This window comes from Trichoplax adhaerens, genomic scaffold (assembly GCF_000150275.1).
Source record: "Trichoplax adhaerens TRIADscaffold_6 genomic scaffold, whole genome shotgun sequence".
NCBI lineage: Eukaryota > Metazoa > Placozoa > Uniplacotomia > Trichoplacea > Trichoplacidae > Trichoplax > Trichoplax adhaerens.
In genome coordinates, this window is record NW_002060948.1 from 2,827,609 (window position 1) to 2,898,404 (window position 70,796).

A 70,796-nucleotide genomic window follows, 5' to 3' on the forward strand; every position below is an offset into this window, starting at 1 on the left:
AGACGAGAAAGAAAATTTTCTCGTCTAATGGATTACAAAGTAAAATTTCTACCAAATAACCTAGATAGCATAACTGCTTTCGTCACCTATAAATTATAACTGCGATGGACTGTTTCAGTAATTTATGACAATTTATTTAACAAAATACTTCTGGCTGCGCCTTGTGCGTTACTTATTAGTTCTATAAAATTTAAAGATATTCGACAATTGGTTCACAATTAATATAAAATGTATACTATTTTCTATCATTTTGGTAAATTTCAATATCTATGCAAGATACTGTACTCTACCTGATGATAGAGTGACTATTAATGTTAATAGTACTTAGTTTATCTGTAATATGATAGTCATGAAAGCGATCGATATATAAATAGTGTTCTTGAAATATGTCAAATTAAACTATAATAGAAGGCAATGAATTACTTTGCTATCTATCTAGGATATCTGGCGATGAAATTTTAGAGAAGCAAAATTTGTAAAATAATGACGAAAAAGTAATGAATTTTTTAAAATATATCGCTGATAGTTCTCTTAAACACATTCGTATTCGTCGAGAATTATTTGAAATAGTATAAAATTAAATAAATATGAATTCGCAGTCGATGCGTTTCTCTGCTTGATTAGTTTGTCGCCCGATAAAAATAATCGACAAGGTAGATTTACTGTATATTTGTAATATACGGCAACTTCATATCAAATTTGCATTCTAGTGAAGATTCGTAATGAACTCGGGATAAACAACTTTTGATTCTGTAATGTTGTACTGTAATAGAATTTGATATTATCAGCAATTACCGTGGTTGTTGGTCCAGTTATATCCGTTCACCAATACTAAGTTGTAATTGCATTCCGGGACCTACAACTACATTGCATATCTCAATCGTTCTGATCAGGTGAAACTATTAAATAAAGTATGTTCACAAAAATTGATATTGAGGCCGTTAGTTTTATTGATGAAAAGAGTTCGTAAAGTGTAAGTGATAAATAAACGTGCACACTTCGCTCCTTGCTTGTTGTAGGCCTGTTCTTGCTCTCTCGTTTCAACGTCGGTTAGCAATTTTGAATGGTGGCAGCGCTCCTTTTGCAGATACTAATTTATTACTTGCACGTGTCAGGTAATAGGTTGAAATGTTTATAAGTAAAGTTGATAGCTTAGCAGGATAACCTTGTAATTTTCCGCTGCATTTCCATTCCTATCACGATTGTTTATTACTTAATGGGCAAGTGTCTACTATTCATTTGACGTCATAGAGAACCAATTTAAAAAATAAATTATGTACTATAAGGAAAATAGAAATTTAAGAAGTGATTAATATATTGAGTCGTAAATAAGTAAGTTTAGGGATTTTGATAAAATTGAATTTTATCAACTGTATAAAGTAACTGCTATTTAAATTAATACTGTAAACTTATCAGTTTACAGTTGATAATATACTGTATTTACTATTACATTTTAGAAAAATTAGTTCAGAATCTTACATTTCCCTGTATTTATTATTTTTACCGTAAATTTTTCCGATCAAAGATATCATTAAGATTATATCAATCAGCAGATTTTCTTGCCTATCACTGAATTGATTTACAATAAGCCAAAGTCAACATAATCATTAAGAAGCTATAGTGGACGTTATTTGAGTATAATAAGTGATTTTAATATTGAGCATTGACGTAGGAGTTGTAATTAATATTGACGTCAAATGATCGAGTCGCATTAATATCCGATAAAATAGATATGCGTCATATCTTTTTGCAGCAAAATCTATACAAGTTCTGAAAATATTGATGTGGAACTGTAACAGTGTTATATACTGTATTAGAGTAGAAATATCTATGTTAGGATAATTTTGTTAGCCTATCCTTATTTAGTTAACTTTTAATTTACTGAAATCAATAGTTATATTAGGGAATGCGAATTATCTACTTACGGTTCAAATCATTGTGATTGTCGTATGTATATATGTCACTGTTATAAAAAGCTAGTGCTATATTAAAACAACGTACATCCAAATGGAACCTGCTTTCTTCAACGAAAAGAAAAGAAAGGAAGTTTATCTTAGAAAGAAAGCTGAAAAATACCCTTTAGAATTAAAAAAGGTATCGCTATTCTACTGTTATCTAAAGCGAGAATAAAAATTAATAAAGGTTCAAAGTTAATTTGATATTGAACTTAATGATAAGAATAAAATATTTTGTTAAATCATACCAATGTCGATATTATCCATTGTAAAAGATTGAATTGCTTTTGTTGACACTGCTGTATAAAAGCAGATAACACATTTTATATTCAAAATATGATAATATTATCATTGCAATTATCTGTCGTGACTTTTATCGCTTCTGATGGTAATCAAGATTGAAAATCCTATTCGATACACACCTCTTTTATCTCAGAATGAACCAGAGAATTGGAAGAGGCATACGGAAGTCTGTATATTGGCATTAATAATGTAGAAAGAATTCTGTAAAGGTCTGGAAATAATTTACATATCTTAGCATTGATAAGATTTTTTATATTTCGTGATTAATATTGAAAGTAGGTACTAGTAGTATACTACTTTTATTGAATTGTGATCAAAATCTAAATATTTAGATAGGACTTGTATTGAAAAATTATTTGAGAACCAATATACAGCGAAAATTGAGATGAATAGTACAGGTTTTTAATTTTGTGTCTTGAAATGCTACTAATATGAAGTTATTATCATTTGATCACAGTTCAAATCAAATGTAAGTTTTTCTTTTAATAAAGATTTATCAAAATTTTGAAAGCACTTTAAAATTTAAATATTGATTGAGCATCATGCTTTAGAGCGCTGATAAAGGCTTTTTCCGAGGGTTTGAACTTGAGATTCAAAGAATCATTATTAATTTTATGTATAAGTAGGTACCAGTACTGGTAACGGTTGTATTGATGCCTAGGAAATCGTCCTAAAGGCATTACTCTAAAATTTTTAGATATTGCATGAGTAATGTCATAGAATAGGAAGTAATTTGGTAAAACTTTATAAAAATTTAGAATATACAAGAAAAATTTCGATAGGTTTTTTTAACAAGAGTTAATATCGAATTATGATGCCATCGAGAACGCGCAGATTTCAATTTTATGTTATAAAATTCTTGTATTGATTCCAAATACGACTTAACGATTGAGATTGAGTATTCAGTTTTAATAAAGACTTGTTAAAATATAAACAATGAATTAAAGAAGTAATAGGAAACTTGTGCATTTCGTATCTATGGAAAGTTGGAAGCAGAAAGTTTAAAAAAATAATCGCTAGTGTTGTAGAGTCTGTAAAATTTTTGAAAATTTCATTGCCGGTATCTTATTAGGATAGGTACCGTAATATTGGTATATCACATATATAGCTGTCGTGGTCAGCTCACGACAAGGAAACCTGGGTCTTTAAATCTGTATAAATACTAAGGCTACAACAGCCAAATGTGCCCCCAACGGGCTAAGAGTAGACTAGACTTAGGCTTTTATATTAGTTTATTAAACCAAGGTAGGCTTGACATCCAAGACTACTCTAACTATACGCGTACACTATACGGTCAATCGTCAACTAACTAGCTAATGAGAGCACCGGGCTTTATGTACCCTAGCTCGGCTGCACTCGGTGCACAGCTTAGGTAAATAACCCTAAAAATATATAGGTTTGTATAGCCGGCTGTCTATATGGTTCAGTATGGCAGAGGGCGTAAACAACACTAATGAGTTACCAACTAATTAAGAGCCAATTAATAATCAAAGGCTCGGTACAAAGTAACAGAAATTACTATGTGTGAATATTAGTTGTCACCTCTGTAAGTATACTATTCTGCACAGAGTCTACAACAAGTATGACTAGACTACTAATAAAATTACAATTAACAAGTACCTAATAAATAAAGGTTATATTTAACAACTAATAAAATCTTAATTACTGAAACTAACGCTACGATTAATTTACGGAGTCTGTACTCCGTCACAATAACTAAAGTTTAAACTTTAGGTGTTGATAACTTGACTAAAGTCAATGCAGAATCTTCCTTCCATCAAAAAGGATCTTATGAGATAAGCATTGTAGTCGATGTAATTTTTTTGGCTGAAATTGCATCACAATTTGAATAGAGAAGTGGAAAACCTGTTTATTTGAATCATTGAATAAGATAGATGCAGGTAAGTATCGTTAGATTATGAATGCTTTGATATTTATGTCATTTTTCAGTACTGCATGACCAATATCTTAGGATGGGCAGCGGTTCGATAAAGAAATAATTAATTATCTACGTGTATGTATTAAAAGGATCGGATAAGATGGTGTAGGCTTTTGTGCTATACTGCGAAAGAGTGATATTTTATTTCTTATGAATATTAATAAAACCGTATTTGAATATCTAATGCAAGTATTTATTCGAATTTCTTGTAAGCGGATTTCAATATCTATTTTGATTATAGAATACCCTTCAATTCTAACTTTGAGTCATATAATTAAATGGTATAGCTAATTTTAATATACGTAATAGCGAGAGAGTGATATTTAAATTTTTATTTTTCATGAATACTAATAAAATCATAATTGGATATCTAATGCAGGAGATCTACTTGGATTTCTTGTAAGTCGATTTTGATATCAATTCTGATTATAGCTTGCCCTTCAAGTCTAACTTTGAGTAATATATTTGAATGGTATAGTTGATTTTACCACAATTCTTAAGCTAGAAAAAATAGAATCGTTTTCATTTTGTATTCTTTATGTCCGATCAACGCTGATTGCAATTTTACGTTATTTACCAGGTTTCAGATCGCTAGAATGTCTTTATCGCTTTAATCAAAAGTTAAGATTTATATTTTCATACCGGATCAAACTCGATTTTAAGGTACTGCCATAGCTGAATTACTTTGGAAATGATAATACTTTTAAATCTCGAATATCCTCATTATCGAAGTTTATACCGGGTAAAATATTTAAGTATTTTAGATCATTCTAATGTAATCGTCACAGGTCCAGAACATCGGAGAAGTTAAAAGATGTACAGAATATGCTAATGTCTTAATTGTACTGATACTGTAGTAGCAAGTGTCGTTTAATTTTGCGATGTAAAAAGTAAAACAGAATGCTATGCAACAAATAACTAGATTTTCAAAAACGTTTAGATACGTATTTATAAGCTGTTTTGCCGGCTTTACACTCGCACTTGTATGTAGCTCAACAAAATATGTTGATACCTTAATGATATCGTCACAGTAGTAGTAAATCTAGGTTATTTTAAGGCTCTATAAAACAGGATTCTGTGCCACAAATAACTATATTTTTAGAAAATTCAAGATATATACGTTCAAACACACATTCGTTGGCTCTGTAACTGTAAAATTAATAACAGACACCGATATTATTTTCCAGTGTAAATTTATTATAGTTTTTGAATACGTATAGAATTTTTTGATATATTTCGTAACAATTGTCGCGACACTGAATAATGGCTATTATCTTGACTAAATAAAAATCAATCATTGTCATTAATTGAAAATGATACTCCATTTTAATTCTGTAGAATAGTTGTCTCTGTAATGCTGCCAGATTAAAATACTAAATTTCTTGAACAAGTGTAATCATGCCGTTATTTTTCTATTTATATTGTATTGAATACCAATTTTACTGATTTTATGTTTCGAAAATGGATTGATATTTGAGATAGACGGTATTGGCAGTTCATTTCGATGTGATGATTCAGTTTGTGAATGGTAAATTAAATATCATTTCAAATCCTTTATTTATTAAGCTCCAATTATCTTTAATTGTGCCTTAGTCTTATAAGAAAAGCAGGATGGTCATGATATATATAGAGCTTGCAAGGTACAAGGAAAGAACTGCAATATTTGTAATTAATATCCCTTTATGCTTTTACTTTCGTATGGTTTAAAACTATAAGTAATCAATCAAGAAGGTGTTTCAATAGTCAATAAAACAGCTTAGAATAAAATAAATATAATCCTTTAATACGTTTACTAGGCTTACAGGAAAAGCGATATCTATAGTATCTGAAATTAAAAATATCCTCAAAGTATTACAATAAATATCCTCTATGCATCCTATTTTACATCATAATTTAGTTGCAATATTTCAGGTATTCGTATACTGTTCTTAACAGTCAGTAACATTCTTTACTTTAAAATAGAAGTGTGTTGTGATTCAATAACTTATTCGACTTTTAATATTAATTTTATCAATTAACCGATGTCGGTTTAACGATATAGGAGAGGGAAAATTTTTTTAAAATGGACTAATATGGATGTATAGTCTTATTTTATTATACTATAATCTATGACCAATTAATTTTATAGGTTAATATTTCTGGATGTTTTTACATTGATTACGTGAACGTATAATTACTAGAAAGAAATGACATCAGGGTTATTAACACAAGGTAATTACTTCACCTAGACATTATTTTTCCTGTTAGGATGTTAGCACCAACAATTTTGATAGGCTTCAGTTTCAGCCTAATAACAACATCATTCTAAATTTGTCAATGAATACATGAAAAATAGCTTACTACTCATTGATATTGTAAAATGTATTGAAAATATAAATACATAAGCAGCTTTTACTGAGAAAGAACAATCAAAATATGAAATTCTATTAGTTTCTCTATTGTAATAGCTACAAAGATTTTATCTAGAAGTACATCAAATTTAAAAAAAATAAACAGTACCCACCTAAACAACCTATTTACATATTTTCACACATCACTCGCTATATCAATATCCTTGTATTCGTCCTGTTTATGGTTAAATGGGTTAGACATAACGATGAAGACAGATAAGCACAGAATAAATCAATTTTATATTTAAGGCAATATGATCATATAAAGCTTACTTCATCAAAAATTAGATGAAGTTAAATTTTCAATGATTCAGTTCGTCTTGATTAGCTATCATACGGTATCGTGTAAAATTTTAGTTCTGATCTTGTTTTTCTTCCGAATTAAGCTAATCGTAGCCAGTTTATAAAATAATCGATAGAATTCTTTCGTTTAATATTAGCTTAATTAATTTCTAGTAATACAAAACTTTGATATGATCTAATTTTTAAGACAAGCCGCCAACCTTAGTAATAAAAAATAGTAATATCGAAAAGGGTCCAAATTGAAATAGTGTTATGAAGAATTTATAACGGCTGCTACGTATTTCAGTAAATTTCCAAAATATTTGTATCTTGCCTATTTGTCGTATCTTGTTCCGAGCTAGAGAACGATTTTATGTTGTTTGATACTCTTAGCGATGCTCTAGTATTAGTTTATTATGTTAACAATGTGAAATACAATTGATTAATTTTAGTAAACAACTTCAAATTCTATTAAAGTATCTTTAGCTGATTGATAGGAATGATAAAGAAAATGTTATGATCATTTTCTAGTGATATACGAGACAGTCTAGTACAACTAATTTAATGTTTCTTAGACGTTGATGCTATAGGTAATTTGACTAATATTGGTAAGCAGTTTTCAACTCTGCCTGGCTTACATAAGTGATGAGATAATATAGGATAGATCTCCCTCCATTCACCGTGCAAGTAATTGTTGATCTGGTCCAATAAATTACCTAGGTGAATCATTTTTTTCCTATTTTGTAAATAGCAGCGGAGAATAATTTTCTTTTGACCACAAAAATTTTTTTAGCAATTTATTTTTTTTGCGTTGTTTCTATTTCATATAAATTCGAATTTCAAATAAGATTTGTTGATGATACAATTCATTTTAGATTATGCTGGTAAGTTATTTTTGACTTCCGATCATAGGTTAGCTTTATTGGTTGATGGAATGACTGATATCTTATTATTATTTAAACTTTAAAAGACTTCAACATAAATCAATTATATTCTTAATCTTTCATTAACGATAAGAAAAGAGATTTTACAATTAAATTGTGATGATCATAGAGAAATTTGAATCAAAGTTAAGAAAAGTCTAACCAGTCATTCTAAAGATGATTATCAATACATTTACAAATCAATAGAAATGGTATTATTTAAATAGGAGGTTAACCTATTATGATGCTAGTTTGTTTATCTCGGCTTGTTCTGTTTTAAGTTATAAATCCGGTGATGACTTATCTATTATAAATTATATGAATTACTAATAAAAAATTTATGTTCGCTTAAAATTTTAAAATATATCTAGTCCACTATGGAGTCAATTACGTAAAGTAGAATGATTTTTATTGATATTTTCAAGCATTCTCATCAGCTATATTTTAAATCATCTCTTTTATTTAGTAGCCTAGATTAAATGATGTTATCTACTATTTTATTTTTCAATGACGTCTACAATCGTTTCCGTTTAATTTCTTAAGATAAGGTGATGTATTTGGATTATAGATCACTCTTATTTATTGCTAATAGCTTGACCTTTACATTAGTGTATTGAATTAATTTTAATGAACAATTAGAATAATTGTTAACTTTTGAAAAAATAACAAACGAATCAATCGTGATTAGTGGATCAAATAAAAAAATTGATTATTATGATCCCTACCCATAGAATCAATAAGATCAATAATGGATGAGTTCAGACAAAAAAAGTTATAAATTTTATTTCAACTTTACGTTTTAACTAACGTAAATAAAGAAATCAACAAGATAATAAAATAGCATTAATCAATGACTTTCAAGATTGTGCCAAAAATATACGACGCCCCTACCTGTATTATTCATATTATGCAGTATTATGATTACGATCTCGCACAAATAACTAAAGGTATTGGTGATGACGTTATTAGCAGACTTTATTGCTTCATTACTAGCCAATATTACGTGATAAGAGGCCTTGCAAGCTATTGTTCTTGTCTCCATTTAATATATTACTCATTTGGATATTCGATCATTTCGACCTTAGCAACAATTTGAAAAAGCTTTAGCCCGCTCTATAAGGTAAGTTAAATCAACCATCCATTTTTGTGGTAATTGCTCGATTGTAATTATTTTTCCTATATATCCAAATTGAAATAGATGAGAGAATCATTTTAAATAAAAATTTTGGTGAAATTGTTTAATATCTAGCATGTTAAAGCTTTCAGTATTATCTAATAAATTACTTTAGCCATGCTATAAGTGTTCATTGACACAAAAATGGATCAATGCAATAACTTATGGCCTGAATTGAAGAGAATGTTCTACGGGTAACGATTTAGGAGTTTTTGCAGACATGCTAGATCATTATATATGTATTGAATTATTATATTATTTAGCGATATCTTTAAGTCATTCTTAAACACGTTACTAAAAATTTCGATAGTGTTATACAATTAATAACTGTAACTACTTATGGGAAATACATGAAATGAGTGGAGATATCTGTGTATACCTGCGACAGAGATAAACTAGAAGATTATAGTGTTGCAGAATTTAATAAAATAATTTAGGCTTAATTTTATGATTGGGTTGTTATTAGAATATGATAGATATTTCCATAATTGAAAGTTTGCTACTTTGTGTTCAAGCCGTAAAAGCAATACATGGCGAGTAGTGAGATAGATTACGATTTGATAAATCATTTCTTAGCTCATGAACTACGATGTGATTAGTCATCAAATCTCGGTAATGCGATCGCTATACGATCGCATAACCTACGTGTATATTTGCAGCTACACTGAATGAGAACTAGTAAGGAATCAAAATGGTATCAGTAATTTAGCAAAATTCTCTACAATCGCATTGGTTTTATTCATATCCTTGATCTCATTTGTGTCAGTCCCTCGAAGATTGTTAGGTTGGTATATTTACTAAAAGAAATACCGTCACGCTTGAAAGTTTAATAAAGATTTAGGCGATTATAACAGCTTGAATAATATTGGCAAAAGCTATTAAAATTGAGTTATTTAATCCTTTTTATTGCGATAGAATACTATAGTACCTGAGCTTCTAGGAGTCCTTATGGTTATACAGATATGAGGCTTTGGCATTCTATTATACCAGATTTCATTCCTACATTATGAGACCAACTAACATTTCATGTAGTATCTAAATAATTTGTAGTCAAATTTTGACTAAGTACTGGAGTTGTGTTTAACGAAATGATAACTGAGAATTTTTTATCGTAAAAATGAGTTTATTTTCATGGTCAGCATATTTATGCTAGTATTAAAATTAAACAATACGGCATAGTTTTACTAATGATTGATTGAAGTGAGTATCAGAACCGTTAATCGGCTATTTTTTTCTCTTCTTAAATACTTTAAATGTCTTTCATGAGATCCATATTGGCGGTACCGAAACATTATTTAAGGATTAAATAGTAGCATATGAAAGAATTTACTGAATCAGCTTAGAAATAATCAACTATGTAGGATTATAGTTAATGTAGATTTGGGGACTATTAACCACTATCTTTTGAACTATCAAAGGTACTCCTATGATTATGTTGACATCTTCTATTTAGTAGGGCCAATGTAATTCTAGCCATGACTTCATTATATTATATTTTAATTATATTATTAACATTCGATATATTGATGGCGATAAAAATACAAGTTAATCACAGTTTCATTAATATTGGACGATCTAATATGGATATGAAACATGATGCCATAGATATATATCAATATGTTACGGCCAACGTCGGTAATGATTTTATTACCGGTAATGGCTGGCAACCGCTAGCATCGATAGTGCAGTTCACGTCTTGCCAGATCTAATATTACGAACAGGTATTGCAATAACGTCTTGAAATAAAAGTCATGCTGTTATAATTTTTAATAGTTAATAATTTATGTTGCTGCTAACTTCAGAATTCCGAATTGAAGTTTTCTTAATTTATAACTGTTGGTAGTTTTTCATTGTTCCATTATAAAAATTTCATCCCCCAATTTTTTTGACTATAACAGATTGATATAATAATAGTAATCCATCGCCTTGACTAATAAACAAGTTTAATAATGAAGTAAATCAATGCTCTGAAACTGTGTCAACGGTCATAGAATGCTATTCTATCCTACTGTGGGAATTAAATATTAAAAAAATATATACCACAGACCCTTAACCCTATCGTCTTAAATGATAAATGATAAATTAAATTCGCTTTTTCGTATCTCTAACGTGCTGTGAAGAGATTTTTCACAAATAGTAAATATATAAGACCCTTACACTTGTCTTCATAGCCGATGTATCTTCAATTAAATTAGCTCTATCTTATCACTAACGAGTTGTAAGAATGTTTTTCGCAAATAACAAATATCTATGCGATAATACAATGCAGACTTAATATTTTTCAGATTATCTGCCTACAGTTTAGCCGTTCGTTCTCTTTTAAAACGCTAGTAAATGCAAAGTATACCTGATATTAGGTATGTATATGCAGTGTGCATCGTAATATGAAAATTCAGTAAAAAATGATGAACTTTAGCAGTCATTAATATTTCATATGGCATTTGAAAGAGCAGTGAAATCCTTTATTTAATTTACAGGAAAGCTATTGCATTATTTTAAATATGTAATAGGTTACGGCCAATGTCCGAAGTTGGCCAATACGTGTATTGCTCGGCGCCGTAACAAGTAGTATCTTTTAGTTTGCAACGAAGATGAAAATTAATGAATATTGATGTTCTAATAGTTTAAGGACTTTTACATTAGGTAAATGATTATAGCGCTTTAATAGGAAACTTGCTTAAATCGTGAAACTGAATTTGATGAATCACAGGCTCAATTATTAGCTTATAAATTAATTGTATGAGTACTGTATACGGTAGAATGATAGATTACTAAGAACGATACGATTAAATTCATTAAATTTTAATTTAAATGTAATCCACATTATAGAATAGCTACCACAATCTTATAGTATACATCATTGTCAAGCTCAATTGGTAGCCGTTAAACGTTAAATAGTGAACCTTAATTCTATTAGGTCACGAGACCATCTCTATACATTTTTACTTTTTCTATTAAAGTTTGTTTTACATGATTGACTATATTGGACTTTGAGACGAGTTGTATGATGAAGTAACTAGATATTATTTATTAACAACTTTGATGTTAAGAAGTGAATTTAAAATCACCTCTATTATGATTTAATCCGATATATTCGTAATTGTCCAAACTCGATCAATCGGTATAGCGGAAATATTTATGTCGATTTTGAAATCGAGCTATCGGTCCATAAAATTATTGAAATCCAGCTGTTTCCACTGATCATTGATAGCAAAGATCCTACAACTTTTAATTAACAGCCCAAGACTAAGATTATAATTATCCTTTAATAGATATAGTATCATTTTCAATCATTGCTTCACGATAGATCAATATTGATCAATAATGAAATGCTTTATCCCCCTACCCATCTATTAATGCCACTATCCACCTGCTAAAATTCATTCTATGCCTTTATAATTTATTAATTGAAAGCGATAAGATATCACAATCTTATTGATGGCATCCTTTAATCATTAAAATTATAAATAATTTATTTGAATAAAAACAGACAATAAGCTACTAATTATTTGTAATTCAAGCATGATACAGGCTAATTTATAATAAATACTTTATTAATTTTGATATTCTCTAGTTTTACGAATAATTCTGGAAGTCAATTTTAATCGGATTTATTTTGATTACTTTCACTCAAAGTTACAGTATATCATATATGTGTAAGAGAAATTGATCTTATTGGTGGTGGCACTTTCCAAGCATTATTTGTTACTTAGATATAACTATCATACAATTTTGCTTTTTTTCTCCTGTTTATTGGGATATTAAAAATATATAATGATATTATAAGCATGAAGACGTCATTATAGACTAGATATTTAATATACGGTAATTGAGTCGTTTGGACCTTATCTTACCTATCCATTACATACGAAGCTGAAAATAAAATTTCTAATCTATCAATAACTAATTAGTCATTGGAGCATATCGTAACTTGCAGCAACCTCTTGAGACAGTCAGATTATGATTATAATTGTCCATATAGCCTTCGTGAACACATAGCCGAGTACCTGGGCTAAGTTGTAGTAGGTCAAGGCCAGATCTATTAAAATACATATTTTCTAATGCTAATCGTGAGCGAAATATTACATCTATAATTTCTAATTCTTAATGAAATACTTAGCCTTAGTAGGTATTAAAATTTTCTTTCTTTCAGCATACACATTCAATCATAGCAATAAAATTGAAATACTATCAATTGAAAGCATCTATATTGTATTTACGCACAGTATCTGTCTACATCTCTATTAATCTCAGTATTTGAACTACAGTAGTTGATATTTCAGTGATAAATCGTTTTTACATCATTTAAGGTTACTTGAAAGATAATCTTTTATCCTGCTTCAATATAAATAATAAAATGATTAATTATTTCTATTGAATGATCTGATATATTGCTATTGTATTATGTAGGTTACATATTTTAATTATAGATAACGTTGATAGTTAATTACATTAAAATTTTAAAAATTCATTAAAATTAACAGGAGTAAGCTTTCAATTGCTAGCAGACTATGGAAGGTATTTGACAAATGATGTTATCGTAATTTTACGAAATAACAGCTAAAGTCCTAGTTTTCATTTTAGTATTATACTCTGTGATGATCTATGACCAAACTGAAAGTGGTTTATCCGTCTAGGCGATGCTGTAGGCTAAAACAAATGGATTTCCTTTTTCTCTGAAAAATTCCCTCTCAATGACCTATTCATTTTAATAGGCGAGTTAAAATCGGATTGGTTACCATAGCAACATCGGATAGATTTACTAAATAGCTAGACTGGAGGAAATGGATTTGTTCTGATAATAATATAGGATTGGTTAATAGTATAATGAGAATAGAATTCTTTCCGTAATGATTATTTCTTACATCCTTTCTTTGCGCTATACTGATAGTAGTTTCGATGCCCATCATGACCTTGTTTTACTTAATTATTAAAATATCATTACTTAAAAGATCTAATTCCATCAACCTAAGATTTTAAATCTAATGATTAATATGGTTCTCGAAATATATCTTTTATGGTAAAAATATAGCTAAGTCAGTAAGTGGCGTTCTCCGTAAGCATTGGCGTGTGTAGATCACTTTGTCACTAGTGGTGTGTGATGATCTTCTAGCCAGTATTGCATATCTAATGATGCTACCTTTATCAATATTTATGGCCGCATCGTTATTCAATACTTCTTCGGTTATTATAATAAAATCAAGAGTAACGCACGGCTGCTATTTCAATCCCATCTATCCTAGAGCATACTCAAATACTTAAAAATCTAATGAAACAGTTAGCATAAAATTATTTGATAAGATTTACATTAAGCTTCGACAGGAAGCTATCTTTATTTTTTTGAAGTTAAGATATCATCAATGCCATCACTCGAACTATTGAGCGCAGCATTGTAGAAACCTCTATTGAGAGAAATTAATACCGCTACTCAGTAATCATATAATATTTTTTTCAAATGCAGCCAAATTTGAAAATCTAAATATTTAAAGAGGCGAGATTAGCTATATCACTAAATAATTTAGTTCCAACGACCGAATACTATAGTATAATTATAGCGTCACTGATTGTGTAGACGAGGTAGCCAGAGATTTACTACTATTTATTACTGAAGAAATCTTGACACCCAAGATTATAGTCTTTACAATTCAATAGCAATTGATAAACTAGTTGACTATCTAACCGACTAACTAACTAAAACGGGGTCATAAAGTTTTATAAGTTGATGAGGTCGCTATTTCAGATAATTATTTTTTTTTCTCACCATTTCAGTGAACAAAAGTCAAAAATAAACGATTAACTAAGATAATGCATCTAAAGCTTCTATTTAAACTACTTCTATGACGGAATAGCACGCACAATACTACGTCCAACTTAAGCTAAAAGGATTAGACTTACAACAATCATAGGATTAATACTTATTTCAATACTGTCATTTCAATCATATTGCTTCAAATAGACACTATAGAAATTAATTTATATAGAACAAGCTGGGTAAGCATAAAATAAACTGTACGTAAAACATTTGAAAATGATTTCTTTTATTTAGTATTTATTTCCAAAATTGAAATAGAACCCAATTACAGTAATTGATGGTATACGAGTAATTTAACGTCATCCTCCCACATAAAATGTAATTTCCATTTTAAAGCAACATAATAGCCCATCAATCATCTTTACGTACATGTCTTTAATTGTTAACATTAACTTAGTCGACGCATTTAATCCTTGACAAAGTTCGATAAATGCTATGGTCTGAAAATCAACGATTGCAAATGGCTGAATAAAACAAAAATGAAGTTCGTCTATAAATATACTAATCGGCTTAGGAATTAATCCGTCCGAAACTACATATTCAATTCAAAACTGATTGGGAATGTTCTTAGAGGGTCATTATCATACAGTATTTCATCTTGACTAACTTATCTGTTGAATAGTTTTTCGAAGCATAGAGGAAAATTAAATTTAAATGGTATGCGATTGATTGAAATCTACTATCTTGTTGCAGAATACCCACAAAGTCCATTTATTTCTAGTCAAACGATATATTTCATTTGTAGATTCTCGGATAGGTTAATTAAAGTCTGTATTAACATTTTGATGCCTTGTTAATCAAAAGAGTCTACTTCTTGAAGCATTAAGGATGTTACGAAGACAGGACATAACTAAAAATATGATACATGAAATTAAAAGTAGGGATGCGAAAACGCGTGTATATTCTTGAAATATTATAGCGGATAGGCGCCGTGTATAACACAGGCTTATGATCAATAAGGTTCACTGAATTTAATTAAAATGATAACTCGGCTATTACTATCGATATTCTTTTCCATTAATTTATTCATTGATTACTAACTTGGCAAATACCCACAATTCAACACAAGTAAAGCTATTGTTCCCATTCTTCGTCCGGTTTTAAAAGTACAGCATAGTTATGATTAATATTTACATTCTTGACATTTATATATCACTTGGCACATGTATTATATTATATTTATATATTATATATTATAATTGTATTATTGAGAATTGTTGGATAGAATACATTACTTAATTGAAGGAAAAATATGATGCATGATGAAATGTGAACGTAAATATAGAAAATTTATACTCGCATAGGTGGTGGACTTTTTCATAAAATACACCTTTAGCCTTTGTGTCCTGACGCCTTCATTTTAGCTGAAAGTTGGTCTTGGCTATCTTGATGTTTATTAGTTAGCTTGCACAATTTGCTGTCCAACAATTAAAAATGATAAATTTCGCTAGTTCAAAATAAATAACTATCTTACAGGCCCTAAATTATGAAATTCTTTTATACTTGATGGTTTATCTCGTTCTTAAATTATTTCTTTATTCTCTTTCTTATAATTTTATTGCATCATAAATATTAAAATAAGATTTATTTCTAGGTAAAGTGATAGATGGATTATTTATTTCATGCTATAATGAATCATTATCTTCATAATAGTACATAAATTTCAGATTAAACTTATGCCGTGATTAAATGAGCAGTGATCTCACATTGAATATCGAGCTATTCGTAAATTATTCAGAATAATTTAGCATTTAATAGCACTAGACTTTTGTTGATGAAATCTGAATTTAGAATAAGAAGGGAAGAAGAAAAAATCTACCTTGTGATAAAATCTAGATTTGTACCTTGTTAATATGACAATAATGACTCTACTTTGATGCTGAGTAAATTAATTAATAAGAATATGAATGATAAAAAGTGGCGTTCTATGTCTCGTTCAAGAAATAATCTGGGTTTGGGTTATATAGGGAAGTATTCATTTTAAAAATAATTTTAATTATTAATATTGAATAAATGGGTGTTGGATATAATTTATGCGTATAATCAAGGTTAATGATTTTATTTTTCTCCGTAACAATAATAATACCCATGCGTATGATAAAATATTACGTGGAATAATTCGATCATCCATGTCGATATTGACACTAGCTTATAACTCGAGCTGGCGCATTAAAAATAATAAAAGGAAGAATATTTTTAGATGAAAATATGTATTTTATTTAAGTCTATTTGTACGATTTAAAATAATGAAAAGACGGGACTTAATATCAACTTTTTGCCCTAAAGGTAAAAAAATGGGATGGAAAAGCCTATTATGTTTTATGTTATCTTCTAAACATGAAGAAGTGTCTGATTATACTTCTATTTTATTTCCTTCCTCTACCGATTTATTCAATCATGCTTCCATATTTAATATCGCCTTTCATCTTATTTTTGAATGCTGTTCTTGGATTGTTTATATTATAATCAATCACTGCTTTATTATTTTAATTTTGGTCATATTTTTTATTGTTGTCGGATATTTTTTACCGTGTTGTTGATATTTATTTTTATAATCTTACTTTAGATTAATTTTCAATAGCAGTTTGATGATTTTAAAAATGAAACACTATTAGTCGTATTAAACTTTAAGAATAGGAATAGCTAAGCCAATCTTTTGTTTAATTATGATGGTTTGTTTTTTGATTACTTTATATTTAGACTACAGACAACCCCTTCCATTCATTTTGGATTTTTCTATGGTCGACGTATTGGTATTAAAGGATAAACTCGACCTCGTCCATTTATAACAGTATACAAGTACCTGTCGCTACTTACTGAAATAGTGGCCTTATTAGAGCTGTCCGATCTTACATAACATGGCTTCGATGAACATCAAGATTTCCTTCTTCATAGCGTTATTCTGCTTAGGTAACTAAATATTGCTGCCACTAATATTTTTATTCGTATGCCCGTAGAATTTTAATTGGAAATTTCGCCGATTTTAATGAAACCATATTCATATTATTGTGGCGATAACAACAAATACTTTTAACTATACGTACTGTCTTATCGAGAGAGAACGCCTATTATCAAATTAAAAGTATAATTTTCACTTTCTATAACTATACAAGTAAGATAAATGTTATTCCAGTGAGTAGATAAAGTATACTTTCGTTCATGATATTTATGATTAGAATTTGCTAACGACACCTGTGATTTATTTTACTGAAATAAATTAAGACGACTACTCCAATGTTGCGTAAATTCATTTGGAAGATATCTATAAAATTGACACTATTAACCATGCACTAAATAACAAGTTGCCCTAATATAATAAAATGACTTTCTGCTTGCAGCTTTCGAGAATTCCCATGGTGCTACACAGAATTCGATTATAGATAGTGGTAATTCGATTGTAACCTTAGTTATCAAGAATCGGCCGTATACATCACTATATAGATATAAAGACAAAGAGCCTTACTTAAGCTTAATCGCCGAATTCAAGTCAGGGGTAAGCCTACATTACGATAATGTCAAATATTGAATTTGCTTTGAAATTTGATCCATGTTTGCTTCTAGAATATAAATTTTTCAAAGACTACTTTTCTATTATCTTAAAATAGCTTATTTAAGTAAAGCGGGTACGCGTAGGCTATCGGAGAAAGAGTAAAAAAGAAGTTCCTTTCAAATATTTATACTCCGATCATTAGAAATAAAAACTGAAACCAATCTTATAAATATTTAGATGTGATTTATACTATTTAAAGTTTACTCTAAGCGAATTTCTAGAAGCATAAGTAAATTAATTGTTGATCTTAGATTATTTTTATACTTTAATACAATCCTACTTCAGAAAAACATACATGGAAGATGAACGGTTGAGGATATATTCATGAGTACAGCTTGTATATATATAGAGTATATTTATCGCATATACTTATAATGAGTTTGGGATATATATTTACGGCGATCAGGTATAACGCTAAACTGAATATTTACTCGAAATTTAGACCTGTTAAATGATAGGATAAAAAATATGGTCAAAGTCCATTCTGTAGTTCTACCCTCAATCTAATTTATTGTAGTTTCACATCAGTATGAACGTAGTATCTCCTCATCAGTTAAGTCTACCATTTTCACATATACGTATTGGAAATGTCATTAATAAACGTTTAAATTACAGTCCATTGAAAATTTGCGGTATCGCTTCGGTTCCTTATTCACATCCAATATGTTATGATTTTTACTAAGATAAAGTTTATTATCCAATCTGATTGGATAATTAAGTAGGTGATTTTATCCTAGTATTTTTAATGGATAAAATAATGTGATGAAAGTGACTTTATTAGTTAAGATTTTGATTATGGATTTGCTATTAAGCTGATATTCAATTTGCAATTTATCTTTTTTGATGGGTTATTATCCATCTCTCTTGCTAAAAATAACAACTTTAGATAATAACCATGATGCTTGGAGCTGTTGGAAACTATACTCTTCCGCGCATAGGATCCGCAAAGTATGTTGCTCTGGAGAATCACGTTATTATGTGACAAGTTAAATAGCCTTTATTTCTTTCAGTAGGATTTTATAATCACTAATATGCAATATAATTAATTTACTATTTATTATGAATAATTTATCATATTCTTATTAGCCTTAGTGTAATGTTGTATTTTCTATTTTGCATTCAGCCAAGTGTAACGTTGAAGTGATGGGATATCATCATGTATTAATTATGAGAAATTGATCATACCGGTACTTTATGCCATGATTTGGCTGTATAGACGCGTGATAACGGCATAAGAAATCTCAAAACGCTTTACACATAGTTTTTCACACCTGATCAATTTATTTCATGAGAATATTTAAAGAAAATGAAAAATATATTAATATTTAAAATTTTATCGAGGAAAATAGATAAATTATTTTTAATTCTTAATATTGATCATCGATTGAAAGGAGTTGATATGATTGTCATGAAACGCAATATCAGAATTTTTGTTCTCAAGTAGTTTACTTGTTCAGTTAATGCCGTCTATATTGTCATCTACATTAATTTTAAATTGATTAGTCGATAGAAAGAAAATTAACTATCATAGTTATGATGAGAAATCGTTTACCAATATTGTTCGAGGGTGAACTTAAATAAAAATAGTCAATCCGTCTAGGATTGTCTGATTTTTTAAATGTTAATTCAAATATTTTTGTTTGACGTCAATTGAATTAATTATTTAATCCTTTCAAATGATTTAACCTTATTGGTATTGTGTTTTTATATTTTCAAAATATCCGGTCATGCATTGATAAATGGTAATAGATCAGAATCTTATTGTCAGCTATCAACTCCTGTTCCTACCGCTGTCGGCAATACTGTACCGACTGCTTTGCCAACTGATTGCAGGTAATCTATGAAGAGATAATATTAGCTGTACATATTTATGTCGTAATCCTGGTGAAAATATTGACGTCAAGATGATAGAATGAGAAAATGGTTTAGTTTATTTTCAGCTGTTATTTCAGATTTTAATATTTTAATCTTTCAATCAATTAATCAATCAATCAATAGCTTCTTAATGATAAGCTCTAATTAAGTGCTCAATAAAAGAACGTATTTTAATGGAAAATGAGTATCAGTCAGGATTGGAGCATTATAACTTTATACAGATAGCTTAGATTAATTTGCAAATTACTTGAATTTGAATATAATGCCATTGTCATCGAGGATTGTATTCATCGTAGAGTCACTATTTCTTGCCATGATTGGAATTTGTATCTTGTTAGATAAGATTAAAAGTGCAGCTTGATTACGTAATTTGTCATTAGAAATTTGAAAGCATAATTCTAGTATACTATACGGTTATTTTCAACATATAATTTAGTTTAAATGAATAAGATAACTGGGAGCCTTGAAGTAGCTTGGGGTGGCGGAATCATTTGCTCGATCTTGATGACTACCTTAATGAGAAAAGCGGTATTCGAATTTAATACTATCAACAATTCAAATAGTGGTAATATAGCATTGTCACAAACCAACTTCGTGACAAAGATAATGTAAAACAAATCTCTAAATTACTATAGTCTCCGGGATTCAGTATCTCTTAACTACCTCACAAGAATTTAGACGCCTTTGCTTCTACGTTAAAACAACTATATAACTCTTTTATTCAACTATCTGCCGAGCTTAAATACCCTTCGGCAGCAGCTATCATGTATGAGCCATAACAGTTCACGAAATTTAGCTCATATTGGATGGCTAAATTAAAATAGACATCATTCATAATTTTGGACTTTTGCTGAACGATTCTAGATAATTAGACTACAGTATGCCTACACACAGAATTAATTATAGTATCATCTATAATTGAATATCTTTAGGATATTCATTACAAGCGTTACAAGACATAACGCTATCATTAATTAATGTTACTTACCTTATGAGAACTCTTACTGCAATACAGCATAATTTACTGTAACAAAATAATAACTACTGTAGTTCTTACTGTAAGTCATTATTAGTTATCTCCATATATAAATGTTAAACACTAAAATTAGTCATTTACTCTTCACGGTATTTTGTACCGTGACAAGTATTTAGAGCATATTTGATGAAACGGAATAAAATAGACAAGTAATTATAGCTAATGTAGACGCTCTGAATTTTGTTATGTGGCTAGAAGGCTAAACGAACACATAGTTTTGACAATAGCTTTAGATAATTGATAGTGTATAATCTAACGTTCGATTCTAACCTTCAATGTAGTCTACTATTACCAGATCAGAAAGCAATATTCTTTTATTATGATCATCACTAATCAATTTGCTAGCATCATTTCTGCCTAAAAGTAATATTGATTCTTGAATACTTAAGATTCGTAACTACTATTAATTATTGAATATGTATTGGCCAAGTTATTGCCATCTTATCCGATCACTAATAGCGCATTTTTTTAAACATTTTCATCCAAATTTTATTGGTACTGCATCTATCAACCGAGCAGCAGTAAATATGTCAAAATTTCGGGTATTTTACATTTTGAGTACTATATCAATACCGGCTTTCGGCGAAATGGAATTAAAGAAATTTGGGATAAGGCCATGGCCTTGGGCTTTATAGGCAATTTTGAATTAATTCCAGAAAAATGTGTATTGAAACTTGAATTGGTAAATTAGCAAATTTCCTTTCTAAATGCAACTTGATTTACTGCCGTATTAAACAAACTTATTATGTCTATTCGTATGCTATTGTCAAGCAAGATAACTTTAATTCTTTCTTACGGATCATTTTTTTGCCAATTATTTCTCTTAGTTTGTTAATTCAGAAAACTTAAATAGTAAAGTGCAATCAGACAATAAGAATGATAATGGAACCGATTATAAAGCAGCTTTTCGAAAAGCCGTACGTTCTATGTCTGAAATTGGTAATGGTTTATCCTTGATTGGCGCTTTTTTGACATTTTTCACATTAATATCTTTCAGGTATTAATATGTCTATTCTATTCAATATCTTTGTGTTGTTTTTATAGTTTTTAGCTAGGATCCATTTGAGTAAATAGGATATAGTTAAGGATTATGCAATAATGTTGACCCATATTAATTGAATTAATAAAGTACTGGATATTAAGTTATATTAGTAGGATACTATGTTGAAGATATAGCGCCAACATTCCAATGATTCTCATAACGCAGTCTTCTATGAGCCTGCTTTATTATTGAATCTTTTTTACTGTTACTTTGACTGACTAGCATTTCTTATATTGAATTTCTTGTAGTAAATTACGGAAAAGGAAGAGCAATTTAATTATCTGTATCTTATGCATCAGTGTAGCTGCCGTCAATATATTAAATTTCGCTGTGCAACGATCTGCTGATTATCCTATCCCTTGCCTAATTGTCGCTATTCTCAGCCATTTCTTCTTATTATCTAAAATTATCTGGATGACTATTTTAGCTTTCCACTTATACTTTGAATTGATTAAAGTTTATTCTACTGTCAATCTCTTAACTACTTCTAAATTGATCTTGATCACTACTGTGATAGGATTTGGTAAGTGAAAAAAAGCAATCTATCCATTTTCTCTGTCATGATAGAGAGCTGTATCGCAACTATGTTTAAGAACAAGTCCGATTTACGTTCTAATTTATCTCATCCTCTCTTTCATCGTTATTTCTAGGTATACCAATCCTAGTAGTCGGTATAGCTTATATTGCTGATGGCGACAAAATCTATGGCAGGAATGCCAATGGATTGTAAGTTTTAAATTAATTTAAATTAGCTATAGTATGCAACCGTTTCAACAGCGGAAGCAAATTTCTGTATTATAGATTCCAGTTATCGATCGATCTTATACTTTATAAATCACTTTAACATCAAATCGATATCATTAGATTCTACTGCGTGCTGATGGATTTAATACTTCAAATAAAGTTCTCGGTCGAGCTTATGCTTTATAAATTACTTCAATATTATAATCCATATTATTAGATTTTACTGTACGCCGATTGATATGACTCTTTACAACTATCGTTATTTTTATGATCTAGCTGTTGGATGAATGCCGTCCATGCTGATGCACTTTTCATCTATCCTATGCTCGCCTTAGTAGGCGTTAACTTTGTTATTTTCATCTTGATCTTCTACCAAGTTCGTAAATTATCCAAAGATCGAGATGGCAATTTTACTCTATCGCAAATGAGGGCATTAATGGCTTTAGTCACAGCTCTAGGTCTTGCTTGGATATTTGTATTATTGACTTATATCGAAAAACCAGTCTTTCTAAAAAATATTGCTGAAGTCCTTTTTGTCGTTTGTACTTCATTGCAAGGCTTCTTCCTCTATTACTTTTACTGTGTATCTAAAGATGAAGTCAGAGCTTGCTATATGAAATTATTCGGTTACCAACCACTCAGTCAAACACAGAGCGGTACTTCTACTAAGCCAACGAATGGTAGTTCACGAAATTTAACACGTATAGGAAGGGATTTAAGGTCTTATCATTCAGAGAAATCTATTTCACCTAGTGTTTCAACGCAAAAAATTGCTGAAAATACGACTTATAAGACTAATTTAACATCCAATGATACCACCAAACGAGGTAGTGCATGTAGTAGTTTAACTGGTTCACAGTTAGAAAAAATTGAAGAAGAGAATATTGCTAATGCAGAAGAAGCGAAGGAGGTGAAATCGAGTGCAGAGAAAGCAATATCAAGCAATGATGGTAATTCAGGTACGGTTAATATCGCTTTTGAAGCTGAATCAGCTAGCTCAAAATCCACTAATGAAGATGAAATCACTTTCGAGGGTAAAAAGAAAGAGAAAAGAGTTAGTCTTCAAATCAATGGTAAGATTGAATTCCCAGAAAAGTCAGTAGAATTGACTATTGAAGAAGTCAAGCCAGAAATTCAAATTGCAGACGCTAGTAAAGAATATGATATAACTGCCAATGATGATAGAGTATAAGCAAACATTAACTTTTATTTCAGCTCTGCAATTATCTACTATACAAGTTTGTTAGAACTAATCAAGTCATGGTCAATCCATGGCATTGATTTAATGATCATCGTTGCAGTCATAGAACGCCTTTGTATTTGTAAATTGCTTCATAATTCTAATTTTATCGTGTTCATCTCGGTATGTTAAGACAAGAGTGGTTTTATTAATTTCATTCATCATTACTATATTATTACAATCGAATAATAAAATTGACTTATTGGATCGATATACTTGCCATTATAACAGCAGTCTAAAGCCAGAGGTATAGAATTCATTTGATTTTCATTTCACTACTGTGACTGCATTCTTGTAGCTTAAAGATAGAAACAGTCTGATTCGATTCAACTATCGATTGTTATATCGGCAACTAAATATCAATAACTTACCTGATCTATTGCTATTGCCGCAGTTTTTCAATTTAATGGTAAAGGTAAAGTTATAATCGGCTTATTCTTGCTATCATTACTCTAACTTTTCAATAGATTGATAGTGGTAAATTTATTATGCGATTGCATTTCCCGTTATCATTGTATTCTACTGTATCGGTAGAGGCAATATCTACTGTGCTTGATCAAATTCCCATTTCAGTAATATTGAATTAAAATAGTATAACTTGAATGGTTCTTAATTATGTTATTATGCTACTGCAATTAAAGGCTAAATAACTAATATAACCAATTGAATGGCTACTTTTGGCAATCTCGATTCAATTACAATTGATTTGATCTATCTATGTCATAAAAAACTATAATGTAATAGGTGTGCAAATTCTTCAATTGGATTATATTATTATCGTAAAACTTTTATCTGTTAGCTTTAAACTGTGTGTTAAGGTAGTTTCTGAAACTTGGTTCCATGCCACAATCACGGTTTCAATTTTATTTTATTTTCCGGTTGTTAATAACTTTGCTTTCAATCATTTGGCGTTTGTAATTTTAAGAATATAAATGAGGTGTGATTTAGATTACTACTCATAGGCATAAAATTTTATGATTCGTTCTCTTTATCGAGACTATTCTCTGAAGATAATCAATATTCTAAGTATATAGATCATCTGCAATAGAAAATAGCAGCTCTTGTTTTTAAAACAGCTATCAACTTATTTGTTGTTATGATTGATAATATCTTCTACAATTTTATTCATTCACCATATGATAATGTGGTCAACGTTATTCTTTCATTTTTTCTTATTCAATAAGGTTGAAGTTATTGTGATTTCAGCTATTATCGACTATTAACGATTATCAAATTCATTTTTTCTGTTATTTCTTTCAGTAAATTGAAAGTTAAAAATAAAATTAATTTAATGGCGTAAAAGACTTTAGGTAGTAAACCGATCCTTTACTAATATGTTAGTCCTTTCTTGGATTTGATTAGCGCACTCGCGTATGAGACATGGAAATAGAATTTAAGCTTAACGCATGATGTAAAAAAGTGAGCTCATTAATTTATTGCTTACGTATAGGGATGTCAACGATCTATAATGTATCTACTGCAAGACTTGAGCAAATAGTTTATAGTTATCACGAGGTATTAATCTTGATAAATTATCTCAAGATTAAAATGAGGACCCAAAGTACTCTACTTAGATTTATTGTCACTAGACTATATACTTAAAACGTAAGTAGCCACAAATTCATACGTTATCATTATTTACTAATATGGTATCTCTTAATATATTCTGAGTATTTTCGTGATAGTAGATTAAGGTATGGAAAATAGCACGCCAGGTCATAGCCTGTGGGTAATCTATTTTATTTTACTGTCAGTACTGTTTATACTCTCATTTATGAATGGACAAGAAACTCATTTCATGAGAAACTGTAAATGGAATAATAGCTGTCATAATTTCAAAATTTGTAATTGTTCTCGCGATGGTATTTAGTACTTGTGTAATGACTAACATTACTATTAATTGTCAGGGTTTTAGATGTAGTTTTATACAGTATAATTATCTTACATTAACAATTTGCGCTTGAGTAGGACTTCTTTAAAATAGACAGTATTTAAGGTCATGTAACTTAAATAAAGAAGAGATAAGGAGATCGAAGAGATTTGTAATTATTTATTACACGTATATGATTAGTTTTGATCTTGTTAGTCGTTGGTAACATATCGGCTTTGGTTTAGTTTCGCGTTGGTAACTTCTCGTTCTCTCCTCACGAAATAAATTGATTATATTGACGGATCTACAAGTTTGGTCATTATTAATTACTCTATATCAACAATAATAATCAAACACGAGAGAAAACCTTTTTGTAACTACGGCAATTTACGAGACCAAGGAAAACTTGATAGGAGGTTTTGCTATAAATCATCTTGAATAAGAATCAATCAATAATACATTAACGATAAAATCGAGGAGAATAGCATAGAAATCCAAGCTAAATTTATTGGCCTCAATAATAATTCTGAGAACTTAATTTGATTTTGATAATTGCAACAATTTGGGATACCTAGGAAAACTCTGCAACAGAATAGTCGGCATAAATTATCTATAAATAAAAGCCAGTTCATACACTAATTTATTCAGTCGAGATAAGTAATATCATAGAAATCCCATCTTAATCCACTGATTACCCATTATTCTTGATATTGAAAGTAGATGTCATAATGTAGGATTAAATTAGATAGAAACTTGTCTTCAATTGCTTATTTTCTTAACCTTAATTTCCTTTGTGGACTATCTTGACTTTGATGTTATTAAGAAGAGTTTATGGTAATTAAGCATCACCGATTTCTATTCATTTATTTTCCTTAAGATCCATGTAACAATGCAAATTCCTTTCAGGACATTTAATCATTTTCCACTGAATGGCTTTCGGATATCAATACTTGATAATAAATAAAATCAGTTTATTGTCTACCCTACTTCAATGGCTATACATAATTTTTATATGCTTAACGAATTTTCACTCCGTCGACACTACTGCACTATCAAAAAGTAAAGAATTCCGAGATTGATATCTATTCATCGAAATGCTAAAAGTGTTGTTTAAGATTACTCTTTGATGTTTTTATTGCTTAGAAGGAATAAAGCAACAAATTATGATTTCTATTTCTTTCTTGTATGACCATTGCTCAGTTCTATCTGTAATTACTCATCGCGGCAATGAGAGATTGAATTGATTTTTACTGCAGGAAATAAGCCCTTGAAAGCTTCAATTACATAATGAACTGATCAATAATTGAATTATTCTTACCTTGAAATCAGACGGTAAATAAAAACTATTTAGGGAATAAATGGTAAGATATGACATTCTTTCTTCTAATCTAATTAGAGCTATCTTGATAACATTCTTAATATTGTTAAATACCTCAATATTTATTTATTAAGTCATTTGAAAGGCCGTAGATATCTGATAGCTATTATGCGCATGAAGATTGTATTATCAATCATCATCATCATTTTGTTCCTTTTGCTTATTAAAATAAAATCCTTTCAATTAATACCAACATTGATAGATAAATATCTTAAAAAATTCTGATATTTTTATCATTTTCAACAAATTCAATTCAATTGTAAAACTTGTTTATACTTTTATACAAATACGAAAAATCGCTCTATCTAGCAAGATGTGTTTAAAACTTTATCTTCTGTTAGCAATTGCTATCAGTCATCTCGGTAAGTTTTTTACTAGCCAAGATTAATTCTACTCTATATATATATTTTAGAAGTTAGAAGTTATAAATTCCAGTCTCGCGCCATACTTGGCCTACTTTTACTACCATATGTCATTGTGGTAAAGGATTTCCATAACTTTTAATTCTTGTTAAACAATTTTTAACATATCAGGTGTACAGTGATATAACTTATGCTGTACACGTATATCAATATACTGATAGATCATTAGCTCTCCTTTAATTAAATTGATTTATATTTGTCCGTAGATTTATGTATTGGCAAGTACTGTAATGATGATGATGTGAAAGGGTGCGGTTATGTCTTGATGCAGTTGTATATAATTAATCGACCATACCTTCCTAGCTACCGAGATGAATATCATAAATCTTCGGTCTTATTTCAATCTGAATTGCAAAATAGCGTAAGTGCTGTGGTTTTAAGTGATTAGTAAGAATTAGCAACAATAATTATAATTATTAATGATAGGGATGTTATTTTTACTATATTAAAAATTAGATTCTTGAAGAGTTCTCTAGTGTTGGCTGGAATTTTACCGATGTCGATATCATTGAAATTGGGTATGAATTTTTCGTATGTAATACTTTTCTTTAACATCATCTCTTTAATTTATGATGATTACTATTTTATGTAAATAATTCTTGTACTCGATTTATGAATAGAAATTTATGAGATTAGGGTATCTAGGCTCCTCATATCTTAGAGCGTTTTGTTGGTCGATTGATAATGATCAGTAATTGAAATAAATCTAAGTTGTACCATAAGTTGAATTTAAAAGTTCGCTACGGTAGATAATATAAAATAGCAATATGTTAACATTTGAAGCGCCTAACATATCTAATGATTACTTTCAGAGCCCATGAAAAAATGCTAGCATTTATTCTTTTACGGTTACGTCTAAAGTAATGACCGACAGTAAATCTGTTCAGTTAGAACTGAAACTTTGGGTCATATTAATCTCCACTTGCTTCTAGTCAGTTTTCTGTATGCCTTTACGTGAACTCTTGAGTGTATTTTTCGATTTTTTATTAGTTTCGATAGTTGGTGAAATATCTTGGCCATATGAACAAGATTGCTTATGCTTAAACACCAATGTATTAGAGTTTGTTAAACATGATGTTTATTTTCGCTTCATTATCATTCAGTATTATACATCAATGCATTAATTTCTTTTATCATGGTAAAAAATTAATTATACTAGCGGGTCTCGTATTCACCCAAATCGTTGTTCTTAACTTCGCATTAGATTTCGTTGATTGCTGACTGTTAGTCTTACGCGTATTAATAAGAGCAGCTTTTTAAATCTCGAGCTAGTATAGATCGATCAAAATCATTCTTAAATTTACAAACATTATCAGAAACAGCCGTATCAGATATATATCTGAGCTTTATTTGGCCTTAATATTTCTGTTTTATATCACTTAATTCGATTATGATTTTTTATAGTTATAATCATCATTAAGGCTGTTATTCTAGCTATCGTAGATAATTTGTATCAAGTTTATTAAATTGCTATTACAAATGTGAAAGGGTTTGTTTTAATATCGCTCAATATCAATGTAAGAAAAGTACAATATTTTGGTGTCAAATATAAACTAAAATCTTATAGAAAGGATTCTATGGCTCTATTAGGAGATATCTCTGATAAATCTTGTTGTCAAGAATATAAAGTATTAGGTTTAAATAGGTTATTTTTTTCTAGCAAAATAAGAAATTACGATATGTAGTTTATCTTTCTTGAAATGAAGTGAAAGTTGCTTATTCTTACTAGCATATAGTACCGTGCATACTCGTATATCCGGTAATGAGTATTAAAAGCGTCCCAAATAGTTTATTAACAATAATATTCATAAAATACATATTTGATTTTTTAACATTAATAATGTTAAGAGTACAATTATTATTCTGTTTCTTGCGTATGAAGTACTACTTTATCATAAATACTACAATAAGAGAAAATAATAATTGAAAGAAGGCATTAGAGGATATCTGATATTAATTCGATCGGCAATCTATTCACTGCATTCTCTGCCATGTAGACAATAATAGAAATGATATCGGATATGGACTATAAATATTTTGATATTGTTTATATTCCACAGAATGTGCTAACGCGTTAGAGATTAATAATAAATAGTACTAATATTAACTCTGTTTTGGATTAAAATAGTCCCGCGATATATTGTGACTCAGCGACAGCCCCGCCAGTCCGGAAAATGGCCTCTTCTACTGCATCTTGCAGGTAAGACTTAATTTAGAGTTTAAAAATTGACATATCTCTACGTGATTGCAATCTATTCATATCTTGCAAATAACAGTAGACTTTAAATAATTTTTAAATTTTTTGACAGCGTTCTTGTGATGTAAATGCATTATTAGTAAGATAATTGTCCCATACTTGTCAAATGTCATTATCTACCGCACCAATTTAACTGCAGTTCGGTCTTATAAGCTGTCAAGGAAATTTCTTTTTCATCTGGGTCTAAATGGGTTAAAATAATTATTGTTTTTCCTGAAAAATCATAAGAAAGTAACTTCAAAATAGCAAACTACCGTAAATGAAATTTATATATGCTTTAATTCAATCATTTCATTGATGCTATTAGGAAATATTCGGAAAATGAGAGTAAAAATTTATCAAAAATTTTTATTTAATTACAAAGGCGTATTATAGAAGACAGTATGTATTACTGTTTCTTGACTAATAGAAAAAGAGAAGTAGGCGATTAGTTTCCAATACGATGATGTAAATTCCGGCAGTATAGAAATTGATAGTGTGTGAATCCAAAATGCAACTTCTTTAATGTCATTAATAAATAAAGTACTAGAATAAGCAAGTGATTCAAATCTGTCTTCTCCATAACAAGAATTAGCATAAACTAAATACATGTTTCAAAAACTGGAGGAGATAATGTTATAAGAAATTTAAACCTATTACCATTGCTATCAATGGAAAATGACTTGTAAATAATAAATAGGCTACTAAATAGATTACAAAGATTAGAGAATTCTTCAACAGAACTATTTTGGCAAGGAAATGGACACTGACGAGCATTGAGCGTAAAACGTTTTACTTTTTCATAGGAATTTCATCCGTACAAAAGTAGAGTTGTATTTCCAGCTGTTAGTAAGTGAATGTAATGAAACAATTAACGATATTTGGAAGCAAGTCATTAGCAAAGGTTATATTGGTCAACTGCAACTGGATATTGTGGATACTACTGGATTGGTATGCTAGATTGGTTCTATACATGTTCTTGTCTGTAATGTAAATTGTTAGTGATTTTGTCATGCTTGTCTGTTAATTTACAAAAGGGTTGCTTTAAGAATAGAATATGTATGATTCTAAACGCAGTACCAGAGGTTTAGATAAGCCTTCATGGATATCACTAATTGAGAGTTTTAAATGATGAAGCAGCAACTTTAAATTATTTTGGTAAATATGGTAAAATTGTTGTTGTGATCATAAAGTAAAATATAGCATTTACACTTTAGTGGTGACGTAGTAAGTTACTGCAGTTAGTTTTTCGGCTTAGAATTACTACTTTTATGTAGTATAATTGCCACAACTACTCTTGCGACACAAGAAAACAACACAGTACTTATAATAAACTTTACGTTAATCCGCAGAACTACTTCCCTAGCCTACGGTATAGTAACTGGAATCCTTACGAAGTACTAACTCGCTCAACACACTATACGATATAAAACTATCACACAACTTAGCCTTAAGCTGAAAATCCTTTTTATTGAACACAGTCCTTCTTCTATACTCTTTCAGTAGCTATAAACATATTTACTTTGATACCAACATATTTCAATAACAAACATGTTATTACGATTGAATTATCAAATACGGACATTCGAGGTAATAAACAATTTCATACGTAAATCTACTTCGACTGTAAGCCCTGTCAAGCTCCTATGTTCTCGATACTTACTTGTAAGATATTACTATATCATCGTAATATCTTAATAACTTAGGGTATTACTAAGAGTAACAATTCATAAAGTAGTAGTTCATACTTCTAAAAAGTTCAAAACAAAATGTTATCATAAACTACATTTCTATATCTAAGTTATTTTGATGACTGTGACAATAGTTTACAAACTTTAAGACTTCCTCAATTCATTTTAAAATAGAAAGCGAATACTATAGCTACTTTTTCTGTAATACTACGAGTATTGCTGATAGCAAGCAATCCTAATAATTTGCTGAATTCTATAGCTTATACAAGTACAGAACGAATAATGCTAAGGCAAAATTACAGTAGTAGGTCTAAATCTACTCATATCTTCTATTCAAGCGGTATTTATACAGTATAATGATAACATCAGATCGATTGAATCTGTGCAGCTTTTACAATTATTATTATTACGTTCATTTATTAATTATTGGAAAACAATTAAAAGGCGATTAATAAATCTTACGTATGGCTGATTTATACACCTTATAAAATACTCTTAACGTAGTTGACGAAGAATTTGCTTAATAAATGACTCTTTTATCCTTTTTTAGAGAATTTTATTAATTTGATATTTATACTGAAACGTTAATAATGCAAAATAGAGCTAAATTATTACCATAGTAAACTTTATAACGGACTAAATTTGGGAAAAATGAATAGTATGCTAGAGTACTGATATTTAATCTATTTATCATGCATGATTCACTGGCTATTTCCATTTAGATTACGTGGATAAATTATCCAACATCATTTCCGACAACACTGTCGACAGAGATGAACATAATTGCCACTTGGAGCACTAACATTACTGCAGAATCGGTTCTCTATCCTTTGTTACTTAGATCAGCAGAACAATTTGGAAATGGCTTTTCTCTAGCTGGTTCATTACTAATAATGTTTATCATTGTGATCTGCAGGTAAATTCCTGGTAATAAAGCATACTATACGATAAACCTTTGCGGTTTCACAAAATCTTTTCTTTGTAGAAAAATTATATATTCAATCTTGCCCTTTGACACTATTAAAGTCGTAATTCACTTAGAATGTTATACAATATGTATGCAGAAAATGGACATATTAATATTTAACCTAGATTTTTACTAACATAGCTGGGTAACTATCCAATAGTTATTATTAAGTATTATCCTAGTAAGATATAACAAAACTGACCGAGATTTTAGCATGATTTTCTTTTTAGATTGTATGGTTGCTATATATTTATTATTTCTATTTCTATTTCTTGGGTTTGATCTACGCTGGAATATTAGAAAATTACGAAAAAGAAAAAGCAACTTAATTGTATGCTTATTAAGTTTTAGCCAATTGATTACCAATGCCTTAATATTACTCGATGGAAGGGCGAAACTTAGCAGCACAATTTGTCGCAGTATGGCTATCCTTATCCATTTCTTTCTGATGTCGAAAATATTATGGGTTGCTATTTTGGCTTTGCATTTTTATCTCGAATTAATTTATACTTCTATCAATGTCTTCATAACGGCTAAATTGGTACTAGTAGGAATAGGTTAGCGACTCATTACCCTAACGAAGTAATTTCGATACATATCCTAATCTAATGTTCGCTATTCGGATTAATTTTTATCAGCTATACCAGGTGTCATTGTCGCTATTTGTATGACTGTCAATAATATTAACGTTTACCATCTTCAATCTGATGGGCGGTAAGTAATTTCCATCTCTAAGAATGATAGTTAGATGCTAGTGGTATAAGTATGCTCATTAATTTATGATAGTTATGAGAAAAGTTATAACTATACTTGGATGTAAAATAATATAAATTTATAATAATTTCTTTAAAAATATCTAATTTAAATCATGTCATTATAATCATAGTTGTTGGATGAAGGAAAGTTTTTCAAAAGACTTTTTTCTGTACCCAATGTTTGGAGTTATTGCTGCCACTTTCATAGCATTTATTCTGATCATAATGAAAATTCGCTGTTTCAATGAGCGACGTTTTATTCCTATTTCTACCGCCAGATTGTTCGTACTGGTGGGAGCGGTAGTTATTCTAGGACTATCGTGGCTATTTTCAAATTTGACTTTTATGACAATATCTGCCTCGAGGGATATTATTCAAGTTATATTTGTAGCCTTTACTTCAATTCAAGGCCTAATAATGTGCTATTTTTACTCTATTACTTATTTCTAAATCACTAAAATTTGTCAGCATTCTTGTAAATTTCATATTTAATAGGATGCTAATTTGGAGAGTTATTGATAGATCTGATATACTGTTATAGCTAAATTAAAAGACGTTAATACAGTTTTCATGTTGTAATTGTATTTATTTCATTTTCGGCTGAGAGAGAAATGATAACCATATATTCATCTGGAATATTCTACTACTTATAAGTATGAGATGCTTCTTTAACGATAATGCAGAAAATTGTTTCACACTTTTTTTATGCGGCCTGCATTCGCTTCAATTATATTATACACCTACTTAATTATCAGGAATCTAATGAAAGTGAATCTGTGTTGGGAGATTTTAAATTTCTTGTGAATATAGACGTATCTGTCTAACGTTTTTCTGTGGATAGAACGGATAGTAACGAGTTCTCTGCATCCAGTGTCGGAAATAAATTACAATTTTAAAGTAAACTTCTGATGTTATTGTGGTAATGATATGCTAACATTAAATACGGCATAAATTGGCAGCATACGGCCGTATGCTAGATGCACAGCCAAAAATCGATGTAGGGGAATATTCAACATACATGAAATATTTTACTGGGAGATGTCTGGCTGTATGTATTATAAAATAGTTCAATAATACGCTGGAATTCTAGTTACGGTAACTGGTTTGAATTTACGTCATCATCTAAACTAAATTGTCTTGCATTCACAACGCAAAGCTATATAAACGTTAACATAGAACAAAAACAGATTGTTTTAAAGGTGATTATTCCAGATTTTATTTCGTAACTTGTCTAGTACCTGCTCTTAAATGATTACGATAGCATTTGTGCTCATGGCAACACATAATCAAAATACAAGTGGAAGAATTACACTATTAGCCCACTTCTATACTTTTTTTTAGACCTATATAGCATTTATCTACTAATAATGAGGGAATTATGACAAAGCTAGTTTATGTGGTAAGGATCGAAAAGGATGGATGCCGATTATAATTATGATTTTTATAGGAATATGATCACGGAGGTATAGTTTAATTAATGTTGATCATCACAATGGCGCATATGCGTCATTTAACGATAAAGAAGAAAGGAAACTAGCAGAAGTAATGGTAGCAGGGTCCACACTTGCGTTTGGTTATGGTTCATACCAACTGCTGCACCTGTTGTAGTTTTATTATGATCGGCAACAACTTTATCACCGTACTGGCTTAAAAATTCCAAGCAGACACCATTGGACCAACCGAAGCCCACCTAGATATTCAAAAATTTTAAATTAATCCTTGGAAAATTAATGTTAACTGCAATTTCTTTATCGAATTGACGGTATGAATTATTAGTTATTATCATACTGTAATCAATGCCTAGATTGACATTAATCGAAGAATACCTGTACGTTGTATTCTCCACCTCTTCCTGGGTTACCAGGAATAGCAGCATCGAACTATTTGTATACAAATTTAATTGAAAAATATTCCAGTTACTTTATATCAAAGCCATGAAAGAACGTTATGACATTTACGGCTACAACATATTTACAGTTTTTTAGTTCTACTGACCTTTTCGTACATATAACCAGTCGATTTCCATGATCGCCAGTTTGTCAATAGCCATTTTTGAGCTAATTTGAAAGCTTCATCTTTTAATTCTGGTGCTTCACTTCCGGACATAGCTGCAACAGCCATTTGCTGCAATGGTGGCCATGAATTTGGATAATCCCATTGCTGGCCACTGCGAAGTAAAGTGGTTGGTATACCTCCAGCAAAATCGAAGATTTTCATCGCCTAGAAATTGATTTAGGCAAGATTGATAGCAATTATTGAGTCTAACAGTACCGTATACTATACTCGTATAGCACATCGCTTATAAATTGATTTAAGCAAGATTGACACCAATTATATTATTGAGTGTAACTGTATCATATACTATGCGCGTATAATAAATCGTCTACCAATTGATTTAAGCAAGGTTGATAAGACATTAAGATTGTAATGTGATTAATTAAATCTGCCACATTCGAACACTATTATTGCTTAGGGTAGTTGAGATTCATCAACATCTTTTTACAATCGCCTCTGCAATCTACATCGAACTAAACTCAAACCAATGATCATAATATGCTTAATATTAATGAATTAAACAAATTGTCGGAATAGGCAACACACTTTATGATTATTCATTCTGGTAAAATGATAATATTAGAAAAAGCTAATCAGTGATGGCATTTAATATCTGTAATTTGTTCCTTGAAACTAAATTAGCCATATTTATTACAATACACAGATGAATTCCTTTATCAAATGATCTTGTATAACAATTTTTACCTATAGATGACTCTCATGTGAATTTACCTTAAGGGCTTGGTGGATTTTTCTTTCCTTGGTGACGTTACCCTTGAAAGAATCGTAACATTTTGCCCACATCGGTAGAAAAACTGAACCCATAAAATCAGTTCGCGGCTTTTTCGATAGTAAATCATAGTCTAGCCATCTTCCTTCGTATTCATCCCATAGTACACCTTCAATAGCATCACGGCGTGCTTCGCTAGCTCGCTTATACCTATCAGCCTTAGCATTATCTCCTAATAATATAGAAGACGATCTATTCAGCTTAAAATATCGAATAATGTCCTTCCTATGCAATGGTCTTTATTATAATAATTTAAAGGTATATCTTATAGCATTTATATATTTAATGGAATGAATTAAATGATTACCTAGCATTCTACTAAATTTCTCTAAAGTTAATTCATTAAAGCAAAGGATAGCATTTAGGTCAACTGGAATAATCTGCTTCGTTACTATGCTAGATAAATCTCCAATAGGTTTATTAAACCATCGACTGCTAAAATCCCAACCACTTTCGGCAGCGGAAGCAATATCAGAATACAATTCTGCGGCTATTTGTAATCAATAAAATTGATGATGTATTAATATATTTATATATGGCAACTATTTCAAGTAGTGATATAGAAGCATACCAGCATTGGGATTTAAATTCTTTGCAGTTTCGACGTCTTCCCGATACGATTCTGGCCTGAGTAATAAATGAAGAATTGTAAATAAACTTGTACGTATATATATAATTATGGTGGGTTTCTCCCTTCTCAGGTTATGCCGTATAAATTGATTACTACTTGAGTCTTTGCCAGGCAAAGTAATATTTTTATGATTGTAAATTAATTATAATTCTATAGTACATGATACTAGCTAACTAGATAGGGCTAGCGTTAAATTGCTACACAATGACGTTGCTTGGATATCGTTTGCTGTTTAAGTTATGACTCTAACGTAGAGATAGATATGCTACTTAGTTAGTGCTAGCGCTAAACTGCCACGCAATGAAACTGATGTTGCCATCTCCTTGGACATCTTTTATTATTTGTAGGGTCATGACTGTAGTATAAAGTACTGGCTACCTAGTTTAGTGCCAGCGTTAAACTGCTACGTAAGGAAACTGATGTTGCAATCTCCTTGGATATCCTTTATTATTTACAGGGTTATAGTAGTAACGTAGAAATACCAGCTGCCTAGTAAGTTTCAGTATTAAACTGCTACGCAACGAAACCGGGATTACCATCTCTTCGGATATCGTTTACTGTTTATAGGGCTATGATTGTAATGTAAAAATACTAGCTACCTAGTTATTCCAGCGTTAAAATGTAACGCAATGAAACTGATATTGCTACCTCCTTAGATATCGTTTATACTCGTAGGGCTATGATTGTAATGGAGAGATACTGGCTACCTAGTTATTCCCGGCGTTAAGCTGCTACGCAATGAAACTGACGTTGCATCTCTTTGAATATCGTTTACGATTTATAAGGGTTACGATCGCAATGGATAATGTCTGCCTGCAATTAATGATGTCCAGGATGGACATTAAAATGTCTTATGCCTTACCTTGGCATACCCATATCAACAGCATAACGATTAAGTGTATATGTCTTTCCGTTGCGTACGATATCAACAGTTCGGTTGTTCATCCAGAAATTGTATTCTTTTTCCATTTTTGAAAGCAAGCTTTGGACATAGCTAAGATCATTAGTTGCTTCATAATAGCTATTAATCATAGGGATAAAAAATGGGGGTTGACTTCTTCTCGTATAATAAATTCTACCACCATTGGGTACAAATCCAAATCTAATGGAATGAAGTGAGAATATGTTTACATATGTTATGATTCCAGGATGAAAAGAAAAATTGTAGAAGATGACTACTTAGAAAATGGTACAGCTTAAGAAAAGCTATCACAACTATTACTTGTTACAGTGTCAATTTTCCGTTTACCTATCAACCATAGCTTCGAAATTTCCAATCATAGCTTTAACTGTATCTTCCATATCGCTAACTAATAAGCCACCAACAACCCAAAATGTATCCCTATACAAAACCAGAAAGTTATTATTTAATAAAATGTCTATATTGTAGTTCTGATGGAAGCAAAAATGGATCATTTTGTGTTTATAAGTGATTTATTCTAATGAGATAATGTACCAGTAATAGAATTCTCGAAATCGTCCTCCTGGTACAACAAACGGATTTGGGACATAAATTAGAGATGTTCGATTTTGATCTTCTTGTACTTCGTCCTTCATCTAATAGTTTTAACGTAGTATTGATTGCATAATAAAACATTGCTTATTAATACCTTTTTCAAAAGATTCACACATATAGCGTTATTTCCATAAATGTTTTAAGGTTTAATTCAATTATCGTAACTATTTAGAATTGTGGTACAATAATATTTTAAGTAAAATAGATATAGGTGAGATTTGAAAGTCTGAAATTAATTTCGCCTGTCATGCTCTCACTCTACGCAACAACTAATGGTCATAATACTAATGAAGAGAATAATGTCACTACTATCAATTACAATGTATAAAGACGTATGATTACGGTACAGTAAGCTACTAAAGTCAAGATTTATCTCGGGAATTACTCATTGACTCAACACAATTTATTAATATTTACCCTTCTTCCTAAAACTTTCCATAATTCATTTAAAGCTTTGGCAAATTTTTTAAACTCGCTGTCCTTAATTTTGTTCAACACTGCGGGACTGTGCCAATAAAAATGTCATTAATTATCAATTTTTTTACGACGCATTATACAAGTATAAGAAAATTTCAATTTAAATAGAGCAAAAATATTATGTGACGGAAACTCTATGCGAAAGTATGACAGCGTTTACTTTTCTTTCCAGTCTGTAGGTGTCCATGCTTCCAAATCTTGAGCAGGGTCTGAAAAATATTGCTTTACAAATGCTTTTATATCAGCATTCGGCGCTAAGTTTCGGAAGGCGGCTAGAATGTTAGCTAAGTTGGATTTTTAGTGAAAGTAAAATCAATTATTTAGCGTTGCATATATTATAAATAAAGCCAGCAAATCTATCCAAGGGCTACTTGATTTTTATCCTTAATTTTAATTCGAATTTTAAAAGTATTATTATCTCCTTTTAAGTAATTTTAACTTACGATATTGAATAGATATATCTTACAAAAATATTCTTATTATTGTATATAAGCCACTAAATCAACACAACTCTACTCATCGATCGATAAATTGATATTACTAGGGGATGGATAAATTAATTAAAAACCATATTTACTTGGAGAGTCTTTCAATTTCATATCAACGAAAGATTTAGAATCGTTGAAAATATAGGCATCTTGGGCTCGTCGGAGGAGATCACCATAGCAGAATATTTCGCTAATATAGAGAAATGTTTCCAATGTTACTTCTGCATGAGTAGTGAACCATGATAGTGTAAAAATGTTATTAAAAAAATGGACACGAGATGATGTTGCTGTAATAGAATGAATACGAAGCAATAGTTCGTTATGCTATTGCCCTACTCGATGAAATTATTCTATGATTAAATTGCTTCCGTTCTATCTCCGAATTGAACAGTCAAAAATTTTTAACTACCCCGAGGCTCCCTTCATACGCAGTTATGGTCTAAATTATTCAAAATTAGTACAACCAAATTATTTTCAGTTTTCTGTGTAGGAATGCTGTAGGATGAAAACTAGATTGCATGTGTTATAAAGGAAGGATTGAACCTATTGATACTAGTTAGCAACATCATCTTCAGCCTTGAGTGATATAACGTTTTTAAGTTTATGACCGTCACCATGACATGATTTAGCGGATTCTCCAGCTACATTAATCCTTTTACACGACCGTTAAACCTATTTCGTGGTCTGGTGAAAGTTATAAGGATAAAAATTTGTTCTGTATTGTCTGAGTAGTGCGTACTAACAGCATAAAAAGGCACTAATCTTCGGTAAAATTCTATGCATGTTCTTTAATTAATGCAACGCTTTGAAGTATTGTATTGTATTGTATTCGATATAAAATTCATGATTGCTCTGTCTTTACAACAACAACTTGCTTTCTTATATTAAGAAAGTTACTAGTAGCCTCCAACAGGTCGCAACTTATTAATTCCCATTCCATGTTTCTATACATTTAGGGACTAGATGCGGTATGAGGTGAAATACCAATTTTAGATAAATATTGTAGTTTATCAAATGGGAATCCGTTACAATGGATGAAGTAGCTGAAACCAAACATTTTTAGCAACTAAATTGACAGACATGAAATTTTTTCCATAAAAATTTGATGTCGTAGACAAATTTGGGGGTCAGAATGGCAGTATGTTCGTTTTTAATTAATACATATTCAAGGGTTAATGAGGAGACAGTAAACTAAAAAAGGATGCAAGAGGGGTTTCCTGACCGATACACCTAAACGGAAAGGCTTTTAGCGGTGGAGAATTTTTGATTTTGCTTTTCCGATCAGTTGACATTAGCCGTAATCAAAAATAAAATTTATGTGAGCTGTTTCTTGATTATTTTTACTGTACAGACTGCAAAAAAATTACTGAAGTTGTAAAATATTATCGCTCAGTGGTTCAATTTATTGTTATGTGCTGTAGTAGCCTTACGATTAAGTATGATATACGTACTAGCCTTTCAAAATTGTTATAAACATCAAATTTTCAAGAATCAAATTAGAGCGCCGATGAAGACGGTTATTAGGAGGGAGAAATAAAAATGCAGTTACTGCAGCGGTTTTCGTACACATTGAATTAATTATCTTCAAAATCTACATGTAGTAGTATTTTCATCTAATTTACTTTGCAATACCTTACCTATCACAGGGTTTAGCATTCGGTGATTGTTGTGATACTACTCCTGTAATAGCTAAGCATAAAATACTAGCAAAGACCAACTTTCCAACCATTTTAATCGAGCTTCAGCTTCCACCCTAGAAAGAAGTGTGCGAACGAAGCGTTCAATTTTCAGTAGCAATCAACTGACTACCTATTGTCTTGAATACGAATATAAATGGACTTTCGTAAGACAGTACAATATACGGATCAGTGAATGTTTTCAATTTATTTAGATAATATTGTTAATGTGTACCAGCTAATTATATCTTGCAGCTTTAATTGGCCTGAAGAATTGTTTCGACGAATATAAGCTTGTACGTACGAGTTCATAATATCATATAGCATTCGAGCTTGTGCAACGTTATTGACTGTAAATGTCCACATGATTTAAAGAATCATCTAGGCGGTTCTAATTGGGCACAACCAAGCCTTTCAGAAGCATGTTTACACATGATTTACATTGTATCATCATTTAATTTCAAAGCTGATGGAGGCCAGTGTCCATCCTTTTTAATTTATTACATTATCGACTGAGTTTATCTTATTCTACCTATAATTTGCGATGCTTAAACTATAACAATGCGATTATTCTTTATAATGCCCAATAGTAGTCATAAAAATTTTCCAGCTTATTCTTTCGACGTTAATTACAGTATCAAATACATCCATAATGTTGATGGCTAGCTAAACAAACGTTATAGACATTGTTGTAGATGTCCAATAAGATTACCGTAGTGAACTAATATTTTTTAATATTTTAACTCTTTTTTAAGTGATTTGAACTCATCTTTTAAGTACATGTACGATCTGTTCTTATATATGGGTCTATCTATGAAGGTTTATATCCACTGTATAATACGCTAACGACTAGATCTCCAATTATATATATATAGCTCGCTATACAGTAATGTTTAATTTGAGAATACAATAATCCATTAATGAACCGACACGCTAGTGTATCAAGTAATAGCCTAACTCTGATTGTAGCCATTGCGTTAATCGGTATAGTGAATTAATGTGATATTTTACTGTCTCTCTAAGTCACCCTTATATACTTATACTTCTTGCTTCGTATCCCACACATCGTTTGAGCTATACATTTTATGTCATTACTAGTTACCTGGCTAAACATGATAAATACATGTTTACCAATAAAAGGTTATTTAACCTTGAATATAGTAGAAAAATAGTTCGATAACCGACGTGCAAACATTTTAGATAATAATTTAATTCGCGGTGCGGTGTTGATCTGAGAGTAAACGTGATTAATTTGCCCAATTGCTTGCGTACCAGTAAGTTTTTATAGTACGCTTTGTTTGTTTTACGATGTCTTTGGCATTGCTCTTACTTACTAGCAATGTAGAAGGAATATTAATAATATAATCAAAAATACTTTCTTTTAGCGAAAAGATACAGAACAAGTAATCCTTTCTGCAGCCACGAGCTGAATGTAATATCATCGTTTTTTGTTGTAAACGTGATTATTTCTCACATTTTTATCCACATGCGGCTGTTAATTTTTGTAGAGTAGAGCCAGCCCGCTGGTAGATTCAGTAATCCGATAGTAAGGATTTGGTACAGAATATACCGTACTAAAAATGGGAAATAAGTAAGAACATACATTAGCTATCAATGTATTAAGGTGTAATATTGTAATCTGTATTAGAATTAGATATTTATAGATTTTATGTTAGCGCTATGATGGATCGGTCGTGAGACTGTTGTTTAGCTGCGACGATTGGGCTCAGATTGGTGATACCTCAGGGCGAGAATTTACCTACTTAGCGAGGTGAAGTTGTGAGCCCGGCGAGTAACCGGATTGGCTCCGAAAGGCCAAAACGAGAGCCAAGAGGAAGAAAATAAGGCGCTGCTAGTAATGGCCAAAAGTTTATAGTAAAATATTAATAAATGATAGTCCCTGTATGAAATATTTGTGCTAGAGTTTCGTTCAAAATATGTCGGAAAATAAGATGGGCTCGGATCCTATAAAAGGGTGTTAGAGAGAGAGCTAAAGTAGCCTGTCAAATTTGCCGAGTAGAGATTACTAGACTATGTTGTTACGAAGTGTAGCTCCGTAAATTATAAATTAGGTAATAACAATTAAATTAACCCGGTTGTTTACCATTTTGGTAGGCAACCATGGGGCACTAGTACTGGTTGTTTACAATAATGGAGCAATCAACAAGGATTAATTATATGTAGCTAGATATAATATTGTTTAATATAGGATTAGCTTATGGGAGCGCACTGCTCCAATAATTAATTACATGTATTGGTGCTGAGCTCAGGCTCGCTGATTGGCACCATAATTGGTTGTTTTTCATTAGTGTTGTTTACTATCCAAGCTCATACTAAGTCATATTAATTGTCCGGGAGTAATTCCCTATAGTAACTTATACAATTTGTGGAAGGAGCAATTTACTAGTATGCCCCACAAATGAGTGGGGATGGTATAAAAGCCCGAGCGAATTGCCATTCGCCGGCAGTAGTCGCTCCGGGCTAGGACGAACTAGTAGAGACTAGAAACCAAATCACAAGTGGGACTTGTGACATATGTAATAAAAGTTATTTTTATCCTAAGGCATTCAGTCCCAGCATTACTGTGAACCAGTAGTTCGGAAAAGCTTAGGAGTAACAATTATTACATAAGGATAGCAGTATTCTTAAGATTTGCAATAAACATTAATTTTATATATTAATAAATTATTGACGTAGCGTAGCATATGCGTAGAAAACTTTCTCCACTCCCTATTTACGTTATTGTAAATTAGAAAATTCCGTCGAAAGATCTGGCTTTCCGTCTCCAATATAGTTAATAATTCTAATCTTATGTTATAATTGTTAAATCTATATGATAATCAATCTCAAACATTGTGATGAAACTTTTGTGTTGAGCGTATTCAGTAATTGGTGGTTAATTACTCCTTGGGCTATTTCATGTAAACGGCGAACTGATGAAGGTTTCAATACATATTATAAAAAAATTTGTAATGTCCTCGTGTATGGTTCTCAATTATCATGACCACTATAAGAGTAACTGATGAAGACTTAAAATAGCGCTCTGTTATTTATTATACTTAGGCAGTACACGTAGCTACGGAAACACAACAAATTCAAAAAATGCCATATAAAATCGGTAGAAATAAAGAACCAAATCTTGCTTAACGGTATTACATAGAACTAAGGTATCTCTTTAAGCAACAGTTATTAAATTACATTGCCTCGATTCATATAAATAGTTAGACGTTAATTAAAATATTGGTATTAAACGAGAAGATTACTATTGTTAAATAATTACAATCAGAGTAACCCATAACAACAGTGGCAAATCAATTAGAGCGTTTAAATCAATGCTAAAGTAAACGATATTCACAAAACAAAAAGAGTTTAATAGAAAAGTTTTATAGTCATTTTGAGATATTAATGCCTTTGAAATGTTTGATACTAAAACTTCCTGACTGGATGATATCGTTTTGTAGGTATTGTTTTAAAGAGTTTCAGTTCCAATTTATTCGGAAAGGTTGATTCAAGTCCCTGTCTAAACTAGTAACATTCAGCACCTGAAATGAAGGAATAATAATTATACTGGATGTATCATTGCTATATTTCCGTATTTCTAAAATAAATTTTTTATTAACGTTTGATAAAAGTAGTTGTCGAATATTTTGATCATTATCACGAAATCCTAGTCGAATTCGGAATAGTTGAGACAAAAATTTAATCTTAAAGCTGTAAAAATTAGGGACCTGGTTTACCTTATGGGTAGGATTAAAACTGAAATTGACTGTCGAGACACCATTCACGGAAACAGCTGACGGAGCATTTGGTAGACCAAGAACAGTAATATAATCCAGATTGCTTTCTATTGCATACGCATTGGTTTTTACAGTTGATTCTAGTGAATTCTGCAAGTTAGAGAATCTCTCAGTACTTTCTTAACAAGTGTTCAGCTTCATGAAAAAAAATCGTGCACAGTAGCAAGCATGATGTAGCATTTATGTAACATAGGCCATTATGACTAACACTGCGCAGTGCAACAGTTTAATAAATGAATTTTCATTATAACTTACAGATGTTGCTGTAAATTCAATCAGCACATAATCACCATTTTCGAATGTATCTAGATTTGATATCAGATCAGATTTTAAACAATTATGATTTTGATGTCCAGAATGTCTATAATAGTAATCATTGCTATTTTAAATTGATACTATAAAGACTTGTACGGATAAAGATACAATTTAGAAAGGGCTGTAGGTCTTTACACTTACTCAATGAATCGCCATCATCCCAAAACAGACTGCCTTTCGCTTCATTAGTAGTATTCAGGGCCGCGATTAGACCAAATGGATTCATTCGACTTATAAACAAATAGTTATAAATAGGGTACAATAAATAACATGTGATACGCATGCATAAAAGTCTACATACAACAAGCAATATAGGAAATATTAATCGCTGAATTGCAATTTACTCAAGGAGGATATACAACGCAAGAATTGAAAGTATTGTGTGTTTCCAGAAAGTCCAATTAATCGATATTGTTCAGTTATTTAGTGGACGGCACAGGTTTCGGATATGAAAGATCTATGTCATATCTAACGTAATCAAATAAGTAAAATATATGATTTTATAGCTCACCTATAAACGGTAGTGTTTGCCGGCTTTTGCACAGGCAGTATAAATCCACCCCGAATATGTAAAGGTACGCTATACAATGTAACTGGAACAGTAACGTTTCGCATCGTGGGTGTTACTTCTGCTCCCTATCCAAAGAGTATAACTGTAAATTTTTTCGCCCTGCTAGTCCTCATGAAATAAGTCTCACGAATATAGTTTTAGATACATACAGTGTAGTAATCATACCACCGTCCACTAGGTAAATAGAAGGTCCAGTCTATAACTCCCTGTAAATTGACGTTATTAAAATCAAAATATATATTAAAAACTAAAAATTTTTCTAGCAATATATTGAAGCAGATTATGCGTGATGTGGTATGTATCACTACAGACGAGTCATGTTAATTAGTAATGTAGTACTTGTATAGTATATCGTAAGTAATATCTTAAGATCAATCCAAAATTCACATACATTCTAAGTATACTACTTACTTGAAGCAATACCGGAGATATCAAAAACGCTGGGCCCCAAAGAAATTGACGATCTGCGGTACGACATGTTTTATCCAAAGGAAATCTGTTGACAGCATCAATTATATTATACCGATGAAATTTTGTTAACATATATCGCAATTTAGCTTACAAGGCCAATCCACAACTAGAATCCTAATTAGAATGCGAATAAATTAGATGTCGTTCAATCTTGTTACTTACTCAAACATTAGTGGTCTCATAACTGTTGCACCAGTATTTCTTGATTGATAGAAAAGGGTATATAAATATGGTAAAAGTCTATAACGGATCGTCAGGACATCACGGGATATTAGCGCAAAAGTTGTATCGAAACCTGCAGGGTCTTGTCTTATCTGTCTCGGTCAACAAAATCGATTAGACTCATAAACTCTTATAATTTTTTTTTTAATTGAGGAACTTGTGGATAAGTACCGATAATTTCATAAATATAACAGAACTCAAATTTAGGAATTAGAGGGTAGGAAATTAAATCTGTAATAACATACATAACCATAGCCATTATGATTTCTAGAAAAGGTATAGAATGCACCTAGTTGCATCCAACGTAAGCATAATTCAAACTGGGTATCGTCAAAATATCCGCAGATATCAGCACCAATCTATACGAACGGACGTCGAATGTACAGTATATGTAATGAGAATTTTATGGTAGTAAAACCATATAAACATTTAAAGAAAAGATTGAACTAACGTATGGTATGCCAAAGATGTTAAATTCCAAGGAGCCTGAAGTATGCCGTAAAGAATATAATTATTGAATAATACAAATGTATAATTCTTAGCGTATTCTAATCTTACCGATTATAGAGAAATGAAGAGGCGGCCAGCCAGAATAATTATCTCCTAACCAATGACCACCATACTGACCATCTCCAGGGTATGTAGAACGAGTAATTACAAAACTTCGTTTACCAGGATTCGCTGCTCTAGTTGCTCTAAACACAGACAAGAAGGTAGTGTTAGTGTTAGAACGACAACATTAGTTCAAAAAATACTAGACGACAAGTACAAGTCATTGAGGCTTACTTAATCGTTGGTAGTAACTGGCTATGTCCAAAGAGACTATGCATATCGTAATGCTTGGAAATATACTGCAAAGCGTCCATACAGATTGTTTTATCATATAAAACATTTCCTCTAATGGAAACTGACGAAGTTCGCAATTATAAGTTAGTTAGTTAGTAAGTTAACAGATAAATGAATTATTTGCAATTATATTTTTCAATATATTTGATATCAGCAGTTTTAATGACTTCAAGTGTGGCATAACTGCTCATACCAACATATGAAGTAAGCGTAACACAGCTGATCATATGATAAGCACATCTACCTGGTTTATATGGTGCATGATTCCAAGTATTGTTTGGACAGCCATTAACAGATCCAAGCACAAAGTTGGCTGGTTCATTCATATCCTATTTGATACCGATAGCAATTTAATTAAAATTTGGGATGCAAGGTTAATTCTTTTAATATTAACTATAAGAATTCTTGAATTAATAATACTGTAACAAAGTTAGCTTACTATCCAAATCCCATCGAATGCAAGTTCATTATGAAAGTTGACTATCAAATCAGTCCACCATTTTTCTGCACGAGGATTGAAATAGTCAGGGAATGTTGCATTTCCTCTAGGCCAAACCTATTACATATAATTCATAGTAATTGCAAAATTATTTACAACAAACTTGATGACACTGATTTATGATTACTGACAGGGCCTAATATGTACCTTGCCAATTAGTGGTGCATTTGGAGTTCTTGAATCATTAATAAAAATACCCTTTGCAATACCATCATCATACGCCGGATAAGTTCCCTGTGTTTGATTATCACTGATAGCTGGATCCTGTTATGATGGTTAATTAAACTAAGAATAAACCAAGATTTACTGTTATTAAGTATGATTTATTGATGTTGATACCAGAATCGTGATATAGTGTAATCCCTGGCTATGTAATTCATCAACATATTCTGATAGTCCATTATAATTGATAGGATCAATAGTAAAATCGAGCCTATGTCGCATATAATCGATATCGCCGTATAGGATATCCTACCGATATTTGAGATTATACATATTTTAGCATAGCGAGAAAATAGGTAAATCGTTCAAAGGGTGCTACACTAAAAAAAAAGAGCATGTAAACAATAATAATTTTAATAAATAACAAGTGTATCTTCATTTTTATACCATAGGAATGTCGTATTTTTTCATGTCAGACATAATTTGCTGAACGCGTGATAAAGAGTTGTAGCCATATCGACTAAGTTGGAATCCAAGCGCCCAATATGGAGGAATAAAAGGCTTACCAATGAACTAGATATACATAATGCTGATTAGTCAAAGAAAGAACTAGGATGAAAGCAAGCCCAAACATCGTCCTAAAACGAAATGGTGTGACTTTTATATCTTAACGATATTTAAATATTTTCAATAGTAGATAGTGAGTTACATTAACCACTATACTAGATACATCAGACCAATTTACTGAGCTTAAAAGAATGTAAATATTATTTAATATTAATACAAAATGCGTGACTGTAATATCTTAACTTTTGCTTATGTACTTTCAATGGTAGACAGTACATAAGTCATGGTACTAGAAGTAGGAAATTAATAAAATTTACAAAAGTGTCAATATTAGTTACTGACATTACTAATTAATACTTACACTCAAGTAGTTTTCAACAACAGCTTCGGGATTATCACCGGTAAAGATATAGAAGTCTAAAATTCCTCCAGTTGTTGTGAACGTTATGGCCGGATTGGGAGAAAGTGTAGCTTCTGTAAAAGTACATTGATACTTAATAATTAGAGGATACCCGTTGGTGAATAAATCTCGTTAAGTTTTGGTTTAATGCTAATGTTAGGCTAGTAGATAGGTTCGTAATAGAATGATAGGAATGTTGCAAGTAATTAAATGTGAAATTACATACCCATAGCGTTACTATTTAAGAAAAGAACTCCATAGCTGTTGGCCGTATTATCGCCTTCCATGACAAGATAGAAGGGATGAACACCGTATAAATTGTGATCTTCCTAGATGATAATAGTAATAATACAGTTGTTAGCCATTGTTAAAAGTTAAAGCAGCAACATTACATTCAAATACAGCTGCTTACTCCTGGAGGTTGATCTCTAGAGAACATCGGCCATCTTTTCCAATTAAAATTTTCATGTTTAAAACTACGATGTTCATGTTCACCTAGACCATACACGTAACGGGAGGGTAATTTTGACGATATTTGCAAGAATTGATCTTCAAAGACAAAGCCACCAAGAGAAGTATCAAAACTAGCCGATTGAAAAAATTTTGATACAAAGTTAAAGAGAATATAGAGTCCATTGATCATCAATATATTATTATTGGATATAGACGATATAACGTTAACACGTTCTAGGCATTTATTACCGAGTAGCTTACTGTAGTATTAGATATTTGCAAACTGCTAATAAGAGAAAGGAAATTTTTAATTATAATTTGATCTTTTTAAGATTAAAAATACTTACATGGCGGCACCAGTGGACTTTCTTGTTACTGATATAGCGAAAGGAGTTGAATTAAATGCAACATTGAAGTCAGCATTGTCTACTCTACTACCGCTCATGGAAGGTAGTTTCAATGGAACCTCAAAACGTTGAACAGCTGGGTCAAATATCTAAAACAAGATTTAAAAGTGGCACTTTTATTACCAAAATTCTAATAACAACTTAGTGTATGAGTATATCGTCTTTTTTATAATTTATTTCTTATGTTACATAAAGGCAGTGCAGCATAAGTTCCATCTGACGGCCTACGATAACGTGGTAGATTTAAGTAAGAAGTTAATCATAGTGAACATCGTAGTAAATCATACGCATGCATTTTATCAAGTAGCACCTTCAAATTGATGACAAGCAGGTATAATTTGAAGTGCCTATCATAGCCTATCATGTAGCAACAGAAGATAGTGTAGAATGGGCGCATACAGTTGCAGAAATACACGCCATCTAGCCAATTGTTTATTAATCAGTCCGTGATGCAAGGTATAATTTACAGTATTATAAACGCTTCGTCTTTCAAGCCTATTTATTCTAGAGCATTGATGATGATTTCCATGCTGTGCTGTAGACAGTACCCCACGTAGGAAGAGATTTCAATCGTATGTTGTAATTATAGAAACTCCTAGGCACAGTGCACAAGTGGCTGAGACATCAATTCAGTCATAATAAATTGTCAACACTATACGTAATATCTTGATAACTACGACGCAATAGCATCTACAGATGATTTTACTATTTAAATAGCATTGATAAAAAGTGTGCAAGATAAATTACGTATCTTCTTCAAGCAGCGATTCATTGCTGTATCTCTATATTCACTCTACAAAATCATGATACGTATAACAAATGGATATTGCATTTAGCTAACTAACCATGTCGGCTATGCATCTCTCAGTGGTTACTCATACGCGTATCCCTTTTTTTGGAATTGTCGCAAGGGAAAGAGAAAGATGGCACTCCGATTTGTCTAGTGTGATATACGGTAATATGTATCGAAGGCTGCAATTATCCGATCAATTAATACAGTATCGTGTAAGCATACTATGATCGAGTACTGTGTTTTCATTGCAAATGAATTCGATGATAAGCAAGTCAATTTTAACTGAATCATTTTGTATCTAAATACTTGTATTATAATAATAATAATGTTATCGATCTATTTCTTATGCTATTGCATTCTGTAGGCATGAAGGACTTGATTTTCTCTATCATGGAAATTTAAACTTTTCGATTTACAGTATTTATATTACATCGCACTTTCAACTGGATGTCATCTAATATACTTGTTAAATTATTTTACCGCACTATCGCGTTCTGTAGCCATACATGGGTGAATTCTTTACATTCTACTGGAGTTGTATCGTATATAGTCATACTGTTGCTTGTGTCGAGTGCTGTAATCAAGAAATAAAAAGTAGCAAAGGTACAACAGAGTTGAGGGCTATTATAGGCAGGTAAAATGATGTACTGTAGACTACTGAAATAAGACGATGATCCCCTCCATTCGATATTACAATTTTTGTATCCATGTGTACAAAAATTGATCGCAAATGCATGGCTTTAATACGTGTATGTGTATAGATAGGAAGGTTCATGATGCGATTGGTCTTTTTTTAAGCGCTTAATTACTCTTACTTTTACTTTCTACTATTTCAACATATCGCAGAAAACGGATCACACTAACCATAAAATGGGGTTTTATGAATTGATTGATTGATGAATTCATTATACCAAGACCTTTCCCGGTACTATCGCATTATTGAAATAGATACACGAATTGACTTTCTCAACCATCGTGATTGTAATTGAGATTAAAAATACAAATATTGTCTGTACACCTCTACCTGATTCTACGTATTATGATTAAGTACTATGCATGTCATCGATATATAAAATCTGGTTGAAGAATGAATAAGTTACATAGAGGCTTTCCTATCCATGTCGACGTGTATGTCTGTACTATATGTAGCCAAACTTAACATGACTTTCTCAATTATGGTGGTTCAAATTTAGATTGGCAGTATGATGTTATATCGCACATTCTACTTGATGCCGTTCAAGATGCTCATAACCTAATCTATAACGATTGAAGAATAAATCCATTCATGACGGGCGGTAAATAGTATACTGTCCATTAATATTATTCGATGATTAACTAGATGGTATTTTATTATGAAACATAATGAATTAACAGTAACACATGCTAGAAATACGATACAACTTAATCAGTTCATCAATCTTTTATTAACATTACTGTATTGACTGATTTGGGGGATATAACAATTCAATCAACAGAGCACATAATAAAAATGTTACACAACTCGATCAATTTATCCATCCCCTATCAGCACGACTGCTTTGATTGATTCATCGATGACATTAATAATTTGCAAGTGGACAATAGTCTATAACTATTCCATAGGTTGCTAGGATATCTTTTTTGATAGCATAACAATATTACCTTAAGACAGTAGACATTTAGAACATTTGCAACTTATAGTGGAAGAAGAAACAATAAAGTCAAGTAGAAAAGCATTGTTGTTAAAAGCAATTACAGTACAGCATCGACCCAATGCTGAGACGGGTAAGACATTATTATGTCAACATGAAAGAAAAGAGAATATCTGCATGGAGAAGATTGAAGAATCCAACCCCCCCCCCCCCCCTCTCAAAAATAGATGCTTGCTTCTCCTCAAATGGAGCTACAACTTCGACATTGAGGGAGAGAAATACGTCCGCATATGACCGTGGAGGTTTACTCTAGAGGAATTTTTTCTTTTCCCAACCAGTTTAGATCTAAATAATTGAATACAATCAGGATGGAATATATCTGATTCTGCTCCATTAAATAAAGTGTAAAGGGCTTTCGTAACAAACAAGACACTTCAAAGGTTATAGTCGTCTTCATCAGTAAAATATGATACCTTCATTTGCAAGATGAGTTAACCAGACAATTGCAAATGGACGATCATCATCATTCATAACGATGACTGATCGTCTTTCTATTTTGCGCCGTTTTGGCCTTATTGAATGTATTTTTGCCATGGATAATAACTAAGTAACGAGTGTATTCATGCAGTAGTTTGCAACATCTCCAACAATGTGATTATAAACCAAGATCAAATTAAAACTCAACTTGTTCATTAAAATAGTGACAATGTTCTTCAGTGTCTTCTACGTAGCATAGGATACATGCTGCAGATCACATCATGCAGTTAGAGAAAAGAAGAGTGGATATCCTAACATGGTAGTTCTAGCAATTTTCATCCTATTCTCGCACGACTAACGTCCATAACTAGATTAACTGTGTTCCGACTGTGCCAAGGGTAATAAGCTCCATTTCTCCACTAATTGTCATTAGTGGGGAGTAAGCTCAATATTGGTGCATAGCAATTATAGAATTATTGTTACACCTGTTTTAAAATGGGCGAAGTTACTGTACCTACGACAAGTTTTAATAGGTTCATGGCAGTTGGCAAAGGAAGCCTTGTCAAAATAGTTTCAACAACCAGAAAAGAATTCACACTATTGTAGGTCAAATTTTATAGCCAAAAGGGGTTGCACTTTTTGATCATGTCTTGAGAAATAACGTGAGTATTTTTGCAACGAAAACGTTGTAATTTATATCATTTCATAGCAATTCATTTTACGATATTGGAATAGAACGTGTGAGTAGATAGAAATTGTGCCTTTTCATATTGGACATAATTTGAAGGTCTGTACTTGGTAAAGGATGTGATGATGCCAGGGGACCAATACATAGCCATAAAAGCGATCTCATTCTCATTTACTCGTAAATTTCCATATAAGATTAAAATGATGGATAGTAGATACGAATTAAAAATAAATGACCGCAGCTACTACATCTACGACTTTTGACATTAAAATTATAATTATCGACACCCGCGCATATAAATTAATGACGTCTTCATGTACCGACTTTTCCGACTTTCTCAAGATTACCAATCCCTTCATCGTTCCCTTCCTACTTTCTACAGTTGCAACTACTAGATGTATCGCTTAAGATGCAGTATCAGATTGCAAGTTAGTTACTCTTTTCTATCTCAATTGACAAGCCTGCAGGAGTCAATATGCGAATAACATTTCGTAGTCAATTGGCTTTCTGGTGTTTGTAAGTAAGGAGAAAGAATTAAAACTACAAATGTCTTTTCATCAGCGATAAGATTTTTATTTAACCTTCTTGATTTCTATGCAAGCCACAGTTAGCGGCGATGAGAGTTCTCGGGACAGTATGTGCACTTGCAAATTGCAACGACAGCATCAGGTATTACTATCATCGAGACTACCGTTTTTTACTTTACTTTCTAAAGTTATCGCTGGAGTCGGTATGGCAGTGACTAAAAAATATCGAAGAATTTTACTACAGTGCGCTTGTCGGGAGAGACGAAATGCTTTTTCTCCACGTACAATACGTATGCTAATTAGCCCAAAATAAGGAAATAACAGCAAGAAATTAAATATTTGCTAACTTACTATCTCAGTCTGCGAGTACATATGCCGTGATCAATAGTATGTACTTTATGTTGTAGTATTGCATTCGTCGATAAAATACTTCTGTGCATGTCGTCTCCACCAAAATTGCTTCTATAGTAGTACGTAGACGAGTACATGGTCTACAGAATAGCATAAGTTTCTTTGTAGACTTACTAATTAAATTACTGTTCAAATGGTTTTGAACTTAGGAAGGAAAAAAATTGGTCTACAGGGTTAAGTGTACGCAGACTTATTACAGTAATTAATTCATTCATGAGTTCGTTCTCTTAAAATAGGCATTTTAAATCAATCTGCCATATTGTAGTGATATAGGATCTATTGATCCCGCTGTGTCGTATCGTATTTCGGGTTTGATGGAATTAATTGACTCCATTTCATTACCAGTTGTCCAATATCTAAACGACTGGCTGATCATGGATAAGCTAGGGCTATTTTTAATCCTCCGTCGGAATCAGACATGGCATAGTCGCTTTAATACGGTAGAATGCATTGAATCTTACCTCATGGGTAGGCTATATGAAAGGAGGCAGATTGTTGCGCCAAAATGATTCTATAATTGTAACGCCATGGCATTGCATAACTTTATTGTTTGATTGCAATGGCCAATGTCATGGGAAATTTTCAGAAAAGGATAGAAAGGGTGAAAAAATAGACACTGCCAAATTACGAGCTGCCATTTCTCCTTCAAATGGGCATTGGAGTTTACTTGGTAGACGGTATGGGTTATATAGCCAAGATGGAAGCCCTTATTGAGTTGTGGTATGTTATTTTGCAAGCGGGCATTGCAAAATTAAATTGACTAAAAATAACTTTGCCTACAGATCCAATGACAAGATGTTTTCCTTCGATCATTAACGATGCCGTATGTGCAGTAATTAGATATTGCATAATTTACTGTTAAAAAATGCAATTACAGAGTTACTCAGAAATTGGCTTACAAGTTAGCATACAAACAACAAACCATAAATGCAACGCTATAAAGCAACAAGAAGCGCGGAAATAAAAACAGCCAATTGCACTAGATTAACTGGAGTAACATAAATTAGAATAGTATTAGTACGCCATGAATGAGTCTTGATTTACGCTAGTAAAAAAAGTAGAATTAAAATATCGATACGGGTAGATAGTCTCATGTAGATTTGCAGTTTGGTCTGGATAATTTTTCATTTTATTTATTTATTTATAAGGTTTTGACACGGCACGCGGTATCTACATTATTGCTCTCAGCCGTGACTAGGAAGAATATCGAGACGAATGATTTACTTGAGCAAGGACTACAGTAATAGAAGAGGTTCTCTTTTAGTAGCCCTTGCGTTAACTCGAGGCCGGCGGATGCAATAGTATGACTAATGCCCTATTTGCCTTTAAGTCAATAACGGTTTATGACACAATTTATTTATTTACACAAGCGTGACTACGGAATGGTGAGTAAAAGCTTCTTTCCAATGCAGTCCAATTTTAGGCTGCATAAACAGAGTACCTTTATTAGAATAGGAAAAGCACTCCTTTTGACGATGTCAAAATGGAATAAAAAGTCATAGGATCTATCAACCCTTTCCAATAGTAAGGGCTACCTCAGCTGTTCGTACTGAAGAGGAAACATTTTGCTCTAGTAGTGATGTCGAGAATGACAAAATAACACTATTCTAGCGTCTGCTTGATATGTTCAAGTTGGACAAATGCTATGAATCATTTTTCCGTCCACTGATTTTCATGCTGTATGAAGAGACTGTCCATTTCAATCAAGCGCTACAAGATTGCCATTGCACAGTCTTTGCAAGATGGGTAAAACGCTACTTTTGCAGTCAGAGTCAGAAAAATGAACTTGCAATGTTTTTGCACTTGCATATTTTTTTTTAGACGAAAAAAAAAAAATAAATAAAACTTAACACTAGTCATTGCAGTCAGGCATCAGAGCAGTGGCGATAATAAATAAAACATAGGAAAGAAGATCTCGGGTGAGAAGCGATTTAAATCAACGATAAATAATGGTGTATGAAAATAAGTTTCCTTGCTGACTCGCCTAGCCCGTGCAGGAAGACGTGTGTCTACCTCTGTTATCGGTATCATTTTGTGCTAGCCATGACAAGTGTCCAAATTGGTGTCATGATTTTATATCTGAAATGATATCGTCTGTCATTTATCGTCCAACGTACAGTCGAACGGCAAGACTAACCTTAATTCTTAGCCTATTTTTGGAAGGGATTGCCACATTGATTGCAAGGCGAAGCAATCCTTGGCGTAGATATTGTGCAGTGTTACAACGTGATAGTGTTGCTGAATAGCCGGATGTCGTCGATTCCACTTGTTTGACTGCAGAATAGCCATGATTTCCTACTGGAAAGAAACAGGATGGCGCCCCTTGAATTTGGCTGGATGGCTGCCAACAACATCCACGTTGAGTGCATAAATTTTGAGTAACACCAGGTTCTGGATAGCAATCAATCCTGTGATTAATGTTGGTTGGGCAGACCGATGCGCCACAATTAACAGAGCCCGAAGGATCAGGAGAGACGCTGCTGCTTGGAGTCGATTGAAGAATTTGCCTCTGGTTGACCGCAACGACAGTGATTGGAACGATGATCGCTGCAAGAATAATAGTCGTAATCGCGATGATAATACCAAGACGCCGACGCCCATTAGACTGTTGATTCTCTTCTTCTGCCATGACCAAGCCAATGAGCCACTGCAAGGATGATTTTTTGGAATGGAGAGCCAAAAACGATGATGGAGAAATACAAAATGTCAGCGGCTTGCTAATAGACAGCTTGAATGGAAAATGCCTTTCCTCCGTCTAGTCAGCGACGTCCTACCACAGTCCGTCTGACACTACAGCCATGATACGGTATCGGAAGAAATAGGGACCGGACCGGTACCAGCACACCGGACTAGTAACTTTGACTCATCGAGACTGACCCGTGGGCAGAGTGACCCGCGACATATATGTCACAGTCTATATGTCATATATATTTGCGTACTACTCATCATGTACAGTAGACTCAGTAGTACACTGAATCATGGAGTCCATCCCTACGTCAGTCTATCTGAAGTTGAATGCATCAACTCTGACTGACGACGTCTGATCATCATCATATTAATTCATTCATTATAATAGAGCTTTGTGTGTGAAAACTCTTGAGCAATTCGCAGTTACTGCGCACAATCGATATCTTTCTGTGGCTGCTTAACCATGCTCATTGGTAATGCGCAGAAGTATGAGACTGCGTATTTTATTTACTCTCTAATACGCAGAATCGTAAGATTGATGAGAAGTGGAAGAAAATCAAGTAGCAAGTTTCGCAACATGCCGATTTACAACTACTGCGCACAATCGACATCTTTCTGCGGCTGCTTAGTCGTGCTGAATGGCAATGGAGGCATCTTGGCCTCTGCGCCAGATCAATTGATCCTGTACACGATTTCGATGAGGACAATATACTAATGGAGTATGCAATTTCACTGTTGCGGTTCGCTATTTCAAACGGTATGCCATTTCTGTCATGCCTATCGATGGAGAGATGAACACCAATACGCGGCCATTTTTTGACTAGTAATTACAATTAATGATTGGCAGCTAGTGTTCAAGACATGTAGTCCAAGTTTGATGTCAAAATAGGCTGGATCAAGTGCATTCGACGGACCCAGGACATTTTTCTACTACAGTACAGTATATCATGCTGTATACAAATAGGCAAAAACAGTCCAGCTAGTGTTCAAGACATGTAGTCCAAGTTTGATGTCAAAATAGGCTGGATCAAGTGCATTCGACGGACTCAGGACATTTTTCTACTACAGTACAGTATATCATGCTGTATACAAATAGGCAAAAACAGTCCAGTAGCTTCGAGCTGTCCATCGTCTATTTTGCAGCTATCCTGCTATTCAGTTGGATAGAAAAACGACAGAGTATCGTCTGTATTCAAGGTTGGCTTTAGTTGCGCGCCATCATACAGTACACTGCTATATAACATATAGATATACGTATATATGTTACGTACAAGTCTGCAATGCAATGAACTTGTCCAGCAGGAGAGGAATGCATGAGAAAAGCGCCCTAGACAGAAATGCCACCTCGATCGATTGATTTAATAGTAGCTTTACATACAATAGCTGGTCGACGGTGCTGATCATAATGTGCTATACTGTACAGTGTACAATATTCATACAGCATGGCGCCTATTTTTACTGGACCAGATGATCAAGACCTCGAGTCGCATCAATCAGAACCAATCGTCAGTCTCGGACATGACAAACTGCTAAGACGTAGGCAAATTTCTAGTAGTCCTTGATTAAAGAGCATCAATGAGTCATGTTGTGTTCTAAGTGAGTACACATGTATGCAAAAGTATTTTCGGTTCTAGTCAGATCCAACAGCTGCCGGCAGCCTGTAGCCTTTTATGACCTTCTTGTTAGTTTAGCTGTATCTTCATCAAGTGCATAAAAACGTATTAACGTCTTGTCCTCTTCTCTTTAGCCTTTTACGACCTTGTTAGTTTACTTTTTTAGCTGCAGCATCTTCATCAAGTGCATGAAAACGTATGAACGTCTTGTCCTGTTGTCTACAGTCTACAGTCTACGACAGTACAGTACATTGTATTGTAGTCAAGGTCCGTAAAATGGACCGTTGTAGTGTACTGTCTCATTCACTAGGTAAAGCTGGTAACAAACGCCATTTTAACAGACCTTGTCAGCAGCGATTGGAAAATCAAGCAATCTGATCGGGATTACCAGCAATGGCGTCTTTGTCGACGTCGGACAACAATTTAACATCATCGTCAATAACTACACAAAGTTTTGATAGCTTAACTACATCATCTAAAAAGGATGTACTCTCCTCTCAAGCCAAAAATGATAAAACCAACAGCCATACCACCGTAACTTCGACTGCTTCCAATACGACGTCGAAGTTTAAAAACGCCAGCAGTGCCACTCATGCTGCAATGGGTGAAAACAACGCACAAATTGGTGGTATTCGCTTAGCTCAATTTATACAAAACATCGATGATTATACACCAACGGTAAGACTTGACCATGTTGTTATCAAGGATCTTGCATCTTACACAATGTCCACGACTTCAACTTGTACTACATGTGAACCTAAACTTTAGGGGATATTGCATAAGCATGACATTGATCTGTGCTGGACAACTGCACAGGCTACGACCAGAAATAAAATCGATAGGATCAAATAATGAATTCTTCTTCATGTCGGGGGACGTTCACAGTTTGCATTCCACCAAGGATACGTAGAGAGTTTAATCAATGGTAGACAAAGAGCCTAGGCAGTATTTGAAATTATCATATGTTATGCATTCTAAATGGTCACATACCACAGATTTGTTAGGGGAACGACACGAATGAGAGAATGAAATACTTAGTCGAGTGGCTCAACAGCACACTACGAGTGTTACAGTCTGAAACTTTTTCCATCAAAAATCATCAACTAGAAGAATTTTATGGATAAGAGTCATAAATCTATCAGGGCTCGATCTAACAACGCATCATACAGTATACTGTATAATAGTCGGATATTCTGTTAATGTAGCGATCGATTGAATTCTACCCATACATTATCTGCGTCGTTTGATATAATATTATACCGTACAAGATGGCTTTAACCTAGATAGATTGTTTTAAATACTTACTATTCGAGCTCTCACTCGACGGTCGATATTCTTTCCTTGGAGGATGGCAAATTCGGCCGTATTCAGTAATCTTGTGCTGTCATGATATTTAACTTACACTAACTTTAGATATATCAACAGCATAGCTGTAGCTGTATACACGGTAGTTCTTTGTAAATGACGATAGCCCCGCTTTAATTAATCATGAAAAGATTGGTTGTGATCTTGACACCCAATCTACAAAATAGAAACATAATAATATAAATGATATCCAGATCAAGTCCATCATATCCTTAGAGAATGCATATGAAAATGAGTTATAGATGCTATTTTATATGCACCTTCTAGATACCCGATGATGTGACTACCTATCACCTAAATCGCGCTGGCTTTGATACCACTGATCCTCGTGTCATTCGCTTAATATCTTTAACTAGCCAAAAATTCGTATCTGATATTGTTGGTGACGCTATGCAGCAATGTAAAATGCGTAGTAGCAGCCAAAACAACAAAAAAGGCGCAAAGGTTTGTTGAAAATTCAGTTTTGCCTTTAGATGGAATCTAGTATGTACAATGTGATACTTAATTGTGCCTGATTGCCATTCATACCATCACGCAGGATAAGCAATATTGTTTGACTATGGAGGATTTGGCCGCTGCAGCTAATGAATATGGCATACACATCAAGAAACCACACTACTTTAGTTGATAGAAATTGATCAGACTTACCCGTGACTGTCTCTTGGAATCATAAGATCTACATATTTTCATACATAACTGAATACTGTTCGAATACGCAAAATATGGCTACTCGGAGCGATGCTTGGTTCAGTAATGGACAAATTCGTATATCGGCAATGGATCAGTTTTGTTGTTGTTGCAATTTTGTTGGTATCTGGTGAAGGCTGGGCCGTAATCTTGACATGCAATCTCGTTATAGGGTTATCAAAGTTCATCTGATTACTCGTGTAAATGAATTATGCTATAAAGTTACGTTGTACCTAGTACGTTCCTATACATGCTTTAAATTCTGTTTAAGACATTGTTCCCTATAATTATATCCAAGACATTAATGTATTGAATATTCTAATTTAGTACTAATGTATATCAAGACACAATTGTAACTATCGCATACTTCGAATAATGTTGTTAGGAAGAGTATGTGCACCTATTAATTTTTGGCCGTAACAGGGGTATGTAATTAATTATCAGCCTGGCATTACAGTAAGTGCCACGTCAGATTCGATAGACCTGTATTTTGTCTCATAGCTATAGATGATAGGGTAGTTTGTATAACTGTTTGCTTGAAATGTTGAATAAATTATGGCTTGAATTAGCAAGTTTTCTTACTACTCTGTTGACAAGATGTTGAAGTTGAAACAAAATTATGATGGGTTGTACTAACCTTCCTTCTAATTAGAAATTGTCTTCAAAAGCATTATTGACTTTTGAATCCAAATTACATATCGTTGACAGCCTCGATTGAGTTAAATTTTAAGACTACATATTTGAATTATTATTTCCTGTGAGGAATGTACTTAAAAATGCATCGTTATTATATACAGTATTATGATCATAAGGTTAAAAAGATTATCAACAATTTCTTAGTCTCATTGAAACGATTTAAGTACACGCATGATGAATCTACACCAAAATTCAACAACAATCAATTTTTCTCTTCCATCATACTGCTGTATATACATAGTACAGCCTAGTACAACCATCATATTGTAGACTTTGGTATTTTCCATAACTTATAATGGGACTATTTATTGAATCTGCGAAGTACTGTATTTACGAAAGGGGTATCGCCTGAGCTATTGAATATGTGATAGATAAATAGCGAAATTCAATAACGAATTTTTCTCTTAATCGTACTACTGCCCATGGCAAGTACAATTATCATAATACTGTATAACTTTTGATATTTTCCATGCTTTATGATGTAGCTGATTATAATTATTGAATTTGTGCCGTATTTATGGGAATACATCTCGACTTATTCATCTGAAAGTTAATGATTGATGGTAATTGTATTTACTAGCCTTTATGTTAAGCCCCGATCTTACAATCAGTTGCATACATACTGATAGTAATTTTATCCAAGTCTTCTTATATTTGCTGCAAATAAAGATAAGGACGTACATCCGTTTAAATGAAATATGGATTATATAATTTTTATTTCGCCGTAGTTTAAAAGCCGGTGCAATTTCTTATCAAAACTTTACCTGCATATTATGACATTAATTCATGTTTGTACTATTATATATGCACTGGAATGTGATTGCGTATGTCGTATATAAGTAATATACGCGTATAAACAACTTGAGTATCATTTGGCAGAACATCTCGTCAATTAAATCTCGAATGGAAATGTAGTATTGTGTAAATAGCTTTGGCATATGCCAAATACTTTACTGAAATAAAGTATGAGCGCATCAATCCTCAGACTTTTTGTGTTGCAATAACTTGAGTACAATGAGAATATGTAATGTGTATGTACATCTTCATATAATCTACTTTATACGCTTTTACTATTTAAAGTATTACTCTGAAACTGTAAGCGACATATCTGGTATTACCTACATTACCTTTACTGATTACGCTGTTAGTGTAGGAATGCCAGAACATTATACAGTTAACCTAGGCTTGCCTTCGGCCGTAGTACGGCAATACTAGCCTGCGTAGAGGAATTCCTCTTACCTCTACGATACATCATTGCAAGCATGAATCAATACCGAGCGTTATAATATATTGCTGATTTTACTATTGGAAGAAGAAAATAATAAATCTCACATACACTGGGCTTATATAGCTCCCGTAGACTATGAAAGATGTTTAGTAGTACTTAGGCAGTCAATGTTTCTTCTGCTCTTTTATGACAGACGCGTAATAATCTAGCCAGAGTTTACATTGCCATGGCAACAACGTCAGCCTAAGAGCATAAATCATACTAGCACTTTCATATAGCTTACAGTTAAAGAATAAAGAACTATTAATATTTGGTACGATATCATCTAGTATACTGTACCGTATATTATAAGAGATATATTGTGGCTTATACTATGATGTGATACAGTATATAAATACATACAGTTGTAAATTTACCTTAAAAAATTTGATCGTATTTACTGGTAATACTTGTGGAAATAACTAGGTTTTATGACCCTCCAGAGCAGTACTAACAAATTCTTGATCCCTAAGTAGATACCTAGCGAAATTGTATTTAATTGACGATATGAAGGGTTACTTGAAATCTAGCGATGGGCTTTTTCTCCTAGATCCTCGTTTCACAACGATCGGCAGGGACAACTGTGATCTACTACTACAGGTTGGTTTCAAAATTCACACTAAGGGCACTTAATATCGGTGATAGAACAAGCATAAATCTGCTATAAAGTAAAATCTAATCTTAATAGCTATTCATCTATGTAAAATATGAAGGTCTATATAATGTATTTTAATAGTACAAAATGGAATACGAAATAAATGTATTGGGAAGATATAATTCATACTCCTTGTAGATTTAACATTAACTATCACAAAAATGAAAGAAATTTATCAGTCATTAATTATTTTCGCTGATAGTACAAGATCATGGCAATGTCAGATATTCATTCATAGATAGCTAAATTAAAATGATATGGTGTTACTGTCCAATAGCTATTCAAGAGTAACTGTATATAATATTAAAGTAAGTCATCCTAATATACTGTATCTTGCAAATTTCGCTGTAGTCACCTAACCTGGAACGACGACATGCTATCATCGAATACCATGATAGCGATGGGCACTACTATCTACGAGATCTGAATACTGCTAATGGAACTTATGTTAACGACAAAGTTATACAGAATGGTTACATTCAGCTTGCACCTGGTGATATTTTAAGATTCGATTTTGATGGCATCGCTTTTCAATTTGATACTGATGAGACGCTAACTCACTTAGCGCTCGCTGTAAGGAAATTTTCTATACATTAATTTACTCCATTATTTTTATTTTTTTATCTTGCAATTTTCGTTATCAAAGAATATCAGTCATGATAGACTTTTATGATACCTAAGTATCAGCAAATTTGATTATAAATCTATTGACGCCGTAAGTTGATTAAATAGATTTTGGTTACGTCAATTTTATTATCAGGGTAACCGACAGCAAACTTTAGTAACAGAACAATCTCCGAAAGCTATACATCCAATGAATCTAGGTGCCAATTTTACTGCTACAGCACACTTACCGCAGATACATTCCAATTCTGTCGTGAAACAGCAGAGATCAGGATCATTGCCTGGCTCACGGACTCAACCTGTAAGTTATTCTTTTACCAGTTCTTGGCTACGGTAATAAAATTAGCACATAATATAATATCAATGATATCATTATAATAGTAGATATGTTATCCTCTAAAGTTGTATTAATAATTTTGAACTATCCTGACTGCTTATTAATAGACAAACTTAGTCCCACGACCTCCATCGCGTCCTCGCCCTTCAAGTGGTAGCAGCCATAGGTATAGTGATGTCGGAATAACACCACCGCTAAACAGCACATACACTCAATCAGTATTTAATCAAGCAAAAAATGGTTGGATCGGCTCTGCAGGTAGTAATAGCTTCCATGGCAGTAACGATAGCTTGAATAGTATTTCTAGGAATGATGATGTTGGTGATGCACGAAATAAGGATAGCATTATAAGTAGCTTAAGAAGGCAAGTTGGGGATTTAAAGCATCAAATTGAGTTAAAGAATCAATCTATTATCGATGTGAATGATAAGTTAATAGCATACGAAGGACAACTAGAGAGTACAGCCACTGCTGTTGATCATCTGAAATCGGAGGTATACAATATCATCTTGCAAGTGCTTCAGTTTTTTTCTACGATTTGAAGCTTTTGGTATAGTGCAAATATTTCTATTGCTCACTAAGAGATATAATAATTATGAAATTATTTAGATTATGCGTCCACAACAAAGAGAGAATATTGCTAATGAGAGCACTTTTATGACATCCTCACAACAACAATTACAGCCCCACACTCTAAACGTTGACAAATTAATGAAAGAAATGCAACACTATCGTTATTCTTTGCATGATTCGGCTCAAAATGTTAGTAAACTAAGGCAGGAAATTGATTCTAAGAACGGAATAATAGCAGATCTTAAGGAGGAAGTTAGTAGGGTAATCAATGAACTTAATGAACGAGAAGTAACTATTGCTGCTGTTAATGCCAAGGTATCGATATTGATGATTTAGTAAGCTTAGCAATATTTTATCTAAGACAATACAACATTAATAAGCAATAATATAAAGTTTTTAAATTAAGATTTGGATGTATTGTTCAAACTTTAATTCAATTTCATTATTTAATAAAAGTTGGCACGCTTAAACGAAAATGCAGAATTCGAAGCTTCATTAGAAAAAGAACGTCAAGAGTACAATTCTATGAAACAGGTATCAAGACATTACTTAATTTTGTAGATGTAATCTAATCTTATATTCTGGTAGCAGTTGATCTTTATTTGTTATACGTATGGAGACAAACATTTATTCTATGATTACGAAAATGACCAATTTCAGTTACCTAATGATTATTATTTAATTCAGAAATATAAGTCGAATGTTAAGGAGCTAAATGAAATTACTGAAAAATTTCATCTGAAGTCTGAGGAGGTCAAAAGACTAAATACCCTTATTATAGAATTAGAGCAGGTATACAAAGATGGAATATACATATTTTGATATAACTATAAAGATGGTTATCATTTAATACGAGCCTCAAAATGTATTTTTTAAATACAATGATGTGCATATCATGAGAATATAATATTTCTTTTGAAATTATTACACTTCTAAATCATACGTAATAACTGAAAGAACTATCATAACTAAAAAGGTAAAAGATGAACATGAAGCTAAGAAATTAGAATTTTCGGGGGCGCAAGAAGAAGCAAAACATGCCAAACTACAGTATAGCATAGCGCAAACGAAGGTAAGCCCCTAAGATTTAAATTTTACTGATATCAGGCGTTACATCAGATTAATCTTGAATACTTGGGCATTTCATTACTTTCCTATGTTGCAATCGACTACTAGCATGAGCGATTAAGAAAACATTTACTCCATGAGTTATTTGCTGATGGTCAACGGCCGTCCCAAAATATGAATGATTGCAGCGATGATGAAATTATTCAACTACTATCTCAATTACGGAAGCAAAATATCGATAAAGAACAAACTATTGATTATATCTCGTCGAAGAATGAAGCTGTAAGTTGAAATTCAATGGTACTGTACTATCCCACTATGTTCTGTACTGCAGTATCTATTACTTGATAGGACAAATTTTACATACTGTTGTCCAGGGTATATTAAAAGTTTCTAAATACCTCATAGGTTTAAGCAATATTAATATTCGGCTGCCATTTTTTTTAATTTTAATATTAAAGTTAAAATCGCAAGTGGATAATTTTATAATCGATTCGAAGATGCTCCAGGAATATTTTAAGCGTTCTACGGTAATGTAGGATAGGAGAATTAATTATTGAATTTAAGAATGATTATTACGATATTATATCTCTTACTACCAGTTTATTAGAGTTTCGCTGTTCTAATGAATCTTTTATTCTATAGGATCAAATTTTAGATGCACAATTCTCAATAGCAACACTTAAACAAGAACAGAGTAAACTAAATGAATTAGAACTATCAGAAGATATAAATTGGATTAAAGTGAGTTCTTCTACAGCTTTTAATACGATATCTAAATTTTTTCCGTATGCAATCATGAATTTCAGCGTTAACTGCAGTTCCTGTAAATGACTACATTGATCATACTCAAGAGTATATTTAATGCAACCTCCATAATATACTTCGAATTAGGAAAGCACAAATAACTTGCTACAGGGACAAATCATTTGGTGCGAGGCTATGGAAGTAGCTCTAACTGATGCAGGATTTGATGTCCATAATGGACATAATCCTTGCGAAGCAATTGCTGATCTAAGCAGCAAACTGCAGCAAGAAAGTAACCAAAGTAAATTCTTCAGAGATAGGTAAATAACCGCAAATATCTTACTCTGAGGAGATTAAAATGACGAAAATATTCAGTAAAGTGATGTACAATACTGTAGCCATCTAATTTGTTATTTGAACCCTTGCAAATATTTAGATGCAAAACAGTTCAAGAAGAAAATGAAATAGCTATGCAAAGCGCTATTAACACCACCAAACAGCAATGTCAGGAAGAACTGGAAACGTTGGTCGCCAAATTAAAAGAAGATCATAATAAAGAACTATCTGAATTGAAAGAGACATACGTTAAAGAAAGTCAGGAAAAATTGGAACAGCAATCACGATCTGATTTAGAAAAATATAATCAGTTAAATGTGGTAAGGTTTTATTTTGTTGAATAGGTGTAATATTGATAGGGTATGTTGCATTACTACATCCTTATGATCTTGGTAGAATCTAAATATCGTACTGTGTATGATGATCTACTCGTATGTCGTATTTTAGGATTATCAAAAGGATTTAAATGACATGGAGTTAATAAAAGGACAGCTTGATTTAAAAAGTACTGAGATCAGCCAGTTAAATGACGAAAAGGTATTCTTAAAATATCCAGTTTGGATTAAGCACGGTGATATCCGTCTAATTCGTATATTATACAGGATTAGGCAATCGCCAGCTTTGAATGGAATCATTTTGTTATTTATGATTTATTTGAAATAATGCTATATCTGATAATCGTAAAGGTAAAATTGGAAGAGCAATTAGTTAGCAATCAAAACGAACATCAAAAAAATTTGGACCATGTTCAACAGGAACTTAATGAAGCTAAATTGAATTACGAAAACGATATTAGCAAGTATAGGGTGAGTAATTGCATTTGTGTAGTTATGAGGTCTGCGTAATTTTATAGTTTTCATTTAAAAATTTGTTACATACTTTAAGTAATGACATTCATCATTTTAGGAAGAAACTCGTCAACATGCATTGACTATTGTTGCAATGGAAGATAAGTTGATAACGGCAATTAATGAAAATGTCCAGCTCAAGGATCAAATTGTGGAATTAAAACAACAAAGTAAATAACTATAGACTTATCTAATCTGTATAATTATGATTTATTATTGTAGTAATGTTTTATTATTAAAAGAAAAATGTAATTAGAAGGTTCCTTCTGATTAACATTAGATACTTTACGGCAAAACTGTATACGTTTGCGAGTCATCATCAGATGATTTAAGCCTAATATTCGTTTCTTTTTTTATTTCTATATTAGTAATTACTCAGAGAGAAGTACCGGTTATTCCTCGCTCTCCTAGCCCAACGATACCTCAAATACAGTCGGATATTGATAAATTGGAAGAACTAGTCACTATTTTGAGGTACAGATAGACTAAATAGAATGTCACCTGAGGTATTCGATAGGAATCAAATAATAAATGACATCCGATGATTATTTTTAAAGAAATTCGCAAGCTTTAAGTATTTAATTTTGTTGCTTTATATAATCAGACGAGAATTATTAGAGGCGAAGAAAGAAATTCAAGTTCGTGATGACATGATATCGACATTAAATAAAGATTTAGCCGGAGCATCTGCTAAATTAACCGATATGACCGGCGAATTGAATGAGCAACAGAAGCTAGAACTACAACATCATAGGCAACGTCTTACTGAGGTTAATAATGAGTTACAACAACAAAAGGATCAAATACTGAAGGTAATGACAGCTTGAATAATTAAAAGGATTTCCGGATTGCAATTGCAAACACTGTATATCTAGAAATATTGGGTGGTAGCATTTTGATATTAGAATTGCTAAATTTAATTCTAAGCCTTAAAAATGTACTTTTCTTGATGTCAACGATACAAAGATGTCGGAATTAGTTGACCGGCAGCAAAAGGAAATGGAAAAGGACAAGGCTGATTTAAAGCGTTGCTATAAGGTTATTAATCAACTCAAGAATCGTACTAGTAGCATCAAAGAGGAAACAATAGCGAATAATGACCAACATTCATCAGAAAAGGAGCACTTAGAGAAGCAGCTTCAAGAGTATATGAAGAAGGCGAGGACTAACTTGATTAGTAGTGTTTTACTTAATATCTTAGTTTTGCATCATTACCATTAATTATCGTCGATAAGTTCATTCTGCCTTATCTAAACTTTATTTATTATGCTGGAAAATATTGTCAGCTATCAGATTCTGATGAATTTGTTAAACTTGGAATGAAATGTCAAGAAGAAGGCCACAAGGATGTCATTGCTAAGCAGACAGAATCGCTAAGTTATATGCGACAAAAATTAAATTTGGTAGAGGAGGATTTGCCTTATCGTAAGTTTTAATGTCATTTTGTTACTACTTAACAATATTTGAAATCTTCGATCCGATATTTTGCTATAGTAAGTGAAACACGGAGTTAAAATTATTTCAGTAGATAGTTTTACTGATTGAATTTTGCTCTAAATATTCGTATTTCTAATAATTGCCAAGTCTTGGACGTAGTATTTGATTTTTATAGCCTAATTTTATTACCCTATATTGTGGTTTCATATCATTCATCATTTCTTGATACATCTTATTTTTACTACTGAGTAGTAAGTATCGTCTTAATAGCACTAATTTTATCTTCGTTCTTATTCAAGGGTCAGATAGGGAAGAAGCAATGTTTCAATTATCACAAATGAAGAAAGAACTTAGTAATATTAAGGCATTCCAAAAATCAACATCGACGATGAATAAGTTAGTTTCAAAAGCAAATGCATCAGGAACTGATAAAGGCAAGAAGAAGCAGAATAATTCCAACATGCGTGGTCGAGGCGGTTCTAATAAAGGAGATCCGTTGGCAGCCAGTACTATAGAGTCGTTGGAATTAAGCGAGAAATCGGTTAGTTTACTATCGACTCAATATTATAAGAAAGTTATTTTTTATTAACAAAATGCAACTTTTAAATAACTGTAAGAAATTATTGAATAGCCTTCGCGAAAACTTATTAAAACTAATGCCCATTTTGAGAATTTTATACACTAATGATTCACGTTTAACGTTTTAATTTTATAGTACTTCTCACTATTGAGGGCAATACAAATGGTCTTGCGAGTAAATGATGTTCCAGGCACAGCTTCTTTTACTTCTGTAACACTGGATGAAAAGTCACAGTTATTGAATGAGCGCCATGAGGTAAAATATAAAATTTAATTAAACTTTAGATAAATTCACATAATTGGCATCTGTACATTAGCTTTTTGTTCCAGCTTATGAATTAGTATCAAAGTCTACAATATGTAGTATAGCATCTGTAATTCGTAGATGATTTTAAAATAAATCACGGAATTCCTGTTTGAAATATGGCAAGATGACAATGATCCTGTTATACTTTATAGGCTGCAGAAATGCTATCGAGTCAAATTCGTGTTTTACAAAAGAAGATAGAAAATAAAGACAAATTACTGGCAGGTTATGAAGACGACTTACAAAAATTACGGTACGTTTAAATTATTAGGTAATCACTAAATTTCTTAGTTTTCATATTGATTAATATAACTTTGTTATTTTAATTGTTTAGAAACTATGAAGAGACTAATGAAAGAAGAACAGCGGATATAAAACTATTAGAGGTAATTTCAGTTTCATTTATTAGCCATCCGGTGATAATCTTAGTTATTTCCATTACTTGTAGAACATTAGGATACAATGAGATACTATCATTTATTTTAAATTAGTTTTTCTTTAACATGGCTAAATTT

The 70,796-nt window shown here is 32.0% G+C and overlaps 5 protein-coding genes across 5 annotated transcripts; 3 read left to right on the forward strand and 2 right to left on the reverse strand.

Moving 5' to 3' along the window:
* Positions 1-17,636: 17,636 nt before the first annotated feature.
* Positions 17,637-20,351, forward strand: TRIADDRAFT_57424 (uncharacterized protein; the record flags this gene model as incomplete). The annotated part of the gene is made up of 5 exons (XM_002113321.1): positions 17,637-17,688; positions 18,117-18,271; positions 19,215-19,276; positions 20,078-20,161; positions 20,327-20,351. 5 exons carry the CDS (start codon positions 17,637-17,639, stop codon positions 20,349-20,351), a joined length of 378 nt encoding a protein of 125 aa, XP_002113357.1.
* Positions 20,352-21,855: 1,504 nt separating this feature from the next.
* TRIADDRAFT_57425 (uncharacterized protein) lies at positions 21,856-24,217 on the forward strand (the record flags this gene model as incomplete). The annotated part of the gene is made up of 5 exons (XM_002113322.1): positions 21,856-21,921; positions 22,067-22,236; positions 22,530-22,804; positions 22,932-23,007; positions 23,302-24,217. The coding sequence occupies 5 exons, from the start codon at positions 21,856-21,858 to the stop codon at positions 24,215-24,217; spliced, it is 1,503 nt and encodes a 500-aa protein (XP_002113358.1).
* Positions 24,218-34,793: 10,576 nt separating this feature from the next.
* Positions 34,794-41,270, reverse strand: TRIADDRAFT_64009 (expressed hypothetical protein; the record flags this gene model as incomplete). Its single annotated transcript, XM_002113678.1, has 13 exons — positions 34,794-35,274; positions 35,411-35,464; positions 35,580-35,804; positions 36,372-36,601; positions 36,737-36,919; positions 37,001-37,056; positions 37,923-38,162; positions 38,310-38,402; positions 38,517-38,617; positions 38,994-39,081; positions 39,214-39,337; positions 39,631-39,731; positions 41,179-41,270. The coding sequence occupies 13 exons, from the start codon at positions 41,268-41,270 to the stop codon at positions 35,095-35,097; spliced, it is 1,767 nt and encodes a 588-aa protein (XP_002113714.1). The 3' UTR covers positions 34,794-35,094.
* Positions 41,271-44,696: 3,426 nt separating this feature from the next.
* TRIADDRAFT_26932 (uncharacterized protein) lies at positions 44,697-57,083 on the reverse strand (the record flags this gene model as incomplete). The annotated part of the gene is made up of 21 exons (XM_002113679.1): positions 44,697-45,104; positions 45,270-45,319; positions 45,471-45,559; positions 45,841-45,955; positions 46,046-46,106; positions 46,312-46,396; positions 46,534-46,685; positions 46,839-46,952; positions 47,045-47,079; positions 47,152-47,288; positions 47,380-47,500; positions 47,684-47,768; positions 47,879-47,995; positions 48,086-48,202; positions 48,278-48,409; positions 48,548-48,673; positions 49,029-49,141; positions 49,294-49,396; positions 49,480-49,651; positions 49,868-50,016; positions 56,592-57,083. The coding sequence occupies 21 exons, from the start codon at positions 57,081-57,083 to the stop codon at positions 44,697-44,699; spliced, it is 2,973 nt and encodes a 990-aa protein (XP_002113715.1).
* A 2,272-nt stretch (positions 57,084-59,355) lies between these two features.
* Positions 59,356-60,748, forward strand: TRIADDRAFT_26945 (uncharacterized protein; the record flags this gene model as incomplete). Its single annotated transcript, XM_002113323.1, has 3 exons — positions 59,356-59,433; positions 60,388-60,564; positions 60,659-60,748. 3 exons carry the CDS (start codon positions 59,356-59,358, stop codon positions 60,746-60,748), a joined length of 345 nt encoding a protein of 114 aa, XP_002113359.1.
* Positions 60,749-70,796: the final 10,048 nt, after the last annotated feature.